We start from the raw sequence: 72,089 nt of genomic DNA, 5'->3' as shown, positions 1-72,089 counted from the left end.
GTTAACTGCTGCGTTAGCCTGCTGGGATCGCTGCATGGCCTGCTCACAGCTGTTAGCTGCGGTGCTAGCATGTCATGATCGCTAGGTAACGTTAGCTTGCTGCTATAGGCCATGGCCTGGCGCGGGGTAGGTTAGCTTCTCGCACGCCGCCGTGAGCTCGCTTCTGATCGCGTGCGTCGTTAGCTCGGCGTCTCGCGAGCAGAAGCAGTGGCACCCGAACGGTTGGAGCGGCCGTTAGCTTGATGCTATTCTGTTGACCGTGCTTTGATTTTAACATGTTTTACACTCTTGACTACGACGTCATCCTTGACAGGGGATGTTTTCGTCGACCCTGCCCTGAGCCAGGACGGCAAGGTTGCATCAACAAAGGACTGTAGTGCGGGTTGGAGCGGCGACGCTGCCCAGTTCGAACAACACAGGAGCGGCTGTGTTCCTACGGTGTCTGTGACTGCACTTCGCTGATCTACGTTCCGGGTAGGAACAGGTTTGACCAGACTTTATAACACGTTTTCTGGTTTTACTTTTCTAAATGTATTGTGAATAACGATGTTTTTCCCAAAACGTGTGTTGCTGCAATGCATTTGGGATACAGCGCGGGTTATGTGTGAGCTGTTTTTGTCACTGGCAGTTAGCTTCTCCGTGCAAATCGGGATGTAATGATCTGGTTGTTGTGTGAGAAACATCATGGAGTTTATATGTACCATGTACTCACAACTAAGGTAACTAACCTATGAAGCTATGCTTGGTGACAAGTGAGTAAAAGAATGTTCTTTTCTCAGCCTGTGATGACAATGAACAGTGTGTTCACATATTAACAGGTTTTCCTGTTTTAACTGGCCGTATTGAGGGTAAAATAAGAGGATTGTGTTTCCCCCCGGTTCCCTGGGGACTTTTTCATCCTCCTATCAGACATGTTTGTGCACTAATTGTGTCTTTTGTGTGGTAGGGATGCGATGTAACTCTTAGCTTGATTGCTGAGGTTGTGCTAAATCTGCTGGAGAAACTTTATTTTCCTAAAAGAAAAAATGGTTTGGTCGCTGTCATGTGTGCTTAGCAAGGCATGTGGCCGATACTAATCGAGAATGATGTATTCTCTCATTGTGAAAAACGGAGTTCCTCTGTTGAGTGTTTTTTGCCATTTTTTGTAGGTGATGATGGGTTGTGTGTGTCATGTGACCTACAACTGGGTTGGACTGGCCACAGAAGCACATGTGTATGTTGGACCGGGGCTCTTAGAGCCCTCTCTATTCTGTGTTTTTCATTAGTAAAAATCAGATAGCAGGTTAGCTCATGCGCTGTGTGGAGCTGTCAAACGCTTCATAGAGCTGACTATGACTGTGCCATATTCTCTTTTTGTCATTACATCGTATCATGGGTGTGGGGTCGTAAAGGGGTGAACTGGTAACCTTCAAGGTTCCCGTCACGTGGCGGTTCGGCACGATACGGGGGGGGGGGGGGGGGAGTTTCCTGGTCCCACGGCCTGGTATATTGGGCGTGTGCACCGCAGGAATTCCCCCGCCATAGAGTACGTCACCGTGCGCGTCTCTGTTGGTAGGACTTCCGTGTGCTGTTCAGGTCCATGTGATGGATCTGTTTCGGGGGTGTGGTCAGGGCTCCTCCTCACCAAGCGCCTATTCAGGCCTTCTGTGAGTTCGGACTCCTTCTTCCATGTGAGGGAGCCTCCATCAGAGTACAGAGCCTTCCTCCTCAGATTGTCAAAGTGAGTGGACCCTCTAGAAGGGTCCTATTCTATTGTATATGTATTCGATTCAATTCGATTATTGAGTGTGTATGGGTTCAGTGCCTCTTCCCCGGAGAGCCCTAAAACCGTTTTTTTTTTTTACATGGCTCAAGGTGCAATATATTCTTTTCAATCTGTACAGCTCGCGTGGGAAGTCTCTCTGGGGATCCCCGTCTCCTTCCTATGGGAGGGTGGTGGGATGTAAAAATGTGAAATTTTTTTACCCCTGGCTGTGTAGACTGGGATACATACTGTTGATGCTTCCTTCTTTTCTATTCAAAAAGTTTTGGAGTTAGGGAGTGTCACACCCCTCTTGTCGTTCCCCTGGGCGCCTTGGGGATTCAATGACAGGTCTAAATAGCCTGTTCATTGATGGGGGTGTGTCTCGACGCACGTATAGTGCTAGCTCGCTGTAAACAGGCGACTGACTGGCACGTCTTGGTTGCTTGTGGTTGAAACGGCGTTTTTATAAAGCAACTGAGATGGGGGTTTTTCCTCTTCCGACGACCAAGTCCCACGACCTGGGTTGGTTTTTCGACGGATTCTCGTTCATGTCTGGGGGTTGATGACGGAATGGATCTGAACATATGTAGAGGGGTCTCACGCCCTTGGGGTGGGCCACCAGGCGCGGTTCGGCCGAACGTCTGGGTGGCGCCTTCTTTTTCATGTTAAGATCGACACGCATATCTGCCCTTTCTCCTGGAGTTGGCAGGTCGGCGTGGTTAGGGCACGGGACTGGTTCTGGTCACGCTGGACCGGATCAGTTGAACCCGTTGTCCGCCGGGGATGCAGATCTGCTGTTCTGGTACCCTGAGGGACTTGGGCTTTTTTCAGGGGGAAAAATGCCAGGTCGGTCCGGGTGTCACAGGGTTAAGCGCTATGGAGACCCTGGTTGGGTACGTTTTTACTCAGCACTGTCGTAATGGCTTACGGCCATGCCAACCTGTACACGCTCGATCTCGTCGGACCTCGGCCGCTACACAGGTTGGTCCTGGTTAGTACTTGGTTGGGAGACCGCCTGGGAATACCAAGTACGGTGTGGTTAGGGGCTGGTTCTCCATTATTTTTCGCTCCTCTCTCACGCATGGCGAAGAGGGGCCTGTTGGGGGTGGTCTTTGACCTCCTCTGGTGACCCTGTGCTTCCCGTATCGCCAGGCCCGGTCCGACGTAATGTTCGTCGACCCGTAGGCCTGGGTTAACCCTTTTTTGGAAACTGAGACACTTGTACTGCGGTATAGCCGGTGTATACCCGCAGGTGTGTTTTGGAGTTTTTTCTTGAGGGGTTATAGGAACAACCACCGCATTGGGTAACACCGAGGTGGTTGATTCCCTGGTGTGTTGGAGCAGTGTCAACTCCCGGGTTACCCGGTTGAGGGTGCCCCTGCACGTTCATGACGTCTGCCAATCGTGTCAGCCTTCTCTGCCTCAACCCCTCTGGGTGGGGGTTTGTAAATGGAGGCTTGGTCATGCAACAACGCCAGCATACGCCCCTTCCGCTGGGGCAGCTGTGTTCAGCTGTCCCCTCTGGCGCCTGTCTCGTCCGCAGTCTCCAGGCTAGGGTTGACAGCCTGTTGCCTGGTTTTTCCCCGGTGCGCTGCCTGCTTCCGTTGGTTAACCTTTTTTGTGTGCTTACGGCCATGCTGACTGCCTGTTCTGCAGGGTCAGTGTGCCATGCGGTGTACTATTGGGGGGACAAGGCCCGCTCGGCTTACGGCCGTACCGACCTGAACACGCCCGATCTCGTCCGATCTCGGAAGCTATGCAGGTTCTGGCCTGGTTAGTACTTGCTTGGGTTACCGCCTGGGAATGCCAGGTGCAGTAACTGAGGGGCCTTTGTCCGAATACGCTGGCGATGTGGGGGGCGGGGCACTACGTGCCCACCTGGTGGGGTCTTGATGCTGGCATCATGGACTTCTCTGGGCCCCCATTCCAGGGAGTCCAGTCCTTTTGGTGGGTCTGGGTCTTCCTTCGCGCTTTGCTGCTACGGCCTTGCCACGGGGTTGGGTTTGCCCTTGACCCCGTGATTCTGGGGGCAGTAACGAGGTTGTTCCTCCGTTCGTTCCCGGGTGGCATGCGGGTTGTGCGTGTGTGTAGTCGTGGGGTCAAGCCACGGTCTGCTCACCCTGTGCGTTGAGTTGCTTGAGTGCCTCTTCGCACGGTCGGGTCCGTCGCCTTCCCGTGAAGCCCCTAATAGGGGGGATACCCTCCATTAGGGGGGGTCGGGGGGGCTCGGCCCTCCCTGTTCTGATGGTTTTGGGGGGCTGTCAGCGGGGTGTATTTGTCAGCCAGCGGCTCCGCTTGGCCTCCCCTTGTGCAGTAGTGATGCCAAGCAGAGCCCCTTAACGAAACAGAACGTTAGGTTATGGCTATAACCAAGTTCTGTTAGTTAGGGGTGACGCTTGGCATCAGACGGCCGCTGCAGCCCTTGACCTCACCTTGTGGTGAAAGCTTGGGAAGGAGGAGAGCAGGTGACCACACACCTGCTTATGAAGGTAAGCTGATGAGGGGTGTGGTCAGACTAATACTGGTATTAAAGGTACATTTGTGGAATTTATTCAGTGCGCGTGCACGTACGCGAGGAAGTGCAGTAGTGATGCCAAGCGTCACCCCTAACTAACAGAACTTGGTTATAGCCATAACCTAACGATTTCAGGTCCGGCCGTGTTTAAGGGTGTTTGATTGCTCAACAAGGTGAGATACGTGGGCTTATTAGATGTGATATCCTTGGACAGCGCTACTCTGTTAGAAACTGTTCTATGATTCTTCGGCAATAGGCGGGAAGAACGACGAGAGCTGGTTGAATCATGATTAGATTTACCAGAGTGTCGTTGTAATAAGCTCCACTCCTGAAAACGATGTATTTGGATTAGTTAAACCATTATCAGTACTGTCAGGCGGGTAGCTGACTACGGGAAGTCCCGGTAGGACGTGTCCTACATTAAACGGGACATTAGTCGCGTGTTTCGAGACCGTGAATGTTGGTTATGGTATATTGAATCTAATATAGCGCTGTTAAATTTTCAGGTTCGGTCGTTATGCTTTAAATAACGGTGTATAGATTAGATCAAGGCTAAACAAGCCTTATCGCAGCATGAGTGCTGGTCGATTAAACGAACAGCGATCCGATACAGAACAGGTGTGTATTATTGTTTTGTGTGTTTGTCTGTTTAAGTGTCATTTGTATGTGCACAGTATTATAGAACCCGTCGCGTTGCTTTATTGAGTTAAGAACCGGCTGATATTGCGCCGAGCATTGGGCGACGAGTTAATAATAATAATAATAATAATAATAATAATAATAATAATAATAATAATAATAATAATAATAATAATAATAATAATAATAATAATAATAATAATAATAATAATAATAATAATAATAATAATAATAATAATACGTTTTTATCGTTTTTTCTGTTTGTTTACGTTTCACATGGAACCACATATGAAGCACAGGCTCGTTCAGTCGGTTACAAAATGCTGGTATTAGGTGAATTCCAGGCTATTGAGAGCATGCGGAAAAGTACTGCATGTATTGCAAAGCGTTATTTCCGAGGTGAATGGGAACGTGCGAACGTCGCGGGAAGAGATGACGTCACATGGTGTTCGCCATGCAGTTATGAGTTTGATATGAAGCTATCCATGGGCTAACGTGAAGTTTAATATGCCTGAGGCCGAGAGTGTATGAAATCCACGTGTAGTATCCATTTTATTTTTATGTGTATGTACACGCGGCTATTGGAACTTGTCGTGTTACTTTAGCGAGATGCAAAAGAGTTTTTCCAAAGTTGCATTGTCCCAGACCACCGGAGAAACGAGCCGAGCATTGCATTGACGATACGTAGCGTGTTACAGCCTCAAGGACCACTATTCGATTGAAGATACACATAAACACAAAAGGGGGTAAGTTATAAGGGTATTCAATAACGGAACACAACTATGACGTCAGCACAACAGCTTGTCCGGTGAGTATGAAACAAACCTTGATGATGCATGACACACTAATATCAGTTACAGTGAATTACAACTATTTCAGATCACTTGAGGTTTATGTTTCTTTAATACACGTTATAAATCACATAAAGATAATCTCAGTGTCTGTCTCAGAATATAACGTATTCTGCAACAGTAGATTAGATGTTATAACCTTAGATTACTTTGACACAAACTATAGAGTAAAACAGCCCCCCAAGCAGAAACAATGAGTAACACACACTTACTCCCATTATAGGCGATTAGACCTTATAAGCTTTTACAATTATGTTTAAAAATAAGAGGTTTAGATCAATAAGATCTAAAAGCTAAAGAAAGAATAACAACAGGCGATTAGACCTTATAAACTTTTTGTGAGATGATGAAATAAATGAAGACTAGATGAACTCAAAATCAAGGAGAACACACTCAAAAATGGTCTTAGAGGAGTGGAAAATTAACATGTTTTTTTTGTGTTTACAGGAAGCAAGCTCACCCAGAGGAAAACAAAAGAAAAGTGGGAAATTAACATGTTTTGTGTTTGCAGGAACCGAAGAGGCAGACAGATTTGGCTCTGGGGCGGTAGGGCGGGCCATACTTTTTTTTTTTTGGAAAATCAATCGAGTGGGGTGTCTAAAATATGTGTCTTTTTGTGGGGAATTCAAATATGGGATTATTTTTCTAATCGGATAACTCCTACCTACATTGTTTTGGATTTCAAAATGGCCGATTTGACCATTTTTCACCCCTTGGCCATACATAGATGCCAACATGAATCTGAAGGAAATCCTAACATGCAAGGTGTCTAAATGATGTGTTTCTTAATGGGGAATTCAAATATGAGTTCATTTTTGGGATAGGATAACTCTAACCTACATTGTTTTGGATTTCAAAATGGCCGATTTGACCATTTTTCACCCCTTGGCCATACATAGATGCCAACATGTATCTGAAGGAAATCCTAACATGCAAGGTGTCTAAATGATGTGTTTCTTAATGGGGAATTCAAATATGAGGTCATTTTTGGGATAGGATAAATATAACCTGCATAATTTTGGATTTCAAAATGGCTGATTTTACCATTTGAACCCATTGGTATTGTATTACAAAATTGCAAAGATAAAAAATATATGGGAAATCATTTATAATGACAAAGCCATCAAATTTTGGATTGATGGAGCCCCATGGATTTTCTCAATACATTGAGACTTTGTTTAAATGGTTACAGAGGTTTCTGCTGAGTAGTTCTGGAAAGAGCTCACCTATTTATGGCTGACGTTGACTTTAAGTTTGTGTTTGTAGGTTGGTGGCTAAAGCAGTACAGTAGGAGATCTTGCCATCCAAGAATGAGTCCAATCAAGATATTGGAACCTGGCAAAGTTCAAGAAGTCAGGAGATCGAGATTTAGCACTTAGGTGTTTGTGTGCATTACAAATACAATTTATTATTGTTAGTATTATTATTATTATTATTGATCTTTGGAGTTGTATCCAGTTATATACAGTTCACTTGTTAATACATTTGATGGCTTTGTCATTATAAATGATTTCCCATATATTTTTTATCTTTGCAATTTTGTAATACAATACCAATGGGTTCAAATGGTAAAATCCGCCATTTTGAAATCCAAAATTATGCAGGTTATATTTATCCTATCCCAAAAATTACCTCATATTTGAATTCCCCATTAAGAAACACATCATTTAGACACCTTGCATGTTAGGCTTTCCTTCAGATTCATGTTGGCATCCATGTATGGCCAAGGGGTGAAAAATGGTAAAATCTGCCATTTTGAAATCCAAAATGATGTAGGTTAGAGTTATCCTATCCCAAAAATGAACTCATATTTGAATTCCCCATTAAGAAACACATCATTTAGACACCTTGCATGTTAGGATTTCCTTCAGATTCATGTTGGCATCCATGTATGGCCAAGGGGTGAAAAATGGTCAAATCGGCCATTTTGAAATCCAAAACAATGTAGGTAGGAGTTATCCGATTAGAAAAAGAATCCCATATTTGAATTCCCCATAAAAAAACACATATTTTAGACACCCCACTCGATTGATTTTCCAAAAAAAAAAAAGTATGGCCCGCCCTACTGGGGCGGGGTGCAGAGCAGTGTAGACACTCAAATTGTATCACAAAAGACTGAAACTCCAATGATTTACATGTGAACACAGACAAGACATCAACCGAGAGATACCAACTGCAGTCATTTAAATTGTGTTTTACAAGAACAAAGACGATAGCAGACGCTATTCAGAGTGGGCACTTGAAAACCGCAGGGCAGGAGACAGACAAAACAATACAAAGGCCTCATTTATCAACGTTGCGTACGCACAGATATGTGCTTAACCCGTGCGTACAACCATTTCTAAGCAAAGTGTGGGATTTATCAATTTGAACGTGAACTTGACTTTGTGCTTATGTCTACGCACAGCTCAGAGCATGCGTAGCTGACGCCCAGTGGTAGAATATCGTTACTACAGCATATGCGCTCCTCAGTTCATGCATTAGTTTCAACGCGGAAATAAGCTTTTGTGCAATACTCCCGACACTGGCGCGTGTTCTGTATGAACCGTAATTCATTATAGTTCATTGTGAAATAGCGACAGTAGTGTAATTATAACGGGCTCATGCTCGAACAAGAGGTTGGCTTGCTTGTTTGGCACGGGGGGCAGACGCAGAACACCTAGCCCCTTTCGTGACTGTGATGCACCGAGTGAATCCAGTCACTTGCTCCTCAATAGGAAACCAACCTAGATTTACCCTGAATGACGTTCGTTATACAAGAATCACAGAGACGTTTCAAAGGTACTCACAGTTGCACGAGGGTTTCGGACAGAGATACAGGATGGTTTGAAAGCTCTGCGTTGCTAATAAACATTTTAAATAATTTTCATAAACTGGTCAACACTACATTATTTCCGGCGTTGTGTGCATGATGCACATGCGCTGTGATCACACCAGGCAGCCAACGCCGGAAATAATGCTGTGTTGACCAGTTTATAAAAAATATGTAAAATGTTTATTAGCAACGCCAAGCTTTAAAACCATCCCGTATCTCTGTCCGAAACCCTCGTGTAACTGTGAGTACCTTTGACATTTTTCTGTGATTCTTGTATAACGAACGGTTCGGTTAGAACCAGTCCTTCGGGGTAAATCTAGGTTGGTTTCCTATTGAGGAGCAAGTGACTGTGGATTCACTCGGTGCATCACAGTCACGAAAGGGGTTACAGAACACCCACCTCCAAACGCGATTAAATATTGTTTCAAATTAAAAGCGACATACTATTATTTTGTGTCATGTTTCCAAATAAGATTGGCCACAACAAAATGCTTTCTACTTCAATTTGTTGGTTAGAATAGATTACCTCACTCCGTTGAAACTTCACTGAGACTAACAGTAAAAGACAGTATTTTTTTTGTGAGCTCCGCGCACAGACGTGATAATAATAATAATAATAATAATAATAATAATAATAATAATAATAATAATAATAATAATAATAATAATAATAATAATAATAATAATAATAATAATAATAATAATAATAATAATAATAATAATAATAATAATAATAATAATAGAGCTTCATTTTATATAGCGCCTTTCAAGAGACCCATGCAAGGTTGCTTTACATAGATAGGGGGGGGGGAATAACAAAGTAATAAACATAGTGGACAGACTATGTAAATATGATGATGGAATTCAAGGTCATGTTTGTATTGATCACATAGGCAGGCTACACATGGCGTATAGGCTACATCATGCATGCCAGTGAGATTCATTGTTCTTGTATATGCTCTCGTATTATTGTTTATATAGGCTACACAATACTGACATCAAAATAGATTGTATGCCTCTAGAAATCATATGCAGCAGGTAGAAAATAGACGGAAAATCCGTTGCAATTTGGAATAAAATTTAGGAGAACTTTAATCCCTGGGTATTAATCGAACAAAATGGAAAAAGGCAGTCATATTCCAGCACAGGCTTTATTAGTTAATATGGTCTTTAAGAGATATCATATCCGACATCACCGTACGTGTACATGTCTGTCAGCCTGTCTCGTATTTCTCCATAACACGCTTCCCTCGGGCCAGTCCATTATTTCACATCCCATGGGGGTGTTTCATGACCATATATGGATAATCGGGGCGGTTCTGGTATGCAAATACTTAAAACCATGCACGAGCTCAAGCGTAGGATCAAAGTGATATTTATCAAGACAGGTGTGCGTAGGACCTGTCTACGCACGTGTGATAAATCAATTTTTTTTGTGCGTGCACACATTCTAAATTCTGTGCTTACGTATGAAAATAGAACACTTTCTAAGAATTTTTGATAAATGTGCCCTGCACTCTGACCACACGAAAGGGCACGGTGAATGCAATGTCTGGAGATCAGCTTGCCATAGTAAACACTGGTACTTGATGAATGCAGTCAGGAAATTACTCACAAATTCTATTTTTCCACTAACTAAATAACATGCATGACTCTTCCTTTTAACAAACTAATACATTTCTATGACTGCAAATATCAAACCACCAGGGGGTACAGAATGATTATCAAAATGTACAAGGTGTACATTTACATTGATCATTTAGCTGACGCTTTTATCCAAAGCGACTTACAGGTTCTGTGTGACAGGTCACCAGGAAAGAACAACTCTATCAGCTGAGTAACAATGCTTCATCAAAGTGTTGAGTGCTACAGTGTAGGTTATTTTATTAGGACAAGTGCATGACAGTAAGGTTAGTTAGGGTTAGATTTATTTCTATCAAAATGCAGAAGATATATTATAGGATCATTGAATTAATGCTACTTAAGAGTAGACGAGAAAATGAATGATTGTTTTTCATGCAAAATTAACTAGCTGCCTAGATTTTTATTTATTCTCTATGCTAATATCGTGACACAGAGAGAGATGTGAGGAAACCCAAAACATCTTCCCACTGATGATAATGAAAATAAGAGACTCAAGGAGGATAGGTAAGTATGAAAACTCGCTCACCATCCTGAGGTAAGGTCAACTTCAATTTAACATCACAGACTATAAAGATAAAGAGCTATTTTGACTGATTCAAGACTTTGGCCATTCATTTACAATTTTATTTAAAGCCTAATGCTGTAAGTTAGTTAGATACAATATCTAACCTTCTTGGCATAAGGACTCACTGCTCATGCAATTAGCTGCATTCCCTATTTAATTTTTTTTTTATTTACAATGAATTGAAGTAACCCTAAATGATTTTCCTCTTTAGCAGAAAGGTGTTGAATCATTTATGTGAAGAGTGTTCTAAGGCAAATTTTATCATCCTCAGATCATAGTGGTGAGAGGACACGACGAGTGAGAAGGAGACTCGTAATTGACCTGAACCACGAACGACGGCGGGACCAGGCAAGGAGGAACACAACCCAGAGACCAGGGCGACCCACGGCAGCAGAGGACCACGAGGGACGCCGCCAAGGAGCTGCGGACACAACCTGAGAGAGCCGCCATCCAACCCAGCCCACACGACACAGACGTCCCCAAAGGAAGGGGAGCAGAGACAGAAAGGACGACATGCAGCCTCACCCCGGCAGCCCACGTCAGACCAAACTCATCACCTATAGAAAGGAGCTGGAGCCCCCGACCATCAAGGTGGACATCCATGACAAGATTACCATCCGTGTGAGAGAGAGCGTCCTACTGACTGGCCACTACACCGGCAAACCCTCGCCCTCCACCAAGTGGTACCATGATGACGGGGAGCGGGGGACCGACCAACACAGCACGTTCAAGAACACCATACCGCCATGTCTCTGGGCCTGATGAAGGCCAAGCGTGAGCACAGCGGCAGATGGAGAGCAACACAAGCTCCGGGAGGGGAATCTGCAGTGTCCCCGTGGACGACCACCCCACTACTCATCGTCAAGAAGACGGACATCATCAGAGACCCATAGACCAAGAGAAACGCCTAACATACATTGTCCACCTTGTTATGTATTTCTTATTAATTTTATAGAACCAGTTGGTTTGTTCCAAGACACCAAGTTTTGTTTCGACCAATGACAGTATGCACCACAACAATATATAATAGGGATGCTCGATATTGGCTTTTTTACCGATACCGATATTCCGATATTGTCCAACTCTTAATTTCCGATACCGATATCAACCGATATCAACCGATACCGATATATGCAGGGTTCCCCCCCCCCAAAAACTGAATAATTTTAGGTAACTAATAATTTCACTGGATATTTATATAACAAATATTGTTATTGTTTTTTTTGTTTTTTTTACCGATACCGATATTTTCCGATATCACATTTTACTGCCGATATCGGCCGATAATATCGGTCGGCCGATAATATCGGACATCCCTAATATATAACGATTATCATAATCACCTTTTATATCAGTTTTTATATAAACCACTAGGTTAACGGTTAAAACATTTTTTTATTACACTGCATGCCATTTTGTCACAGGAAAGATTAGCCTCTAGGATGGAACCCAGGTAGGTAATTTCATCTTTCCTTGTGACAACATTGTCACCCACTGTAACCGAGAAGCAGTCGGTCTTGCTGAGTTTGTTATTTGAACCGAAGAGAATGGACTCTGTTTTGCCCATGTGTAATGATAGTTTGTTGTCGGCGAGCCAGGTGCAGATTTTGCCGAGTTCAGAGCTGAGGGCTTTTTCAACCTGCAACTTTTCCCTGTTAGAGACCAGCAGGGCTGAGTCATCAGCGAACAGGAAGAAGTTGCAGTCACAAGCTGATGAGGAAGGCTAGCTCCGTGGTGGGAGTCGAGCTACCTAGACTTGAGGTGATGGCAGAGAGGGGGATGATAAGGAAGCTGGCTGCCATCATGGAGAACCCCTACCACCCCCTCTACGACGAGCTAGTCAAGATGAGAAGCTCGTTCAGCCACAGACTCATTCCCCCACGACACTCAACTAACCGCCTCGGACAGTCCTTCATACCAGCGGCCATCAGGCTCCACAACAGTGGGCAGCGACTAGCAGCCTCCAGGCTCCACAACAGGGGGCAGCGAAAGCGACTGCTACCAGACATTGACCTGGGACTTATAGGAACCCAAGGAGGACAACCTACACTACCTTAGGCTTACTGCACCTTATGTGGACACTGTGATACTGTGATACTGTGAATAATGTATATTTCAGTGGATACCGTGATACTGTGAATAATGTATACTGAGTAGATAGTAAATTATAACACTACCTCATGCATACTGCACCTTATGTGACACTGTGAATAATGTGAATATTTCTTCAGCTAGTCAGATAGTAAATTATATTGACCATATTGACCAAATTGTTTACACTGCCTGTGTTGTTTTTACTACCTGTACACTGTGTTGTTTTACTACCTGTACCCCCCCCCCCCCTCCCCCCCATGCTGCTATGATGCCTGAATTTCCTCAAGGGGATCAATAAAGGAATATCTTATCTTATCTTATGACATGTAATTTGCATATATTAGGAACAGTAACAGTCCTAGTATGCCTCCTTGTGGAACACCGCAGCTCACTGGGAAGGGGGGGGGGCAGTGTACCCTTTACCTCCACCATCTGTTCTCTCCCCTCCAGGTAGGATTGCATCCAGCTCACTGATGAACTATCAAAACCAATTGCTTTTAGCTTGTCAATCAGAATGGAGTGATTGACAGTGTCGAAAGCTTTTTGGAGGTCCAGCATGACCATGCGGCAGTATTTGCCCGCGTCCACCTCTTGTTTGATGTGGTCGTTCAAATAGAGAAGGCATGTGTCAGTGGAGTGGGATGTTCTGTATGTGTGTGTGTGTGTGTGTGTGTGTGTGTGTGTGTGTGTGTGTGTGTGTGTGTGTGTGTGTGAGTATATGTGTGTGTGTGTGTGTGTGTGAGTATGTGTGTGTGTGTGTGTGTGTGTGTGTGTGTGTGTGTGTGAATGCATGTGTGTGTGTACTGTGTGTGTGTGTGTGTGTGTGTGTGTGTGTGTGTGTGTGTGTGTGTGTGTGTGTGTGTGTGTGTGTGTGTGTGTGTGTGTGTGTGTGTGTGTGTGTGTGTGTGTGTGTGTGTGTGTGTGTGTGTGTGTGTGTGTGTGTGTGTGTGTGTGTGTGTGTGTGAGTGTGTGTGTGTGTGTGTGTGTGTGTGTTCTGTGTGTGTGTGTGTGTGTGTGTGTGTGTGTGTGTGTGTGTGTGTGTGTGTGTGTGTGTGTGTGTGTGTGTGTGTGTGTGTGTGTGTGTGTGTGTGTGTGTGTGTGTGTGTGTGTGTGTGTGTGTGTCTGTGTGTGTTAGAGTAGTGGGCAGGCCGTCGTTGATGCTATTTGTTCATGAGTCTGCCAGCCTGGGGGGAAAACACTGTGGCTGATTTTGCTGGAACAGTTTATGACTGGGCCGGCCGTGGCCCTTCATAATCCTACAGGCTTCACTGATGCACCGTTCCATTGTGTATATATCGTGGATGAAGTTGATTAATTAAATTTCAAACCTTTATTTAAACTCGAAAGGCAACTGAGGTTTCCCTCATTTACAGTCATGTCGAGTGTACATACAGAAATAAGCAAAAAAGCATAATCAAATCACACAGCATATCAAATCATAACAATAATGACGCTTTTCGACTGCATGGTACCTCCTCGACTCGACTTGCGGATGGTACCTGGTACCGGGTACTTTTTTTAGTACCTGCTTTGTCGAGGTTCCAAGCGGGTAGAACAGGTACCAAAAAGTGACCTGAAACACTGATATGTCAGAAGAGAGAATCATCACTAGGCTATGTCATCGCCCTGCATAAAAACACAAACCCGCCATCTTTAAATAACACATGAATACTGAACATTAGCATTCATTATTTGTTTGCAGTGAGAACAAAGTGCTGTAAGGTAGGAGATCAAGGTTTTAAACTCTGCATGAGATGGGAGAATCTCAAGCTTTAAGGACTGTGGGAGTTCATTCCATGAGCTAGGGGCATCATAGCAAAATGCAGATTTACCCTGTTCCGAGCAAACTCAGGGGACCTTAAGGGCCAGCCAGTCACTAGAACAGTAGGTTCCAAAACATCACCATAGTCCAAGACTGATAAGAAACCTGCTTCGACAACTCTCTTTGACAACTGAACTGAACATTACAGTTCAGTAACATGATGATAATAATATCACATAATGTATCACAGGACCTAGCATGTCTTACCATGCTTTTGAAAAACCTATGTCTTTACTCTTATGACTTGTATTATTGCACAAATGTCGCATTCTCATCCCTTGGATTCTTATTATTTTATTATTGTATTACTGTACTATGCACAATCGTAATGGGCAAGACCCCCCGCATTTCACTGTATACTTGTATGCTGTGACAAATAAAACTCTTGACTTGATATGAAAAAAAACACAGACACTGTTTTTATGGGTCAAAACACCATGTTTATTGTCCATAGGGAGAGTGAAGAGTGAAGGGGGTTGCCTGGCCCGTTGTTATGACCCCAGTGAGTCTAAAGGGGTCCCCACACGGCGAGCGATTTTAGCCAGGCGACCGATTTTTTTAGCGAGCCGACCGGCAGAATTGTATCGCCTCCATTGTTATGAATGAGAGAACCCACACGGCAGGAGATTTTGAAGCGACGGTCGCGCAGATATTTCTGTCGCCTCGCTAAATATCGCCTCGATCCTATTTTTGGAGGCGACGGCACAAGGACAATGAGGAAATAACATGACTTCTATAGTAGAAGTACTGCAGAAGTTCTACTGGTGTATCATTTGTACACCTTTAATGTATCAATACATTCATTGATCAATCTACGTATTATTACCATGCTACATAAGGTTATGTTCATTATTATTAACGGGAACAATTTAAATAGATAACGTTAGTTTGAGAAGCTATAGAGTGGCCGCTTGTCATTAACTAATAAATGAACAATGCGCCACGATGCACCTACCAGTGTTTTAATACTCGGGTAACAAAATAAGTTGTGGATGTTGACAGTTTAATGTCCAGGCTGCAGCTGATGTAGTTTGTAAGGTTTATTGTCCAAAGAAAATTATGGTTGATAACAAAACAGTTTGCGTCTTCCGTGAAAAAAAACATTCTCCTTCAGCTGCTGCATAACATTACTTCAACAGTCCAATCGGTGGTAATGAACGTATCGTAGCGACCAGGCATGCAGTAATGTCAGGAAGAATGAGGAGAGGTAGTATTTGTATATGGTGGTACTTTAATTCCAGCTGAATATGGGTTTTACAGGTTAATACTCTCTCGTAACGCACAACACAGCTACCTGCGAACCCGCTTCACAACAACCTAACGTCCGGTCCCTTCGGTACGCCCTCCTATATCTCCCGGGGGGAAACACCCCCAGCTAAACAGAGCGACACATAGTTATTATACCTGAGAACGGTCGCCTCTGGTGTGGGGGGCTAAGCGATTGTCATTGAGCGACAGGCGATCACATCGCCAGGCGACGTCTGTCGCCCGCCGTGTGCAGACCACTTAAGGGTGAAGGGCTGTAACATAACAGTTGGTTGACAGAAAAGATGGACCACGTTTGTAAACAACAATGATATTTATTGATAGATGCAAAGGAAGCACATGTATCTCAAGGGTGAGCCCAGGCCAAAACAACAAACAAACACCACTATACTCCAAATAAACCCAATCTAATCTATGGTAAAAGAAATTTCCACTAAGCACCAAAGGCCAATAAACGAAATGCAATATTGTCAAAGTCAAGGTTACAAAATCACACTAGGCCTAGCCTCATGCCAGAGAGAGAGAAAGACTGAAGTGAGAAGCCATGTTTTAACAGGTGTGTGGTGATCCATGATTGGGTGGTGTTGATTGAGTGTTGGAGTCTGGAAAACCATCCACCAATCGGTGCTGTACTGGGTAATGGAAGGGCAGGCCTGGCAGGGACCAATGGTGGAGGGAACAATGGCTGGAGGGAGGAAAGAAAAATGGAGAACACACACACATGGAGACACACACTGGGGAATATATACATTGGGATGTAACACCCGTGGTGACCCCCAAGATATTTTGTGAGGGAAAGTGGGGGGGCAGCTGGTCCATCGTCCATGCATGTTGTCCCAGCGGTCGACATGCTGTGTAGGGTTGGGCACCGAAAACCGGTTCTAATTAGGAACCGGTTCCTAACCTCCGGTTCTGGAACCGGAAGTAACATACCTGCATTTCGATTATTTTACTTTGTTAATTAATACCCTAGTTACAGTACAGCAACCAAATTAAACTGTATCAAGTCAACTGAAAATGTGAATAGTATGAAAAAAATGTAAAATGTTCAAAAAAATAAATATTCTCCTGCGAAATAAGCTGTGACATGCACCTCAAAGAATCGGAATTGAGAATCGTTCAGAACAGGAATCGATATGGAGAATCGGAATCGGAACCGGAATCGTTCAAATCCAAACGATGCCCAACCCTAATGCTGTGGGCAGCCGTCAGTCTTCTCCGTCTTCTCCGGACATGTGAGCTCTCGGTTGAGTCAGACTAACCTCCCCATGTCAGACACCTCCTTTTGTGTGGCTGCTGACGAGGCCTGACGAGTTCCTGGTGTGGGTGATTCACCAGCTGTGGGTGCTGATTGCCATGCTGCCTGTTTCTCCCAGCTCTCTGCTGTGGGGCGCTATGGACTGGTGAATCCCTCATCACGGTGTGTACGGATAAAAAGCCTTAATGTTGGCGGCTGGGTGGCGCAGCGGAGATTACGCTCGTCACCAATGAGAGTCCGCGCTGTCAGGTGAAAAGAGAGCCGCTGGCTGTCTCTGCATGTGTCAGAGGAAGCATGTGGTAGACCTCAGGGCTCCCTTGACCGACCACTAGGGGGCACATGCGCACAACGACCAGGTAGGGGAGGGGGGAATTGGCATAACGACTAAATTGGGATGGGAGGAAAAAGCACAGAAAAATCATGTGGAGAAAAAGAGGATAAAAAAAAAGCCTTAATGTTACAATATTACATGGCTTGTTGTTTACGAAAAAGTCTGGTCTTCACCGCGGTTCAAACAAGAAGATGCTTGGCAAGTGGTGTTGGCCATGATCAACAGATCATGAAGATCAGGAGATAACCAGCAACAAATAGCTGTGAGCAACGCAACACAATGACAAAACATGTTGACGATGAATACCCAAAACATAGCATAAAAAGAAAAAGAAAGTAGAGTTGAACTTCAGTCTGACACTGAAGACATGGCCCTAATCTTAAATTAGAGGGGGTAAATACTCGCTCTCGCTGAAAACATGAAGAGCTGTTATTATGGTTTGTAAACAACCCCAACAGCACGGCACAGACAGGTAGTTCAGAGTTAGCCAAAAACTAGGACGTATTTATTTCCAAAACAGAGAAGAGAAAAAACAACAAAAAGCACACGGGAAGAATGTCGTTGGGCAGAGTAGGCTCTGCGGCTCTGCAGCTCGCCCCGGAGCAGAGACGGCACTGTGGCGTTGCGCCTCTGACTCTGCGGCTCTGCAGCTACTTGGACATCCACTCAGGGAGGAACAGAGAGAGAGGGAATGTCAATAAATGAGCGTATGGAATACGAGGCAGTCCAGTATTATTAGCTGAGTCCAGAACTAACACAAGCAACACATCTTCAGTGTTTACCAAACACACAAAAACTGAAAGGTCCCGAGTCCAGGAAAATGCAAGGAAAAAACAGACCATCCAAAAAAGTATGTTTCCAAAAACTCACCAAGGCGCAATTGCGCAAAGCGATCTACGAGGCACAGGTCCACGGATGGCAGAGAGGAGCAACAGCGGCGATTTCCAAAAACGTTCTGGAGAACAGACGAGGAACAACACGGGAGGAAACAAGCAGCAGCTAGTGGTAAGCCAAAACGACCCGACACTGAACGTTCAGAACCCCAGAGTATAAGGGCTCCACCGAGCTGATTTGAAACTCACTTCAGGTGCGCGAAGGTAATTGGTACCTGGAAGCGTGCGGTAACGGACCAATCCTCACAGTACCCCCCCCTCCAAGGGAGCCACCCGGCGACCCACCCGGCCTCGGCTTCCCCGGATGGGACCGATGGAAGTCGGTGACCAGGGCGGGGTCCATGATGAGCTGGCGGAAGACCCAGCTCCGTTCCTCCGGACCATATCCCTCCCAGTCCACCAGGTACTGGAACCCCCGTCCCCGTCGTCGGACGTCCATGAGCTGACGGACCTTCCACTGGGGGTGTCCGACCCGTCCACCATCTCGGGAGGAGGCGGATCTGGAGCAAGAGGCATCAGGGGACTGAGAGAGACAGGCTTAACCCGGGACACATGAAAAATGGGATGAATGCGCATGGACGCAGGAAGCTTAAGACTCACCGCCGTGGGACTGAGCACCTTCTGGATCTCAAAAGGACCGACGAACCGGGGGTTAAGCTTCTTGGCCTTGGATCGAAGCGGAAGATCCTTGGAGTACAACCATACCCTCTGCCCAGGTTGGTACGTAGGCGCAGGGATCCGGCGTCGGTTAGCTCCCCGACTGGCGCGCTCCGATGCCCGGAGCAGCGCTGTCCTGGTGATCTCCCAGACTTGACGACACCGGTCGAGATGCTCCTGCACGGAGGGAACTGCCACTTCCGACTCCTGTGCAGGGAAAAGAGGGGGTTGGTAGCCCAGGGATACCTCGAATGGCGAGAGGCCGGTGGCGTAACTGACCAGGGAGTTGATGGCGTACTCAACCCAGGGGAGGAACCGGCTCCAGGAAGCAGGTCTCTTGGCGGCAACACAACAGAGAGCAGACTCCACGCTCTGGTTCATCCTCTCTGTTTGTCCGTTAGTCTGTGGATGGTAACCAGACGAGAGACTAACAGTTGCCCCCAATCCCTTGCAAAAGGCCCGCCATACCTGGGAAGTGAACTGGGGACCCCGGTCCGAGACGACGTCCTGGGGGAAACCATGGAGGCGGAACACGTGGCTTGTCAGGAGGTCCGCTGACTCGGAAGCTGAGGGAAGCTTGGGAAGGGCCACGAGGTGGACCCCCTTGCTGAACCGGTCCACCACAGTCAGAAGGACTGTGTTTCCCTGGGACGGTGGAAGACCCATGAGGAAGTCCAACGCCACATGGGACCAAGGGCGGCTCGGAATGGGAAGTGGCTGTAATAGACCGGAGGGTGCCTGGTGGGAGGCCTTGCTGCGGGCGCAGACCGTGCAGGCCAGAACAAACTCCTTGACGTCGTTCCTCATGGTGGGCCACCAGAATCGACGAGCCAGGAAGGAGAAAGTGCGGTGAATGCCGGGGTGGCAGGCAAACCGGCTGGTATGGCCCCATTGGAGAACCCGGGACCGGACTGAGTCAGGGACGAAGAGGCGACGAACAGGTACGTTGCTGGGCACGGGATGGAAACGTAGGGCACGCCTGACCACGGTCTCGATGCCCAAGGTGACCACTCCCACCACCCTGACCACTGGGAGGATGGGAGTCGGATCCTCAGTGGTTGGAGCCCCCTTGGAGTGTAACCGGGACAGAGAGTCGGCCTTCGTGTTGCGGGACCCAGGGCGAAAAGTCAACGAGAAGTCGAACCGACTGAGGAAGCTGGCCCACCTTGCCTGCCGGCCGTTGAGGCGCTTGGATGCACGGATGTACGTCAAGTTCTTATGGTCCGTCCAAATGGTGAACGGTTCCTCGGCCCCCTCCAGCCAATGACGCCACTCCTCCAAGGCAGCCACTACCGCCAGCAGCTCCCGATTGCCAATGTCATAGTTCCTCTCTGCAGGAAGGAAACAACGAGAGTAGAAAGCGCACGGATGGACCTTCTGGTCCGTCGCCGACCGCTGAGACAAGATAGCCCCTAGTCCAGTATCCGAGGCGTCCACCTCCACAATAAACTGCCTCTTGGGGTCTGGGTGGAGCAAGACCGGGGCGGTGGTGAACCTCTTCTTGAGGGAATGGAACGCAGCGCAGGCCGCTGGAGACCAGTCAAGCGGCAGGGAGGGAGAGGTCAGCCTGGTAAGTGGTTCCGCCACTTGGCTGTAGTTCCGGATGAACCTCCGGTAAAAGTTTGCGAACCCGAGGAAGCTCTGTAGCTCCTTCCGAGAGGTGGGTTCCGGCCACTCCTCAACGGCCCGGATCTTGCAAGGGTCGGCTCGGGTCAGGCCGCTCTCCACGATGAAGCCAAGGTAATCGACGGAGTCGGAGTGGAAACGGCACTTCTCTGCCTTAACGAAGAGCCGGTTGTGGAGGAGGCGCTCCAGTACTCGGCGGACATGCTGGACATGTTCCTCGAGAGTCTTGGAGAAGATGAGGATGTCGTCCAGGTATACCACCACAAACTCCTCGAGCATGTCACGGAGGACGTCGTTCATGAGCGCCTGGAATACCGCCGGAACGTTGGTGAGGCCGAACGGCATCACCAGATACTCGTAATGACCCCTGGGAGTCTTGAAGGCGGTCTTCCATTCATCGCCCTCTCGGATACGGACCAGATGGTAGGCACTCCGGAGGTCCAGTTTGGTGAAGACGGTAGCCTGGGTGAGGGCTCGAAGGTGGAGTTCATGAGAGGAAGAGGATATTTGTTCTTAATGGTGATATCGTTGAGTTGGCGATAGTCAATGCAGGGCCAAAGGTCTCCATCCTTCTTCCCAACAAAAAAGAAACCGGCCGCCACCGGGGAGGAAGAGGGCCGAATGAGGCCTGCTGCCAAGGACTCAGAGATGTACTTATCCATCGCTGCCTTCTCAGGGACGGTCAGACTGTAGAGGCGGCTGCCGGGAAGGGGGGCCCCTGAGCGGAGGTCGATGGCACAGTCGTAAGGCCGGTGAGGAGGAAGGGCCTGAGCCCGGGACTTGCTGAAAACCTCCCCAAGGTCGTGGTACTCGGGGGGAATAGTTGAGAGGTCCGAGGCCGGCCCACAAGGGGGACTCCGGGGCGAAGGACTGGACGCCGCCTAAAGACACTGGGCATGACAGGAGGAGCTCCACCCCATGATGGTGCCGGAGGACCAGGCGATGTGGGGCTCATGCAGCGTGAGCCAGGGCCGACCCAGGACTACTGGGACAAGAGGGGATCTGCTAATAAAGAACTGGAGTCTCTCAACGTGGTTACCAGCAATGGTGAGGAGGACAGGACAGGTGCGTTGAGTGATGTCAGCCAGGCGGTGCTGATCCAGCGCGAAAACCTCCAAGGGCCTCTCGAGGTCCTCAAGTGGAATGTTGGCCTGGGTGGCAAACTCAACGTCCAGGAAACTCTCATCAGCACCCGAGTCAATGAGTGCACCCACCGTCACCCGCTGGTCCGCCCAGGCTAGGGTGACGCTCGTCAGAAGGTTAGGTGGTGCATGGGTGTGGGAACAGGAAAAACGGCTCACCAGGATCTCCCGGGGTCCCGGCGAGCCTGGTCTTTTGGCCGGGTAGGACAATTGAAGATACGGTGTCCATCCCGGCCGCAGTAGAGACAAAGGCCGGACCTGAGCCTGGACTCCCGTTCAGCCGGGCTAAGGTGTGTGCGTCCCAGCTGCATGGGTTCCTCCTTGGTCACAGATCGGGAGGGAAAAGGGCCACCAGTCGCGGAGGGGGCAGGACGGTCAGCAGTACAGTCACGAGTATGGGGGGTCTGGGGAACGTCTGGGGGTCCCAGTCGTGCTCTCTCACGCCTTCTCTCCCGGAGGCGTCCGTCGATGCGAATAGCGAGGCTGATTAGGCCCTCGAGAGAATCGGGCTCCTCTCGGGTCGCGAGCTGGTCCCTTATAGCGTCGTTGAGCCCCTTCAGGAAGGTGAGATGAAGCGCCCAATCATTCCAACCGCTCTCGGTTGCGGCCAGTCTGAACTCCAGCGCGTAGTCGGAGACACTGCCACTGCCCTGCCGGAAGGTGCCCAACCGAGCTCACGGGTCCTGGCCACGAGCTGGGTGGTGGAAAACCCTTCGGAGCTCTGCCACGAAGTCTGGGTAGGAGAAACAAAAATCAGCCCTCATAGACCAGGAAGCAGTAACCCACTGTGCTGCTCGGCCTGTGAGCAGGTTAGTCATGTAAGCTACTCGGGCTCCCTCTGACGTAAATCGGCTGGGTTGATGAATGAAAACCAACTCACATTGCATGATGAATGTGGCACAATCCTCGAAGTTACCGTCGAACAAACGTGGTTCGGAGAGACGGGGCTCCCGATGTGCGAGGTCGGGAGGTGCGGGGTCTGTCGCGGCGGCGGGTGGTGATCTGGCTGGGACTCCTGGCACAGATGGGGTTAAAAGCAGGGTGTTAAATGCTGCACTGAGAGCCTGTAGCAGGTGCAGAATATCAGCCTGCTGATTACCCTTGGTAGTGTGCTGGGTGGCCAGAGTCTCAAGGGAATCCTGAATAGACTGGACCTGGGCCCGGAGGTCCTGCACAGCAGCCGCAGCCGCACATAACTGTTGGGTGTGGTCGTTGGTCAGCTGGATCTGGACTGCCAACGCTGCTCTAACTCTGTCTGTGTCGGCTGGGGTCGACATGGTCGGGTCGTAATGTTATGGTTTGTAAACAACCCCAACAGCACAGCACAGACAGGTAGTTCAGAGTTAGCCAAAAACTAGGCCGTATTTATTTCCAAAACAGAGAAGAGAAAAAACAACAAAAAGCACACAGGAAGAATGTCCTTGGGCAGAGTAGGCTCTGCGACTCTGCAGCTCGCCCCGGAGCAGAGACGGCACTGTGGCGTTGCGCCTCTGACTCTGCGGCTCTGCAGCTACTTGGACATCCACTCGGGGAGGAACAGAGAGAGAGAGGGAATGTCAATAAACGAGCGTATGGAATACGAGGCAGTCCAGTATTATTAGCTGAGTCCAGAGCTAACACAAGCAACACATCTTCAGTGTTTACCAAACACACAAAAACTGAAAGGTCCCGAGTCCAGGAAAATGCGAGGAAAAAACAGAGCATCCAAAAAAGTATGTTTCCAAAAACTCACCAAGGCGCAATTGCGCAAAGCGATCTACGAGGCACAGGTCCACGGATGGCAGAGAGGAGCAACAGCGGCAATTTCCCAAAACATTCTGGAGAACAGACGGGGAACAACACGGGAGGAAACAAGCAGCAGCTAGTGGTAAGCCAAAACGACCCGACACCGAACGTTCAGAACCCCAGAGTATATAAGGGCTCCACCGAGCTGATTTGAAACTCACTTCAGGTGCGCGAAGGTAATTGGTACCTGGAAGCGTGCGGTAACGGACCAATCCTCACAGCTGTATTGAAAATATATTTGTAGAATTGCCAAATAATATTTCTTCATTTCAATTATGCCAGTGGTTGTGGAATAAATTGATAAACAGCATCTCAGCCGCGTCTTTCAGATTAAAATGTATTGTCATTTTACAGCACAAGTACAGTACAATGAAAATAAGTTTGGCATCCAACCAGAGTGCAAATGTAACAGTATAGTGCCATAGTAATATACAATGTAGGCCCTACAGGTGAGTAAACTGGATATAAAATAGATAAATTAGTTAGATGTATCTACAGAGTTGTTGTATTAATATGTACAGTGATACATGTATAAAGACACTATGGTAGTAAGTCTTTACTAGTGTAACTAGTAAGAGTAGGTAAGGGATATGTACAGATATAGATATAGTATCTACAGATAGGTAAAAAGGATTATGTGCAGGTATGTACAGACAGATGTGCTGGAAACGTAGTTGTCCCTGAGTTTGAATGTTGGGAATTGGAAAACAAAGCTACCTGGGGGCGGGCACTGCAGTTGAGAGCAAAGGCTCATGGGACTGTTGATGTGCAAATCTGTTCATGTTTATGTTAATGTTCCAGGTTTTAGTCATTGTTTTAGTGATGTTGTGTTCATGTTTTGATTGTCCTGGTTATGCTATGTGTTTTCAGTGTCTGTGTGGCCATGATTTGTGTTGTGTAGGGGAGAACGGGGGACGTTGTCACACGGGTAGGTTGTCACATTCATTATATTTCACCAGCAGAGGGTCCTGTCTCCAATATTTTGGTATTTAAATGTCCAGAATTGGGGTCAGAGTTCACCTACATTGTCATCTTTGGAGTGAAACAGCTGAACTTGAGGTGAGAGGACTTTTTGTGTTTTTCATGTCCATTTGTAAATATTCCGCTCCTCAGTATTTTTCTTCTAGGCTTTTACACAATTGGTTTATAATGAAACAATTATTACCCTTACGCCCAGGGCACACAGCACGCGAATGAACACGGACGGACGGACGGACGGGCGGCTGCCGCTTCACTTCCGCTTCCATGTTAACGGACGCTACTGTGCACACTGGCCGCAAGCGGGAGCGCGCCTCGCGGGCGGCAAGCTATCTTTTCCGCTTTGGTTGGATTCGAGGCGGCGCGGGAAGCAGCCGCGCCGCCTCGTCTATGCTCTTCAAGTGTTGAATGTGCATTCCTCCGTGCGCTTCCGCACGCTATAGTCGTCTAAGGTGTGTCTGGCCAGGCACGCGATCCCGCTAGGAACCCGCGCGTGAAATTTGTGCGCGTTGTATGTGCCCGGGCCGTCAAAAAGTGTGAAGGGATAGCTGATTGATTGATTGATTGAAAACTTTATTAACAGATTGCAGAATGGGTACAATACAGTACAGCTCAATACACACAATTGTTAAGGGGATGCAGACCAGAGAAAGACTTTCGTCTTGTTTACACCAGGGTCCCCCATTTTCAATTCATCAGGACATATATGACATACATGACATACAGATAGTCAGTACTGCTACATCTATACATTTATGACATACCAGATTTGCAAATACAGTACAGTTTGTGATACAGAAGGAGTCAAGAAAAGGGAGTATATACATTTGACGTAGAAACTGTGCATTGGAGGAGGTTGGGTGGGGGGGGTTGGGTACACTGGGATATTGACAACCATACTGGGTAATTTACATTGGAGGTGGGTGGGGGGGTTAGATTGTTTAGATTAGATTGTTGTTAGGGGAGCATGTCTATGTTCCCCGGGTCCTATGTTCCCCGGGTTCTATGTTCCCCGATTGATTGATTGATTGATTGATTTAGACCACCAGCCCTGATTCCAAACTCTAACCTTAACCAACTTCGAAAGAGGGCCTAAGCTTAACCAGTTCGAAACAAGGCGGACATTAATAATTAATAAAATAATAAAAATGTATAAAATGTTCAATCAATTAATCAATCAACCGGGGAACATAGGACCCGGGGAACATAGGACCCGGGGAACATAGGGATGATCCCGTTGTTAGCTAGCTAACTAGTTGTTAGATGGTTGTTAGCCTTGATGCTATCAAGACATTCCAGTTGGGGTTTCTCGTCACATTTTCTTTGGGGTTGGTTGTCACATGTTGTGTAGGCTATTATTGTTAGGCCAATGTATTGTGTTCTTATTTTGTTATATAGGATGGCCTAAAGATGTGTTTCCTGTTTATGTTCATGTTAAGATGCATTAAGTTATGTATTTGTCAACTTGTCAATGCAATTAAACTTTCAAATTTAGTTCTGCCTTCTTGTCTTCTTTTTAAGATTTTTCCCATCAAAACACATGGTGACAAACAATCCCATAGTGTGTGACAACCATCCCCATGATGGGGTTGGTTGTCACAATGTGTCAGAGTGTCTTTGATAGGTGATTAACTCTTTGTTACAATACGTTGGAAAATGAGAGGGATACACATTTCAAGCCAACATCTTAAGCTTCAATTTAATGTAGGAATGACTATTGAAAGATGTTTTGATGATGAGCAATTCACACTAGAGTAAAAAGTGTGACAACTATCCCCGTTCTCCCCTATAACAGTTTAACTAATCTAATCTCACTAATCTAAACATACGCTAACATTTCTTTATTGGTTGATGGCCTCCAGCCAGTATTCATATTCAATTGTTGTTCTTGTTGTGTCATAGTCACGGCGAGAGCCTTCCTCACCCCTCCTCCTTCCACACCATCATGGCGGAAGCCTTCCTCACCCCTCATCCTCTCACACCCTTATATGGGCAGCATCCAATCCCCGGATTCCCACGCTGCCAGTGGTCCTCTAATTGACGTGGCTGTGAGGGATTCCCTCGTCAGCGAGATGATACTTCAGCCCACGGATCCTGCTCTACCCTCGTCGGAGTGTTAACCTAACTTCCTAGGACCTCCGCTCCAAGACACCACCCACCTGGACACCCCGTGCTGCACAAGGAGTGCACCTGCTCTCATCTATTTGCACATTCTTGTACCTGTCGCACATTCAGCCCTGTAAACCTGTCTGCTTGGGGGTAATCATTAAAACCAACTTAAAACGCTCCATTCTCTCTCCTCCTGTGTTCTGCTATTGGGCTCCGCCAACCCCTATCCTAGCATGTTGTGAATAAACACATGTAAATATACCTGCATATAATCATTTTTATTTATCTGTACATATCCCTTACCTACTCTTACTAGTGTCATAGTGTCTTTATATATGTATCACATATTAATACAACAACTCTGTACATACATCTGATTAGCACTATTACTCAGTAGTACTCATTTATATATTTGATATCCAGTTGAATCACCTGTACATTGTATATTACTGTTACATTTGTACTCTGGTTGGATGCCAAACGTCTTTACGTTGTACTGTAGTTGTGCTGTATGATGACAATACATTTGAATCTAATCTAAACAGCATTTCCTGAAGTGTAAAGGGCATAGGATTATCTTATAAATTCAGATCTATGCCTCACAATTAATCTTACAAATATTTGATTCCCATTGTATTCCACATGAATAAGTGTTATACTGAAGAGTTGAGTTAAAGACCTGAAATGTTTTTATTTTCTTTCACTTCATCATCTGATCAAATGTTCCTTCCTCACAGAAACGCTAACATAATTTCACAACACTTATTTGAAAAGTGAAAAGGCTAAGTTTAGCGATGGACGTTTGCCAATAGCCTTTTAGACATCTAAAATCCTGAACCTTGATAAGAGCCTGTCCTTCCTCAGTCACCCCTCAATGGCAAAGCAGGTGCACTTAGAGTGCTTTCTAATGGTCTAATCTCAGCCGTTCATTCACTGAGGGGGCATCTATAAGCCTGGATTGCTTTTGAACTTAGCTTTCAGGATCAATTATTTAGTATATTTTTGATGGACCGCTGAAACCAGTTCACTTATGCAATATTAATTGGCATGCCAAAATGTATTACTGACTTATTTTCAATCGTAGCAGGGCGTCAATCCCCCCTCCCCTTTGAAACGGGGGGAAATGCGAGCAGAGTGAGGAGTTGTTGGAAGTGATGGCGGTGAACAGCTTTACATGTGTGCACATTTACAGTGCAAAACTGCGACTCAGCCAAATGCACACACACACACACACACACACACACACACACACACACACACACACACACACACACACACACACACACACACACACACACACACACACACACACACACACACACACACACACACACACACACACACACACACACACACACACACACACACACACACACTCAGTAGCGGAACATATAGGGGGCAAAGGGGTATTCCAGTGGGACCTATAAAGCTAGAAGTGCCCACCCCTCCCCCACACACACAATTTAATTATGTGTGATGATAATAATAATAATAATAATAATAATAATAATAATAATAATAATAATAATAATAATAATAATAATAATAATAATAATAATAATAATAATAATAATAATAATAATAATAATAATAATAATAATAATAATAATAACTATTTATATAGCACCTTTCATACATGGATTGCACCTCAAAGTGATTCACAGAAAATAGCATAAAATGAACATAGTGTGACGAACCTGCTAGGGTTCAGGCTCGCCACGGTTCAAATACAAACAAATTCGAATGTCCACACCAGGGCAATATCAATCAATACAAGTATTTATTGAATTCAGGGCAGAATCCAGAGGGGAAACACACATGGGTCCAGGGGTCAAACACACAAAAACAGGCTCGCCGACAGAAAAAGGGATTGTTCACAATTCAGTCGTCCAGTCCAGGGTCAGTACACAAAGAACACCTATCTAGCTTTCTCCTCACATTTCACTACCTCTCACCGTCGCACTCTGAATAACAAGCTCTCTCTCTCTATACCACAACTCCAACTCCTACTCCGCTCGGCTCAACTCAACCCTCTCTAACCTAGTGTTAATGTAGTGTGTGGGACTGGGTGTGTGCACGTGAGATGTAGCTGGACTAATGACATGCAGGTGTGTTCTATCAGTACTAATCAGCTACCTAATTGACTCTACTCCTTCCGTGACGGACATATCTCCCATCCTGCACATAGCCAAAGGAGGGGGGGAGATCTTTCACCGAAAAAATATCACAGAATGTTAAAGAACAGGGTTACGTTCGTAATCTAGCGCGTTGTTGTGATGACGTAATCAAAACGCGGCTACAGTCATAACATGCGCATCCTGTAACGTGAGCAGCTCTTCAGTCCTGCGTTCTACAGCCTGTGATAACTCCTCTTGGGAGTCGTGCTGTTTCTATGTAAACTCTGTGAGCAACGCGTCCAATAAATGTGTCTTTAACATGCTTTATATCCTCGTCATTACTATATGCCCTGTTGCGGTTAAAAACCTTTTTAACTAACGTTAGCATTAAGCTAGCTAACAACGCTTACATTCCTCTTTCACTAGTCTCTCTTAAGCTATATCATCCCCCACTAAGTCACAGGAGATGTAGTAAATACAACAGTCCTTCCATGTAGGCTAGAACGCCGTTAATTATGACTCAGTAGCCACTACAGTAACATCATTAAGTCTGCTATAAGCTATTCTCCCTCTTGTGTGTGTGTGTGTGTGTCTTTATGCAGATCTTTATGCAGTTGTAAAGCACCTTGGCTTTGTTCTGAATGCACTTTGTTGTATAGTTATCCTACAGAGAAAAGAAAATGCACATGACTTTAATGCACATTTTGTTGTATGCAAAGAGAAAATGTTTAAATTGTACAATCTTTCAGCAGTCAGTCTGGAATTAATGTATGCATTCAAAAGTGCTGAATAAATGTTTTATGGACCAATAATAGTGATTATTAATATTATTTAAGTTAAGTTTTACCATAATCATGTCTTTTGCCATAATCAGGTAGCAAAAAAATAAAAATAAATAAGAATACATTATATATATATATTTATATGAATCATATTCGGCCTTTCGGCATTCGGTTTTCGGCCAACTGTTTCCTATTTTCTGTATTTGGTTTCGGCCAAGAATTTCCCATTCGGTGCATCCCTAATACATAATATTGTAACAACATATTTATGATATATTTAACATACAATAGAAATGGTAACAATGACTTTCTAATTACTTTACTTGAACATTTATTAACTAGGTTAAACCATTTTGGATGCTTTGGAAGTATTGGTCAATGATTAACAAATAATTTCTAAAGCATTAAAAAGGTGCTGTAGGTCAGTGATTCCCAACCTGGGGTCCACGGACCCATTGGGGGTCCGCCGGGGGGCGCAGGGGGTCCGCCAGACAGCAGATGATTTGAGGTCTATTTTCACCAGTATTTCGGTATTTCTTTTTCTTTCAGAGAAATATTTAATTAGCATATTTTTATCGTCAGAAACATGAATAGTCTCTCCACTACAATAAAAAATAAAGATAAATAAATAAACATCTAGACATGATTTTTGAACGTTAACAGTAGGCTACCGGGTAGCCGCTAAAACGCGAATCAGTTGACTGTATCACTTTCCGTAGCTAGCCTAGCACGCTAGTTAGCTTTCTCAGCTCATTTTCAGTCAGCCGCCAGAGGCGAAAATATGTGACAAACGAAAAGGAGATGACGGCTGCTCATCTGCAAAAAAAGTTAGGACCTACAGCAATCGTGAAAATTACATCACCATGGGCTTCACTGAGGGACCAGACAAACGACCTGAGTGTGTGATTTGTGGAGAAAAGTTGGCAAACTCGAGCCTGAAGCCCAGCAAGCTGAAGAGACATCAGGCGTCTAAGCACCCAGAAACCGTTGGGAAGGATCCAGACTTTTTTCTGAGGAAAGAACAGTCTCTCATCAGTACCACATATCTATCGGAAACGGCTTTCAGTGCACTTGTCGCCATCAAGACAAAAGCGTGCAACAGACTTGACGTACACAATGACTTCAGAATGGCTGTCACGCACATTACACCTGACATCTCAGGCCTGGCAGCGCACATGCAAGCCCAAGGTTCACATTAATGAACCTTCGTCACACCCAGCTAGGACAGATTTTCTCTGCTAACTACTGATTGGAATTTCCTGTCTCATATTTTGTTTAATTTGTTGCATTGATTTGTTCCATAAATGCAATCCGTTCACCATTAGGGCCTGATTTGAGAGGATGAAAACAGGATTTGAATATTGGCCAAACATTTTGAAATACATATGGTGCAAGATGAGATTTGTTGATTGAAGGCACAAGTCAAAGAAGCATAGTGGGTCTAATTATGATGCATATGCCTGTGTATAAGCAGTTTGTTATTAAAATGACAAAAAAAGTATTAAAATGACCAACAAAAGTATGTTATGGTATTTTATTAGGAGGGGGGTCCAGGAATTCCATCAGAGATGTTTGGGGGTCCCTGGGGGGAAAAGGGTTGGGAACCCCTGCTGTAGGTGATATCAGCATTTAAACTAGGTGATGTAGATCAAATATTAAGATCCCGCAATTACATCTTCTCACCTAAAATTTTTTCAGAAATATATTTTAGTGAACCGTTTATGTGGAAACATTTTATCTTTGCGAGCATAAGTCGTCTGGCTCACTAAATTCAGACCAAACTGTCAAACTAGGTGCTGCAGATCAAATACAAATTAAGATGCTCTGAAGCTAGAAACATGTAGACGCAACCACACACAATAACACAGTACATTTCGCGGAGTAAATTTTTACGCAAACTGATTTTTTATTTTTTTTTTATCCACTTTTTCTCCCATTTTCTATATTTTTCTCCTATCCTAATTTCGTATCGTCCAATTCAACCCTCCCCTGTCACAAACGCTGTTTCTTGCCTCCCACAAGCCGGCTGCAATGTGGACTAAGTCATACATAGCACAAGTCCCCTCCGGTACTTGAGGTAACAGCAGTCGCATCTTTTCACCTGCGCAGCTCGATCTCTCAGTGGCGAGGAGTAACACGTGGGAGGCTCACGCTGCCCCGACACTTCCTGATTCTACTGCGCAGGCGCACCAACCGACCTGTAGGAGTCGCTGTCCACAACGCCCGATCCCCACCCATCAGTTTCCCACCCCCTAATACGACCAATGTGTATTAGTACGGACGGCCAGCTAAACTGAAAGCAATGTGGAGCGCTGGGCTCGAACAGGCATGCCCAGCGTCTCCGTCATTCGTGGCGAGCGCCTTGCCCACTACGCCACGTAGCCGCCCGCACGCAAACTGAGTACTTTTGTTGTGCACTCTCCTGTAAACTCAACAAGAGCATGTGAGCTGAGCTGTGCACTCTCCTGTAAACTCAACAAGAGCATGTGAGCTGAGCTGTGCACTCTCCTGTAAACTCAACCAGAGCATGTGAGCTGAGCTGTGCACTCTCCTGTAAACTCAACCAGAGCATGTGAGCTGTGCACTCTCCTGTAAACTCAACCAGAGCATGTGAGCTGTGCACTCTCCTGTAAACTCAACCAGAGCATGTGAGCTGTGCACTCTCCTGTAAACTCAACCAGAGCATGTGAGCTGTGCACTCTCCTGTAAACTCAACCAGAGCATGTGAGCTGTGCACTCTCCTGTAAACTCAACCAGAGCATGTGAGCTGTGCACTCTCCTGTAAACTCAACCAGAGCATGTGAGCTGAGTTGTGCACTCTCTTGTAAACTCAACCAGAGCATGTGAGCTGTGCACTCTCCTGTAAACTCAACCAGAGCATGTGAGCTGTGCACTCTCCTGTAAACTCAACCAGAGCATGTGAGCTGTGCACTCTCCTGTAAACTCAACCAGAGCATGTGAGCTGTGCACTCTCCTGTAAACTCAACCAGAGCATGTGAGCTGTGCACTCTCCTGTAAACTCAACCAGAGCATGTGAGCTGTGCACTCTCCTGTAAACTCAACCAGAGCATGTGAGCTGTGCACTCTCCTGTAAACTCAACCAGAGCATGTGAGCTGTGCACTCTCCTGTAAACTCAACCAGAGCATGTGAGCTGAGTTGTGCACTCTCTTGTAAACTCAACCAGAGCATGTGAGCTGTGCACTCTCCTGTAAACTCAACCAGAGCATGTGAGCTGTGCACTCTCCTGTAGACTCAACCAGAGCATGTGAGCTGAGCTGTGCACTCTCCTGTAAACTCAACCAGAGCATGTGAGCTGAGCTGTGCACTCTCCTGTAAACTCAACCAGAGCATGTGAGCTGAGCTGTGCACTCGCCTGCAGACTCAACCAGAGCATGTGAGCTGAGTTGTGCACTCTCCATCCCTGACGATGCTTCACTCTTTAACCGTGACATTCATGTACAGATGATCGCTCAGGTACAAAGATAAGCTTCCCTCCAACGTCGGAGTTGATGGTCACGTATTTTGGCCACTTGGAGCATGGCTTGTGCTAATAGGCTACTATATGATTCTGTGTAAAAATGCAGAACAGGATTAATTTCCCTCATGCAGCATGCAAGTCAGGTAATATAATTTGCACCGTGGTAATATGGGTGGAGAATAATGAGCGGATATGCGTAGGGCTGGGCGATATGACGATATTAAATATCGGGTACAGTTCATTAACGATACACTTTTTAAACGTATCATGGATATCGTGATGTTTTGCCCTCGCGTTAGAGGCCGCTGCGGCTGAGATGATACTTACAAGCGCAGTGCTAAATGCTTTCCTCTCCCTCTCAGTCACACACACACTTGCCCAAATTACGTCATCTAGACGCACATACACGCACGCAAGTGCACACACCTAGCCAGAGCCGGGTGGAAATTAGCCCTGTGCTATTCCTGGCATGTCCCTATCATGCTGTGATGTTATGCATACACTCATGTAAATGATGTTCATTCATTTGCATTGTCCTTAATAAACAAATCTTAAATCTTAAATCTTAGACAGAGAGGCGGTGGCTCTGTGCTAGGGCTGCCCACCGGAACCCAGGAGTATTGATCCGACGTTAACGGTACTGCTATCGGTAAGTTAGTCTATGAGCGGATTAGCTACGGAGCTAACAGAGTGTACCATCCATCTGCGACGCAACAGTCGCAGCAACAGTGGACACAGAGTATGTCGAGTTCATACTACACTACACGTATGAACTCGACATAACGTTAACGGAAATTGGAATGCGAGGACAGGAAGCCGTCATGAAATCGTTGTAGTCATATTGTAGTCTTTTAGTCTTATTAACTAAAAGATTTTAACAAAATAAAAAGCAGCAGCACTATTGGATGAGTCATGTTTGCTACAGTATGTGTTTCTTTCTTTAGGGGAGTAGGACATTTGTTTCACAGTTTTAAACTAGGCTAGGTTAAACACAGGTTTTTGTTTTTAAGAGGGGGGGTTTGATTTGATTTGATTGAAGTTTATTTCAAGTACAGTATGCAACACAACAAACAGACATCAAGTACAGATATAGCCTTAAGCCGTTCAAATAATAAATGTATACATAAATAAATAAATATTTACAATATGTAATCTAATAATCTAAATCTAATCTAATATATAATCTAAAAAAACTAAAGGCTAAAATGCTAAATATATAATCTAAGAATGAGGGATGCTCGATATTGGCTTTTTTACCGATACCGATATACCGATATTGTCCAACTCTTAATTTCCGATACCGATATCAACTGATACCAACCGATACCGATATATGCAGGGTTTCCCCCCCCAAAAAATGGAATAATTTCAGGTAATTAACATTACATATCTCTTGTTGTGGAATTAACACAACATTATGCATACTTTTGACAATAAATAAAATCAGAATTTGTTCTTACTTGCTTGCCTGGGTAAATAAAGGTTATAGAAATGTAAAAAAAATAAAGAAATTATATATATATATTTTTTTTTGAAAACCGATACCGATATTTTCCGATATCACATTTTAATGCCGATATCGGCCGATAATATCGGTAGGCCGATAATATTGGACATCCCTACTAAGAATCCAATAATCTAAATCTAATATATAATATAAAAAATGCTAAATGCATGAGTCTTTTGTCTTTAATGTTAGCTTGCAAACTCAAATACTGTCTTGGTAAGCCTCATAATGAATTGTTTGGGGAAAAAAGGAAAAACATTGTGATGTGTATCGTGTATCGCCGAAAGGTCAGAAAATATCGTGATATCATATTTAGGCCATATCGCCCAGCCCTAGATATGCGTACCTAATTGGCACTGGTGTGAAGGCTAACAAGTGTATGCTATGTAATCTACTGTAACAACACAATCTTGATGGGCTCTGGACCCTATACTGTGTCTATCACTCTGCCCTCAGATTCATCACCAATGGTAGAAGCGACACTCATCACTGTGTCCTTTATGTGTCTCTCTGATGCAACAAACAGGTTAATTTCTAAGGCCCTTATTGGTAAGCTACCTCCTTATCCTACATCATTATTGGAATGGGATTTCGGAACCTATGGAACCCATTCAGTGACTGACTGGTCCTTATAGTCCCCTGAGTTTGCTAAGAACAGGGTAAATCTGTATTTCGCTATGCCGCCGCATGGAATGAACTCCAACAGTCCTTAAAGCTTGATATTTTCCTCTCTGTTGCAGAGTTTAAAAGCTGGATCTCCAACCTTCGTCAATCAAGTTGTATGTGTTTTAATTTATTTGTTATCCTTACTCTTTGCCTCCTCTTCTTGTTTTATTGTTATGATTTTATATGCTGTGTGATTTCAAATGCTTTTTCTTTGCTTATTTCTTTATGTACACTTGATGTTGAGAAACCTCTGTTGCCTTTCGAGTTTAAATAAAGGCTTGAAATTAAATATTTTATTAGCCATTTTGACTTGTCATCGCAGGGTAAACACTGGTGTCATTAACTCATTGGACGCCACAGACTTGAGCATCTTTTGTTCCTACCTAGCCAACGCTCTAAGAGATAGGAATAAGTGGCGGTGTTTGCAGGGCTATATCTATATTCTATATTATAGCTATGGATACAATACTATGGCCCATTTGACATCAACTATCTATAATTCAATATGTGAAAAATAATAAAAATGTTCACCCATACGCATGGCCGCCTAGTTATAGTTGAAAGTGGGGGTGCAATTATTTTTTTTTTGATTTTTTTTTTTTTTTTTTTTTGATTTTTTTTTTTTTTTGACAGGCAATGGGTGGTTTGGAGGTGGGCTGGCACGACCCCCTCCAAGGCAGATATTTTTTTCATTTAATGAACCTGTACGTGCAATTTCCTGCAATATAGAGCCTTCAATCTTGACTAATAAAGCTGCTCTTTTCACTATAAAACTCAGTTTATATTGCAGTATGATAGCCAATTACTATAATAATAATAATATTAAAAAATGGAATTAACATATTGCAGAATGGGTACAATATAGTACGGCTCAATACACACAATTGTTAAGGGGATGCAGACCAGAAAAATACTTTTGTTTTGTTTACATCAGGGTCCCCCATTTACAATTCATAATGAATTGTAAGTAAGGGTGCAATTAACACCGTGCAATCGATTATTTGTGGAGCCCGCCCTTTAAGTCTTTGAGCTATTAGGCTACTAGGGTTCTTACTTTGCGTTTTGGTGTACTGAAAAATGCTCCGATGTCTGTATTCTTTCTTTTTTCTGCCATGTTACCTGGTTGGCTGGACACACACACACACACACACACACATTTTCATTTCAGGTATTGTACCTTAAGATAATTGAACATCTTGATTTACCGTAAATCCTCAAATATAGGACGGGTCTTCTATTTACCTTAGCTGCAAAGAGCACCAGGCCTTTATTAGAGAGGCTTATATAAGAGGCAGGCCTTAATTTCTAAAAATGACACTCATGGACATAATCCCTTCATTTTCAGACTTTTATTGCATTATTATTATAATAAAAAAAAAAAAAAAAAAAAAAGGCCCACGGGCCGCGGCCGTCGTTAATCCGGCCCTGCTCGTCTGCGAACGTTACAATTTGCAAACGAAGTCAACGTTATCCAGCTGACGACACCACATATCTAGATATATGACAACGTTAGCTAGCGGCTAGCACTAAAGCTAACGCCAACCAGAGGGAAACTTTGTTATTATTATTATTGACCAGATGGCATTTCGGACCAGGAAACAATTTTATTGTATTGCGTGGTAGAAGTTATACCACTCAATAGTAAAGATGATGTCTAACATAATAGTTTGTTCGAACAACTGAACTTACTTAGTGGAAGATCCTGCTGTTGTGACAAAGTGTTCACGCTGCCTGCGTATCAGTTTACACCTGGAGGCTGCCTGCAGCGCTGTGAGACTGGAGTGCGCGTCCGCTCTGTCTGCTGGGGGCTGGATCAAACCATATCGGACAGGGGGGTGTCGCAGTCTTTGGAAACTTAAAAACTTGCTATTAAGTGTCATTGCGTATTATTAATTTGATTGAAATTACGTAGTTATGCTTAGATACGATTTATATATTGGGGGGGGGATATTTATATCATATGATATGATCAAAAAGTGAGGGAGCAAAGAGACAAGCTTGCTCCCCCAAGTTCAATAGTCCTGGAGCACGTGCATCGTCTGCTCTGTTAAGTGGGCGCCTATGCCCATACGTTTGCGTGTTATACCGTGGTGAATATAAGTATAGTTTTAGAGTGATCCTGTCTAATCCCAGAAAACGACGATATGCAGCAATACGTGAATTTCACTAAAAGCGTTGGTGTTTCTCGCCTGTACATGCTACTATTTCCAAATCAAATGTATATAATAGGTATTATGTTTCATCATGAATGCATAAAAGGGGGGGGGGGGGTAGTTTTTTTATGCTTTGTCGTCACCAACGGCATACGTTGTGGAGTAACATTACACACACGTTGCGATCGATGTGAAATCATGGTTGGATCAAAGCAGGATTGATATAATTTAGTCCTTACCTTCCCTAGGAGGTACCCCAAAAAGAATATTCCAATTGTCTGATCGGAAGTCCCAGTATTGGTGTCCATCGTGTCGCCAACATATTCCACCACAACAGATGCATCGGGGGCAATTGACGCTTCTCAATGTGATCGGGATAACCACTCGACTGACCTGACATTTGAACGTTACACAGGCCAAGATATAAGGTTTCAAAGGGTGCTCGATACTGCCATCTGGGAGGATGTGGCCGGTATTGCACTTTGGCAATCTCAGGATGATTCCCCATGTTAACCCAGAGTCTAGGTGCCTGTAATGAATAGAAATATCGAATAAAAGAAATAACGATGAAAACCCGACTATACTCGGGTCTGGCGCTGAATGGTTGGCGAGTTAACCCGACTTTCCTCGGGTCTGGCGCTGATTGAGTTAATAATATAAATTATGGGATTGCTTAAGATGTTAACAAAGGTTTTTCTAATGTGTGTACCGCAATAATTCAGCGTGATTATCCAAAATGGCTGTCCGCTTCCATTCATCAGACGAGCGAGTCAAAACAAAGAACTTGTTGGTCTTCTTCTGCCCCCTTCTCATTGCAATCAGCACTCGTCTGCGATCGCTTTCGGAGCAGACGCTACTTGGCTACAACGGTGGTCAAGCCTTTTTACCATCAGCGGTGACTGGTCAATTCAGGACTATTTTCAACCGGACATGGTCACTCGTTGGAATGGCTTGTCAAATGATGCTCGCCGGATATTTCATCTTGTAACTCGACCCCCGAAGCACGCAATAGGTCGAGTGTGGTGGCGATCGAAAGGCGGCAAATTAAACTTTCAAACAATGTATTGGTTAATCGGCGAAAAATGCAGCCTGGAGCCTTGCAGACGAGGGAAAAGTGCTGTGACATGCGCTCGTCCCACTGTCAAGCTTTTTTCTTCCTCATCTTTTTTTCTCCTCTTTTTTCTGCTCCAGATGGATAAATCCTCTTAATTTTTCTTGTTTACATGCTGATGCTGGCTCAATGTTTCGGTTTCACATGAAGGTATTTTTATTTATTTATATATATATATATTAGGGATGCTCGATATTGGCTTTTTTACCGATACCGATATACCGATATTGTCCAACTCTTAATTTCCGATACCGATATCAACCAATACCGATATATGCAGGGTTACCCCCCCCCCCCCAAAAACCGGAATAATTTCAGGTAATTAACATTACATATCTCTTGTTGTGGAATTAACACAACATTATGCATACTTTTGACAATAAATAAAATGTTTCTTACTTGCTTGCCTGGATAAATAAAGGTTATAGAAATAATTTATATATTTTTTGAAAACCGATACCGATATTTTCCGATACATTTTAATGCCGATATCGGCCGATAATATCGGACATCCCTAATATATATATTAGAGCTGGGCAGTTTTTTTTTTTTTTTTATATATATATATTTTTTTACCTTTATTTACCCAGGGTATGTTCACTGAGCACAGATGCTCTTTTTCAGGAACGCCCTGCTTCACATTCACACAGTTCCATTCACACCTGGGAGCTGCCCAGTACAACCACAGTTGACACCATTGGCCACTGGGCAACTCCACTGGAGCAGTTGATTCAAGCCATGTCACATAGTTCAAGTTTGAAATTATTCTTTCTGTTTTGCTCCTGAGAGTGCTAGATACTGTACTGTACTGGTAATATTATTTATTTGTGTTAACTTCTGAATAAAACAACTTATTAAACACAAGTACATCTTATTGAACATTATTTTGATATTTCATTACCAATTATCATAGCAAAACAGCTTTTTCAAACAGTCTGTAATGCATTTTGGAAATGGGAGATGGGCTCATGGTGTAATGGGCCACCTGGCCTGAGAAACATAAGGAGGAAAGAAAAAGTAAGGACACATATTTTGAATGCCTTCGGCAGGTATTTTTTTTTTTTAGCCATTTTAATCTAGATTAATCTAGATTAAATCCAGGATTGCAGATAGATTAATCTAGATTAAAAACATTAATCTATGCCCACCTCTAATATATATATATATATATATATATATATATATGAGTGACATCAGGGTTTCCTACTGTCATTTCATTGCATTATCATCCATTGATTGTTTAAAGGCCAACTTGCAGGTTGTATTTTTGTTCAATAAACAATGTGGACTAGGCCAACGGTGACTTTCATGAAGAAGGGAAAAAAAATTATTGAAATTGACCCAGTTTTAGCGTTTTTGTCAAACATTTTGTCTGCCCAACACAATCACCTCGCACGTGGATATTTTAATCAATGGTTCATAACATGCACGTGTAATCGAAATTATGTCATCACGTCAGGTGCAGGGCACCAGGGGGCTCTGAGAGTCACACACAGCTAGTGGCAGGCAGAGAGCCTGCTACTACTAGCCGAGGAGTAATGAATGAAAATGTATCTGTTTCACCTAACAACACTATTGCTCCGTGATCATAGCCATCCATCTCTGAAGCTAACCACTATTTGTAAAAGCCGCAACCACGTTACCACCATATTTGTAATAATGAAAATCATTGTGTCGTTGTACATATTGTGTATACACCATTAGAAGCTAGCTAAGTTAGCTAACGTAGCTTAGCTTAGCAGCTAGAATTCTCGAAACTCATAACAATGCCCGATTTAAAATGGTTCTCTCCTCTTTGTATACCTTTGTCCTCACAAGTATTATGCCAGGGAACTTATGGACACGACAATGGTAGTAGTTATAAGGTGTTTGAGCTTGTAGCGTTAGTTAGCTCATAGCTATCATCACTGATGCACCGAGTGGGGCTACTATCGTATTCAACATGCCGGGGCCCATAGCTTGCTAGCCAGCATTCTCGAAACTCCTAACATCACCGTGTGTGTGCAGTGCTTTGCCCCACAGGACCTACACATTTTACTCGTTCCCAAAACTCTTTTACATGCACGACAGTAGACATAATGCTAACGTTAGTGGGGTAACGTTAGCCAGAGCGATATAGCCAGCTTGGTACTATGACCCGGGGATAAGGCGACAGCCCACAGACCAGTAGCGCTGCTGTACTGAACAACAGGCTGCCTAGTGGTAAATGTAGTTCTTTTTTTACGACATTAAAAACATATAACTACCTTCAACCAGTTGTAGCTGGTCCATCAAAGTCTCAGAGACGATTAAACCCATTTGCGTCTTCTAAGGCGTCCATTTGGATCAAGGAAATAGCTTTCTGCACTCGTCAAAACTCCTTGTAGTGGATCAGAAGTAGGGGAAAGATACCCGACGTGACGTCATGGCCAGGGGCGGATTTAGGATTGTAGGAGATCCGGGGCTTAGCCCAGATAGGTGCCCTTTATTTTTATTTTTTTTTATTATTATTATTTTTTTTTTTTTTTTTTTTTTTTTTTTTTTTGGCAGGAAAGGGGTGGTTTGGAGGGGGTCAGGCACGACCCCCTCCACGGCAGATTTCTTTTGAATTTAATGAACCTGTACGTGCAATTTCCTGCAATATAGAGCCTTCAATCTTGACCAATAAAGCTGCTCTTTTCACTATAAAACTCAGTTAACCATAACGTAGTTATGGTTAGATTTATATATTGGGGGGGGATATATCATATTATTATTATTTCATATAATCAAAAAGTGGTGGAGCAAGATCATACCCCAAGTTCAATAGTGGGAGAGCAGAGATGCTCCGAATGCTCTTATGGCCAGGCGTCTATGATTCAATGATACAAAGTAAAATAGTGCAGTGCAATAAAATAGTTAGTAAAATAGAATAAAATAATGCAATAGTGCATTGCAATAAAATAGTTATCATCGTAAGGAGTGCATTACAGTAGTCGAGTTGGCTTGAGATAAAGGCATGGATCTGGTTTTCAGCGTCCTTTTGATTTATAAATGGCCGTACTTTAGCTATGTTTCTAAGGTGGAAGAATTAAGTTTTTGTCAACTTGTTGATTGTGATTTAAAGCTTAGGTCTGAGTCTACCATAACACCAAGACTTAACTCACTCAAATACAGTTAGCAGCTGGATAGACCACAGATGGAAATTAGCCTCTGCTAAATCTGGTGCAAACATATTTTCATGTAACAATGAAATGATGAAATTATTTTTTATTTTTTTTATAAATAGATTCGGGGCTTTTCAGAATACATTCGGGGCTTGAGCCCAAGTAGCCACCCCCTAGCCCCGCCCCTGGTCATGGCCCTGATAGCTCTGATAAGCTTTTTTGATTCGCGCGTGCATGTTATTCGTGCATGGACCTTTTTACCCCTTTCTGAGTGGAATTTCCGGCGTCAAATGGAAAAAAATAATAATGAAATTAGATACCAATGATGTAAACTACCCATAATTGAAGAGTAGGGTTTAACCTGCAAGTTGGGCTTTAACAACAGAAGGGGTTGCGGTTGCTGCTGTTGAGTACATTCTACTGGCGGGGACTCCAAACAGTTGCCTGGTTCCTGTTCAGAGGCTTGGCCTCTGGGCTTCTGGCCCAATGGGAAATATTTCCGACAATTGAATGGTAAATGGACTGCATTTATATAACAATTTTATCCAAAACGTTTTACAACTTACAATATGCTTCACATTCACTCAGCAGGAGCAGTTAGGGGTTAAGTCTCTTGCTCAAGGACACTTCGACACGCTGCCAGGAGGAGCCGGAATCGAACCGGGAACCATCTGACTACCTCCTGAGCCACTGTCGCTCCATATGTACGTGCATGTACACACTATATATTATTCTCCCACGCGTGCACATACACCACACATGCACGGCCATAATGCAAGTGCAATGCCCCACCTCCATGTGCACACTCTTCGATGAGAGAGAAATACATACAACTTAATGAGTACATGTATGTACACACGTGCATGCCCATGCACACACCCACGTGCACACACCCACGTGCATGCCCACCGACACTCAATAACAAATATTGCTCATAACAAATAAAGTGGTTTGGAATAAATGAGAGCACATCGTTTTGTTACCCAAAAACTCCCTTTGTGATGCCATACCAAGGACAAAATAAGCAATCACTTAGCTTTAATTAATCCATTAGCTGTCCTTAACCCTCTGAAACTGAGTGGAATGCCCACGCGCCACTAGACATGTTTTGCAAGACATTAAATATCTGGGAGGACCAATGGAAAATCTCTATTGTTTATCCATAGTTGAGTGTGCACTGTGCTAGAATCTCATAACAGAAAATAGAGAGAGGAGCTTGTCCCTGGTTTTATAATAGAATGGCAAAAAGACATGATGTGGATGTTGAGAACGATCCAGATAATATGAATGAAAAGGACTCAGAATGCTGGAGCCAGAATGCTGGGACAGTGATGTTGACAATCATAGTGAAGGATTTGATACGTTTGAAGCTATGGTTTGAAGTAGCCTACTATTGTCTGAATTGATCTGACAACTATATATTGTTTTTTAACGTAAAATATTGTATGCTCACACAAAGGTAATGTATGATGGTGACTTTACCCTGCACCAGAAATAAAGGGTAGGTTCCCCTGCATCATAAAAGGTATAACACTGATGAATAAGCAGAAATATAACACTATGTCACAGGAGAACCTTTGTCTATTTAGGCATTAAAGGGTTAACCTCTTAAACCCTAGCCATATTTTCAGAAAATTCATCTGGATTAAATCTGGATTTAGTACCACCAGACGCCTATTACAGGGCAGCAAAGACCGTGAATCAAATATACTGTAAGTACAGTACTTTTGTATGATGTCCATAGCTCCACCATTTTGACCGGATTGTTACACGTTTTTTTTCCCTAGATCTTCACAGAAAGGTAAATAAACAATATACGTTGTATTTCATGACAATAACGTTGAGGTTTGTTCGACCTGTGAGATATAATCACGAAAAAATCACATTAACTCATTCAGCGCCAGAGGGTTTTACTGTGTGGTTGAAATGCCAACGCTTTAAAGTATAGGAATACGTGGCAGTGTTTGCAGGGCTAAAACTATATTATATATTATTATAGCTATGGATATAATACTATTGCCCATCTATCGTTCAATATGTGAAAAAAAAAAATGCATCCATACATTTCCGTTTTATACTGTGGTGAATATAAGTATAGTTTTAGAGCGGTCTATGGTAATTCCCAAAAGGCTGCGTAATAGCCATATGCGTGTATTCTACTAAAAGCGTTGTTGCTTCTTGCCTGGACTAGCCACTATTCTCAAATCAAATCTAGATTATAGGTATTATGTTTCATCATGAATGCATGAAAGAGGGGGGGGGGGGGGGGGGGGGGGGCGTTTTTGTATGCTTTGATAGTCACCAACGGAATACGTTACACAGTACATTACACACATACGCTCCGATCGCAATGAAGGAATTCTTGGATCAACGCAAGATTGATACCATATAGCCCTTACCTTGACTAGGATGTACCCCAAAATAGATATTCCAATTATCTGATCGTCATTCCAAGTATTGATGTCAATCGTGTCGCCAACATAATCCACCAAAGAACATTAATCGGGAGTGTTTGATTCTTATAAATACATGCGTTATAACCGCTCGTCATGCCCGACAAGGAAAAGTCCGCCCAGACCTATATAATCGACGCACACCACAATACACAGAGTTTCAAAGGATGTGTAATACCGGCCACAACCTACCAGGCGGCGGTATTGGACTTTTACGATCTCAGACCCATTCCCAATGATAACACCAGGCTCCCTGGATGGATAATGAATGGAAATATCGAATAAAAGAAATAACAATCAAATAATGAGTATACTCGTTGTTGGCGTTCAATGATTGGCGGCCAATAACAAGTTTAATCGTTGTTGGCAGAGAAAGAGTTAATATATTTTTTACACGCCAGCCGGCTACAGCTTCCACAGCAGCTGGTGTGAGCTGGGTAGTGTAGTTTTATGAAATTTCACGTCCATCGAAAGCCCTGGGTCTTTTTCTTTTTCAACGATTTCATAGCGCCGTAATTTATTTGCGTCTAAATCATCCGGTTTCCAATGCAATGCGGGATTCTTATAAGCTCATATTTCACTAATAACACTTAAAATCATTGCTAAACAAACGTAGTGCTGAAAATATACACTTTGACTGCTGTTTTGATAGGGTTAGGGTCTTTACTCTTGGCTACATTTGAAAAAGAAACGCAGCATTACAGACTGTTTGATCTATTTATGACGTGAAATATATCTCGGCCCGGTGCCGATCGGGCTTAAGGATGCTAAGCATTGTGGTTCAACACAAGCCTCTTATGAAGCTGCATTTCAAATTAATCTCCAGGTCCCAACTTTCTTGACCTTGACTTGACCGGATCCCCTGTCTTCACCACCACCAACACCACCAGCTCAAACTGGGGGTTTAATCTTCAGAGGGTTAAGAAGATGAAAATCAAGCTGTTATCAATCCAGATCGCTAGCCACAGGTTTTGGTAAATGGACTGCATTTATATAGCGCTTCTATCCAAATTGCTTTACAACTTGTGCCTCACATTCAGGGTACTTCGACACGCTGCCCTGGAGGAGCCGGAATCAAACCAGGAACCTTCTGATTAAACAGACACCTGCTCTACCTCCTGAGCCACTGTCGGCCCGTTTTCAAACACGGGAGATAAGTGTTTATGGGCGTTTTGACGTCATCCTACAAGATACACAACAGTGACTTAGTGTAAATAAGGTAATTTGACTTTTATTTTAAATACACATCATAATGAATAGATACAATTCAGAATATAAGATGTAGCTGTAGCTGTGCATCCCCCTATGAGATCATAATTTCCCATTCACTTATCATAATGAATCCACTCCCTTAGTCCACACCATTGTAGTCTTACTCCCTGACGTGATGTTATCTACGGATGGATTCAAATATGATTTTAAAGTTAGTTGAATTGAGCAAATTAATAGTCATGTGGGGCCTAGACATGCTGAAACACAGACATTATTATGCAGCGCCATGAGTGCCTCATTTTCAGCGGGCTGGATTAGATGCAAATAGAAATTATTCATCCTCAGTTGAGTCATTTAAGGATCAACCACTGTTTTCTGCACAAGTCGTTATTTTACAGCGTTGTGGGACACGCGTGGGAAAACACTTCCCTCAGATTCATCATGTTAGACTACACTCATCACTGTGTCCTTCATGAGAAGGTTGAAGGAGATTACTTTAATGTCAATGTACACAAGGCATTTTTAAATTGTCTTTCCTCATATCCCTCCTACTGTAGTTACACATACACAGAGTCCTCATATCCCTCCTAGTTACACACACACACAGTCCTCATATCCCTCCTGTTACACATACAAACAGTCCTCATATCCCTCCTAGTTACACACACACACAGTCCTCATATCCCTCCTAGTTACACACACACACACAGTACTCATATCCCTCCTAGTTACACATACACACAGTCCTCATACCCATCCTAGTTACACATACACAGTCCTCATATCCATCCTAGTTACTTACACATACAGTCCTCATATCCCTCCTAGTTACACATACACAGTCCTCATATACCTCCTAGTTACACATACACAGTCCTCATATACCTCCTAGTTACATACACACAGTCCTTAAAGATTATTATTCATGCACACATTGACAATGTCGTCATGCAGCGACACACACATTCAGTCGGCGGCACACACAGGAACACACATATGCAATTTGTTTTGGGTCACAGATGAAATTCTGTCTCTTTCGGATGACCCATTCCGTTGTCCTTCCCCCCAAGGGCAGCCGGGAGCAGACATGGGCGTGGGGCGGCCCCCGGGGACCAATCCAAGTGCTCCTGTCCATCTTCGTCAGGGACGCGACATCGTTAGCGATCTGTTCTGCATGTTTTTCCATGCAGGTTTATGGGTTTATATTCTGGAGGGGAACCTCTTGTGAGCACGGGGAGAACACGCAAACTCCACACAGAAAGGCCCGGGAGATACCCCACCTGGGTACCTGGCAACGCGGCAACCTGGTCCCCAAGCGGGAAATTAACCCTGGACATTCTAGCTGTGAGGCGACAGCAGTGGCGGCCGCTGGGTACTTCGCCACTAGGGGCGCTATAAAAAAAGCCCAACACAAACACGCACAGCTCTCTCTCTCTCTCTCTCTCTCGCTCTCTCTCTCTCTCTCTCGCTCTCTCTCTCTCTCTCAGATGATGTCAGATCCATTCAATAATAAACACATTTGTAAAGCTCTTTATTTTAAACAAGTTACCATTCATTGTCTGAGTGGTTATGTCCCACATGCGGCGAAATTAGAGAGAGAGAGAGAGAGCGAGAGCGAGAGAGAGAGAGAGAGAGAGAGAGAGAATTTTAGTAAAGTTACATTTTCAACAAGATTGCTGCTATTTAAACACTTCATGGAAACGGGGTAACGTTAACCTTATGTCGACTGTAGTATTGTATGACCTCGACATAACGTTTAAACGTTAACGTTACTCCGTTTCCATGAAGTAATTATAAAAGTGGCCAGCTAAGAACGGAGCTAACAGCTAGCAGTAGCTGTAACGTTACAACGTTATGCGGCATCAGTAGACAATGTATCATGTATTAAACTAGAGTTAAGATCGCTAATCTACCTTGTTGTTGGCTTGTTGATAAAGTATATCCACTCCATGGCATTGTCCATCCAGCCTGTGTTGATGTCCATCCATTGTCCGCATCCATATAGCTTGTTGTTAGCCAACAAGCTGTGTGAGTGAAGAGCTGTGTCTTTGTCCATTTCCGCCTCGAACAGCCTGCAAACTACCTGGCGTTCTATCGCCATGCTCTAAGACAAACTCTAACCTTAACCAACTTTGAAAGAGTGCCTAAGCTTAACAGTCTAAAGAACTTGCAGTCACGGTACGCTCGTCTAAGACAAACAGCTGCCTGCATCATTCTCACAACAACACTATCTCCACCGACCAACCTAGGAATAATAACCTAGAAATTGGATTCGGCCAATGATTTGTCCGTCTTTCAAACGGTGTTGATTTGATGGATTTAACAGAATTATCCAATTCCATGGTGGTAGCTTTAGCTAACTATAAATCGAAATGAAAATACTCAGTCCTTGAATAAACCGAAGGCGTCTTTTCTTTTTCTCTATTGTGAACTGTAGTTGCTGTTGTTGACGAGTCGACTGAACTGCTGTTGCTGTGATAAGAACTACCTCCTCCTGGCGCATTCTCTCTCTAAGCCAACCCGAGAAATGCGGCTATTGAAAAAAACTGGCATCGCGTCGGCCAATCAGAGAGCGTCTCCACGAAAATGCGGCTATGGAAATTCTTCACGGAAGTTCACGCTGCTGCCTAGACCGCTTCAAATCGCGCTCGGATTCCAACATAATAGTCACATTTCAACGCACAACGCGTTATGCACTGATTGGCTGTGACGGAGACAGCGATCAAACTGTGACGCGCACTCAGAGCGCTATCGCTTCTAGCCCGGGCGAGAAATACGAAAAAATAAAAAAAAACGTCACTTCCTGCTCATGAAAACGATGTTTTTTTCATTTAGATAATAACGTTATATTGTGCATTGGAAATACAAACATACTTAAAATGAGTAAATATTATTCATTTTAAACATGTTTATATTATTTATAGGGCTATAAAACACAAAAACGAAAAAGTTTTATTTTCTTCTTCTCTGATTTAACAGCAGCTGGCCAGCAGGTGGGTCGGCGCCCTTGCGCCCCTAGTGGCGAGCCGCCACTGGGCGACAGTGTTAACCACTACACAACCGTGCCGTCCTCATATCCCTCCTAGTTACACATACACACAGTTCTCATATCCCTCCTAGTTACACACAGTCCCCACACATATGCATTTCATCAGAGAGGTCAGAGCGCATGGTCGCCCTCAGTGTAGCACCTATGGGGTTCAGTGCCTTGCTCAAGGGCACTTAGGCAGGATGGTGGGCACCGTATATGTAATACCTGCCACCCTGCAGTCACCAGCTCACAGCTGGAATACACCTTCCTGCCAGTGGTGGGGATTGAACCAGCAACCTTTTTGTTATTGGCCGGCCTCTTTACCTCTAGGCCATCCTGCCTCCAAACAATTAAGAGTAAGAAGATTCTCACACAACTGAAACAACTCCAGTGCCAAATAGCATTTATTCAAGAAAGTCATCTTTCCGATATTAAACATCAGAAACTAACCCGGTCTTGGGCTAATCAGGTCTTCTTCTCCTCCCACCAGGGGAGCAAGAAATGTGGGGTTGCAATTTTAATACACAGGATGGTTAAATTTTCCCTCATATCTCAATTTAAGGATAAAGAAGGCAGATACATTTTGGTCAATGGATCCATAGGGGGCAGGGAGGTTTCTCTTCTGAATGTATACGCTCCAAATGATAATAATCCTCAATTTATAACGAAAATATTTAAGTAAATTTTGGAAAAAGCATCGGGTCTCTTGTTGTGGGGAGGAGATATTAATTATATTTGATCAAACTCATTAGACAAACAACCAGCATCGACCTCAACTCTCTCCTCGATGTCTAGATCGTTTAAAAAGAATTGCCTTGAAACCGGTATGGTAGATGTGTGGAGACACATACACCCGAGAGGAAGATACTTTACATTCTACTCCAACCCAAATGATTCTTATTCACGCATCGACTATTTCTTTACCAGCAAATCAGAAGCCCATAGGGTGGTCAAGTGTGACATTTTATCTATTACATTATCTGACCATGTACCAGTGGCTGTGGTCTGGAACATAGGAGACTGTCGCTCATCCAGGAGATGGCGCTTCGACACAGGGCTGCTAAATGACAAGAATTTTGTGTAGGGTATATTAGATAGCAGGTATTAGGGGTATATCTTGTATAAGACATTTATCTAAATGGTGATTTCATTGGATGTGCACTGTTAATTAATGCTTGTATATCTAATTTTATGTTGTCATGTTTGTTTATGTGTTTATTTAAAAAAAAATTAAAATTAAAAAAAAATGTTGTCCAATTTGTTGAAGAGGAAATGCAACAATACCTTGAATTTACATTTACATTTACATTTAGTCATTTAGCTGACGCTTTTATCCAAAGCGACTTACAAGTTCTGTACGACAAGCCATCAGGAAGGGCACAACTCTATCAGCTGAGCAACAATGTTCATCAAAGTGTTGAGTGCTACAGTGTAGGTTAGTTTATTAGGACAAGTGCATGACAGTACGGTTAGTTAGGGTTAGATTTTTTTATTGTTTTTTTTTTTTTTTTTTTTATTCAACATGACACCTGAAATTTCTCCTGTGACACTGTGGGAGTGTGCCAAAGCTTATTTGAGGGGTCACATAATAGCTTTCGCATCTGCTAAAAAGAAAAGAAATGATACATACAGAGTTAGTTTAGAAAATAAAATTAAAAGGCTGGAATACCAGCACAAAATGCAGCAGCTCCCGGAGGTACTGAAGGAATTTAAAGAGGCACATCAAGCACTCAATAAACTAACATCTGAAAATGTAGAGTGTGATTCAAGGTTTATGAAGCAGACATCTTATGAAAGTGGGGACAGAGCTAGCCGCCTGCTGGCATACCGCATAAGGAAACAACAAGCCCTGTCTACTGTAGCCAAAATTAAGTCAACCAAAGAAGGGAACACCTCGTACCTAGCAAAACCAGAGGAAATATCCTCAGCCTTCGCAGAGTTTTATAAAATGCTTTATAAGAACACCGGTACCTGTAATGAAGTGAATGAGATAAAAACCTTTTTGCAAAATATTAATCTCCCAAATCTGTCAGAATCGACAAGAGACGAAATGGAAGCACCTATTACAGATTTTGAAATCAGAGAAGTAATTAGAAATCTCAAAAATAATAAAAGTCCATGTCCGGATGGTTTTTCTAACGATTTCTATAAGACATTCATGGACATTTTAGCCCCCTTGTTACTGAAGGCATACGACCACTCATTCCAGACAAAAACACTCCATGAAACGTGGGGGGGATGCTATTATCACAGTAATACACAAAGAAGGGAAAGACGCAACACTATGTGGGTCCTACCGTCCAATAAGTTTGCTCAACTGTGATTTAAAGGTGCTCACCACTATTTTAGCCCGGAGGATGAACTCAGTTATAAAAGAAATTATACACCCTGATCAAACAGGATTCATCACAGGCAGATATTCTGGTAATAATATACGAAGGCTCTTGAATGTGATGGCGTTTTCCCAGAAGGGTCAGGACGAAGCAATGGTCTTAGGGCTGGATGCCGAAAAGGCTTTTGACCAGGTTTCATGGGAATTTTTATTTCAAACTTTAGAAAAATTTATTTAATTATATTAGAGTATTATATTCAGATTTGAAGTCCTCTGTGCGTGTGAATGGCAACATTTCAACTCCCTTCAGCCTACAACGGGGAGTTAGGCAGGGTTGCAGTCTTTCTCCTCTACTGTACGATATTTCAATAGAAGTGCTGGCCCAATTGATAAGGGAAGAGGTGAATATCAGGGGAGTGAAGGTGGGAGGGGAAGAACATAAGATTTCATTGTATGCGGACGATGTCCTCCTCTACCTATCCGACCCAGTGAGGTCGATTCCATGCCTTATGAGTCAAATTAAAACATTTGGTTATTACTCTGGATACAAAATTAACATAGACAAAACAGAGGCACTGGCTATTGGGGGGAACATTTCTCAACAGGCCAGATCCCTCTTCCCTTTTAAATGGCCAAGCACTGGTATTAAATATTTAGGCATTACCATAACACCCACATTTGACCAATTGTATAAAGCCAACTACACAAGGCTTATCAATAAGATCAGAGAGGACGTGGATAGATGGACTGTTCTGCCTCTTTCCTTGATAGGGAGGGTGGAAATAATCAGAATGAACATACTCCCTAGACTACTGTATCCGTTTCAAATGCTGCCCATCCCAATTGATAACCCCACTTTTAACTTACTAAATCGATTACTCTCACGTTTAATATGGCAGGGGAAATTACCTAGAGTGCGTTTCAAAACATTACAGCTGGCCAAAACTGCTGGTGGTTTGGCCCTCCCTAACCTCAAATATTATTTTTGGGCTGCTCAACTTAGACCCTTGCACACCTGGATTACAGATGATTTGTCATCAAGATGGTTAAAAATGGAAAAAAGACTTATCTACACAGAAACAACTTACTACCTTATTATTCTCTGGACATAAGATAAGGGAGGACTCAATAGGTGTGTGGTCCAGATTTCCGATAAAAATATGGAGAGAGGTCCAGAAAGAGTTCAGGTTGCCTTCAACATACACGTCGTACACGATCCAGTTTTTGGCTTACACTTAGAGTGCCTAGAGTTTGTACTGAACTTGGTAGATCTGCTTTTGGATTTTTTGCCCCTACATCATGGAATACCCTGCAGGAAACACTGAAACTAGACACTCTAGTGTCTATGGGTCGGTTTAGAACCTTAAGGACCAATCAGGTCACCACAATATGTAATTGTTTTTAAATTATTACCTCTGTTTTAATTTTGAGCGATTCTATTCTTTTTAAAAGATTTTTTATTATTATTTTTTTTTAATAATTTTAAAATGTGCTCTCAATTATTCTGATTGTCTGATGTCTTTATATTTATGAACACACTGTGACACTTGTGTATGTAACATCTCGACGGCACTGTAAATTAGTTTAATTAATCAGTGTATTATCGAGTATAAAAGATTGAATGAATGAATGAACATCGGGCCTGACCTCAATCTGTTTCATTGGGGACTTTACACCATCAACTTTGGATGCAGGATTCAGTGGATGGAGGACAAAGGGTCTGAAATGTGTTCACCAACTTATTCACTCCGGCCAGCTTAAATCTTTCGAACAACTCAGAGTGGACTTTAGCCTTCCTAGTACTGACTTTTTCAGATGTCTCCAATTAAGAATTCTTTTAGAAAACCAGGAAGATTGGGACAAAATTCGACACCCTTCTGCTATAGAACGCTTTATAGCTAATATCCAAATTGATGCTTCAATACAAAAAAATCGTTCTAAATGATATCAAAACCTAATATCAATGAACCCCAACGATTCGCTATACATTAAGTTGAAGTGGGAGGCTGAGCTCCAACAGGAGATCTCACAAGAGGAGTGGTTCGATGTTTGTACTGAAGCACATAAGGTGACTAATTCTAATTCCTGGAGAGAATATAAATGGAAGGTCATTAGTAGGTTTTTGACTGCTAAAGCAGGTACGACTCCCACAAGCAAATGCTGGAGGGAATGTGGTGAACAAATAGGTAACCATACACACATGTGGTGGTGTAGTGGTCAAACACTATCGCCTCACAGCAAGAAGGTCCAGGGTTCGATTCCCGCTTGGGGACCAGGTTTCCATGATGCCAGTTACCCAGGTGGGGTATCTCCCAGGCCTTTCTGTGTGGAGTTTGCATGTTCTCCCCGTGCTCGCAAGGGTTTCCCCCCGGATAAGATAAACCCAATGGAAAAACATGCACAACAACAAGATCGCTAACGCTGTGGCGTCCTTGACGAAGACGGACAGGAGCACTTGGATTGGTCCCCTGGCGCGGCTCACGCTGACGCCTGTCTGCTCCCGGCTGCCCTTGGGGGGGAAGGACGATGGGATGGGTTAATCGCAGAGACGAATCACATGCATGCATCGCATGTGTGCCGATTGATGACCTCTGAGCAGGTCCTAAATTATTATTATTATTATTACACATTTTCTGGACATGCCCAAAACTATGTCACTTCTTGGATGATGTATTGTATATGTAAAAAAAGTATTCGACATGGACATTCCACAAGATTTCAAAACTGCCATCCTCGGAGTCATACCAGAGGGCATTGAGGAAAGGAAAAGTGTGTATCTTCTTCAAATACTGTTAACTGCTGCCAAGAAAATGATCACAATTAATTGGTTAAAACCCAGTCCCCCAACACATAACCAATGGCTAAACAAAGTTAAAGAAATTCAGGACATGGAAAGGATGACTCATCTGATCAGGTTGCAAGGTGAACAGTTCGATAGAAAGTGGGCTTGTATAGAGCGAATAGGGCTATAAAGGCAATGTATTACTTATTTTCATCTTATTATCTTCATCTCACTCCACATTTTATTGTCATTTTATTTTTTTAAATGGTTTGATCCACACATGTAGTATAATCTTTTTTTTTTTTTATAATTTTTTTTTTTTTTTTGTTAATGTATTTATTTGTGCGCCCCTTCCCCAAGCATAGCTGTCTCTTGATGACACGGTACAGACAGGATGTTGGTTGAGAACTAGTTGTAAGGTATATCTGCATATCTGTACTGTCTTGATTTTGTGCTGAATAGAAGGGAAATGTGAACGGGAAGAAGGACACAATCCTAACTGCATGCATTTACATGCTTTTGAGAATGGTCAGTGATGGAGGATGAAGGGTTGGATTTGTAATGCAGTGATGGTGATACAACCAAAGCTCTGGTATAAGAGAATGTTTGCTACTGCTGTACTACACCCAGAGAAGAGAGGTTGACACGTAGTATATTCTGGGTTACCTGTTTATTTATTTATTTTGTTTTGTTGTTGGTTTTTGTGTGTGTCCCCCACGCCCCTTCCCCTTCCCCAAGCATAGCTGTCTCTTAATGATACGGTACAGACATGATGTTGATTGAGAACGTGATGTAAAGTATATCTGCATATCTGTACTGTTTTGATTTTGTGCTGAATAAAAAAAATATATGATCCAAACAGGTTGGCCCTCTCTGACGGAGAGGTGCAACAAACGCTGGGATTTGTTCATTTCTAAGGCCCTTATTGGTAATCTACCTACTTATCATATTGGAAAATTTCAGAACCTATGGAACCTGTTCTAGTTACTGGCTGGTCCTAATGGCCGCCGTTCGATTGACACCCTACTCAACCTATTACGTGCTTCCAATCTCAGGTTACAAGGCCGAATAGCCAACGAGCGTCGGTTTCAGACAAGTGACCACGTCTGGTTTCGGCTGGTCCTGTAACAGCCCACAGTATGGCAGACAAGAACCCAACAGCAAAGACACGGTGACAGTCAGATGTGGCAGGCAGACACAATTTAATGAGTAATGCAGGGGTCAATACCAGTATGTCAGTCCATGTAGCAAACAAATCCAATAAGGGAGCAGGCAGGAGCAGTGTAAAGAGTAAGCAGGGGTCAATACCAGAATATCAGTCCATGTGGCAAATAAATCCAATAAGAGAGCAGGCAGGAGGAGAAGTCCGAAATCCAAAATCCAACACAGAGGGTCAATAGCAGAAACAGGCAGGATGAATCAAGATAGCAAAACGCTGGATACGTACAGTAAGACACTTAGACAATCTGGCAGGGAGCAAGGGAAATTAAGTATTGAAGGGATGATTAGCTAATGAGGGGCAGGTGTGTGTGTGTGTGTGTGTGTGTGTGTGTGTGTGTGTGTGTGTGTGTGTGTGTGTGTGTGTGTGTGTGTGTGTGAGTGGAGCAGGCCAGGTGTATGTGATCAGCAGGTGATGCAGGAGAGAGTGTCCAGGTCTGAAATGACAGGAGAGTTAATATCAGCAAACAAATAACATAAAAAACTCACTGAAGTTGTGACATTATTAATACAATTAAGAATGTTTTACAAATGATTTGTTGAACATGAACAAATAAATGGAGGTATAGTACTTTTTTCATATCCATTTTTTAAAGCATCTACAAATGTGTTACTACACATTAACTAACATTATTTAATGATGAACAAATCAAGTACAAACAATGTTGATAATGAGTTATAAAAAATGTGTAACTAATTTGTAAATGTTATACAAATATAGTTATAAATGAGAATGTATATAAATGGTTTGTTCATGATTAGTTCATTATCTACAAATACCTTATACATGTCTTATATTATAAGTGTTATTATAAAGTGTTACCCAAATTCTTTGTTGCCTATATTTATTGTAACATATATTATAACCGATAGGGCATACAGACCCTCATCTGCACCTTTGTTTACACAGTTTATTCTTCTCATATTTTCATGTTCAGATTTAATTAGATTGTTTACACTGAAACAGTATTACTTATCTCCTCTCTTTTTAAACTCGAAAACTATTACGAATGTCTGACCACTAAGTGTGTCTGACCCTTATTAACCACCAAAATCTGCACGTATTACCAGGGGTGCGTTGCTGATTTCAAAGCTGGTTGCACTGTGTTTTAATGACACCACGTGCATGCGTGCTCCCGTGCATGCGCATAAATGTTCCCTCGCATACGCACAGAGTAAAGACAATGCCTAATTGCCTCTACGAATGGAATGTAACACATCTGAGAACGTATTTGAACACACCTGACGACCTGCGCTATTGTTATGCAAAGTAGCCAGGTGGGTACCTAGCGAGATGGCGCATCAGTCGAGTGCAGCGCATTGTTGTGTGCACGCGCGTGCACATCCATGCATGTACGTGCGCGACTGCGCGTGCTTCTGCTCACAGAGCCGGTTGCACGGCGTGCAACCCAGTCCCATGAGCAACGCACCCCTGCGGATTACAACGTAACTCTGGCGTATACCAGTTAGGGTACAGACCCTCACCTGCACCTTGTGTATACGGTTTACCTTCACCCTTAACACTTTCAGTGCCCACCACGTGATAACACGTGTTATCAGCCCGACGCCTGAATGCCCACCATGACAATTAGCGTGTTATTTTTTTATTAGCGATCTGAATTCATATTTCATCAATCGAGTCTCCCGTTGGTAAACCAGCCCCATCAGGAGCTCAGATGTGAAAAAAGCGCCCCCTATCGTCTCCCAGATGGTAATGCACCCTTTTGGAATGGACTCAATGAAAATGGATGAGAAAAGAAAAATCCGGAATCCACATTTTACTTCTCAGGCCTGTAACCCGAGCCGATCGGATTCATTGTGGACCATCAAAACAGCGTGGAATGTGTGTTTACAGTATGTAGCGTTGGATCAATAAAAGCGATCGATTTTTGGAATGGCGATCAGGAATTGGAATGATATTTTTGGAGAACATCTGATCTGAGGTAAGGAATCTATTTTACAAGTCTTGGGATAATCAGAGTTGTATTCGCTGAGATCTCAGCGTTCGCCCTATGTGTGTGTGTGTGTGTGTGTGTGGGCGATGGCTTTGAGGAAATCAGAGAATCGATTTTTCAGATCGCCTATATAGCGTGCATACGTACACATACTATCGATAATCTAGCGTTTATTTGAAAACGATTCATAAATAGGCCAAAAAATGACAACGTTCTAGAATATTCCAGTAAAGGGCGATTATCATGGAATCTTTTTATTTTCCTTGAAAACGAGGGCTTTTCAAAATGCTATAAAACGAAAATGAACCGATAAAAAAACAATCCGCTTCGACAATGTTGACTGGAAAACGAGTCATTGATAAGCGACGGGCAGATTAGACACATAGCCATAATTTAAAACATAGATTAGGCGTTATTAACGCTAACATTGAAGTGGATTGTGGGCATTCAAGCACTAAATCGTGCGCCCCCTGCTGGCACTGAAAGTGTTAATCATGGTATATATTCAGATTCAAATGATTTGTCTGCACCTTTGTTTACAACATTTATTTGTTTCTCATATTTTTATATTCAGATACAATTGTATTGCCTATCTTTGTGTCTTTATACTATTACCTTGCCAATACCTGTACCCCCCCCCCCGTCCCCATGCTGCTATGATTTCCAAATTTCCCCAAGGGATCAATAAAGAAATATCTTATCTTTTCTATAGTGCTTGTAAAAAAGAAACAAAGAGAGAAGAATGCGCTCTGAGGAGAAACACACAACAGCCCTCTGCAGGATCTGTCACTTTGCGGCGTGAGCTAAAAGGGAGGCAATGAATTAATTAAGTCAAAAGGACTGTGATGATGTGATCCAGATATCATTAGGCAGCCTGAGGAATAGTGTCAACTCCACCAGCATTCTCTTGACAGGGAGCCTTAAGTGTTTGGTTTCACGCCTGAGAGAACCCTGCGAAGATCGCCTGACCCCCGAGCGCTCGGCTGAACCACGCGGCGCTGTATCAACGCACACCGACGGGACCCCGTGTTAACAAGAAGAGAGAAGTGGGCATAGAACATGAGGAATGTAACCTTATGCTTTGGCATTAACAATTAAATAACACACGCCGATGGGATTCGCTCTTATGCTTCCCACACCAAGTCGCAGAATGACAGCATGAAAGTATGAAACGGAATACTCGCCGCTTCACGGACTGCCGGGAGATGGTGTGCTCATTGTTCCGTGCGAGTTTCAAACAGGAAGGGGTTTCAAGGGCAGTCGTGTTTGCATTGGGTGACTGTGTAATGAAACTGTAATCTACAGTGAGCTCCATTGGTCACGTGACACGACACATTGTTAGCTTTCTCTCTTTTCTTTTTTGCTCAGTATGCACTCTGGTTAGATGCCAATTTAATTTAGTTGTACTCTGAAGTTTGATTACAAATTTAATCGAATCTAATTATGACCCTATCCCCAATTATTTAATCCATAACACATGAGCTGGAGATAATTTGTTGAGGCTTTCAAAGTCAAAATGTATCAGATTCAAGAAGAAAAAATTGCAATTTCATAATAAATCTTTATTGATGACTGAGCCTGAGAGACAGCACTGGAGCAAACATTTGTGAATATATTGTCCCAATCTCGCCTTGAATTAAATATGAAACGTAATCTCTTTAGCCTGAGCGGACCGAAAAACTACCCTATACCCAGCTCAAGCCAGCTACTGTACAGCAAATTACTTGTGGATGAATCTTTTTTATTTCTCTTATTTTTCGGGATAATCTACCAACTGAACGTTATTGACATAAATTAGAATGCAGTTCGTTTTTCTACCTTTCTGTGAACGTTTAGCAAAAATCGCAAACCGATTAAAAATGGCGGAGCCATATCCATTATAAGAAAGGAACTGTTTACAGTAGATTTCATTCACGGTTCTTGCTGCATGCCTGTTGATACTAAATCCAAATTGAAGTCTGCCATTGGAAAGAGTAGATTTGTACCGATCCATAGATGTGCAACTTGGCTATAATAAGGTCATTTATAGGCATGATAATCTATATTCTATAATAATATTTCAAATTGCATGTGCCCGGATGGCAGAATTCAGTACTGTATCTACAAAACCTTCTGTTTAATCATCTTTCCTTTATTCATTTGCTTAGATTTTGTGTACATGTGATCTCAAGAAAGGTGCTGAATGAGCGGGTGCGGTTACACCTTTCGTTTCATCTTCGTATTGTTGTCATATGTGTTTCGCCGCGACGTCGTGCGCCTCGAGTCACACTTTCGTTTTTTTTTCATTTTTGTCACCCGAGCACACTGATGTAGTACACTGCCAAAGCAGTAGGTGGCAGTAGGTGGCAAACATGAAGGCAATTTCAACCAATCAGAACTTGAATGTGCCTGCAAAGCAAATGTCAACAAGGTGGCCACCATCTTTTGCCTAGTTACCCAATGCAGCAATTCTTTTTCAGCAAAGCCTAATAAAAGTGCAATAAACAAAACGGATACATTCACTGTGTGTTCTGCCTGTCATTTGTTGATGAAACAAAACTAACATCAACACAAGTGACCACCAAGAGTGGATAGTTTAGTCTAAAAAAAGATCGGTAGCATTGTTAGCTGCATGTTAACGTCAATGGAGTATGCCATTATAACAATATAGCATTGTGGCTAGAAGCTAACGTTAGCTCACGCTACTTAGCCAGCACCAAACTGATGATATCGCGAGCTATCAGTAGTTAGATAACATTAGAGACAACGCTGTGTGTATTAAACGAAGGTGAATAGATGACTGGGCCATTTTGTTTAATGCTTGTTAAGTTGAAAGAGGAGCTCTGAGCTAACAGGGTCTGAATCCTGATAGCTCACGTTAGCCAGCTGGGTACAATACAATACGGCTCAATACAAACAATTGTTAAGGGAATGCAGACTGTTGTAGCTTGGACTGGGGTCCTTATAACAATAACTTGACAACACATGGTAGCTGAAGCTATTTGGGACACGGAGCTATGTCCCAAACACAAACACACACACACACTGTTGTCACCGGAAGGGCACGCAGATGGTATCTACTGCGCATGGGCGTTTTCGCAACAACGGCTCCGTGCAGACTACACGCTGTTGTCGGCGCGTTTTTTAGCGTATCTCCAAAACGCAAACACAATTTAGCGTTTCAGCCGTATCCACAAAAAAACGCCAAAAAACGCGTTTCTGTGTAATAGGGACATGAAACGTATTCAAAAACGTATAAAAAAACGCCACAAATACACTAGTCTAACCATGGCCTCAGTGGCAGTTTTTCATGTCTGGTAATTGTTTGCATGGTGTTATTCACCGTCAAAGATGCAAAGAAAAATAATATATATATTTTTTTATCCACTTTTTCTCCTTCTTTTTCTGTTTTTTCTCCCATCCCAATTTAGTTGTCCCAATTCCCCCCTCCCCTGTCTTGATCAAGAAATCAAGCGGGAGAATGGCAACAAAGGAAACGGCAGAAAGAGGCATAGAGGAAGACGAGGAGGTATCAGACTTAGATTAAAAAGATCTGCTTACCGTCCAGCAATTCCATCCATCTTTCTGGCGAATGCACGTTTGTTGGAGGGAAGGATGGACGACTTGAGAGCGAGGGTCCGATTCCAACGGGAGATGAGAGACGTTAACATCATGTGTTAAAGACATGGCTCAAGCCAGCGACGCCGGACAACAGCGTCTCTCCATCGGACAATTTCACCGTCCTGAGAGCAGATCGCACGGCAGCCTCTGGGAAGAGCATCGGAGGTGGGGTCTGCATCCTCACGAACAATCTCTGGGTTAATCCCAAAGAAGTACATGTCCTCTCAAGTTCATGCTCCCCAGATATGGAACATCTCTCAATCCTGTGCCGTCCGTTTCACCTACCCCGTGAGTTCACCGCGGTCATCATGTCCGTTGTATATATCCACCCACAGGCAAATACTGGCAAAGCGCTGGTGGAATTACACGACCACCTCAACAAACAACAGATCACGCATCCGGAAGCCGCGATGATAGTGGCTGGTGACTTCAACCAGGCGAATCTGAAAAAAGTGATGCCGTCCTTTTTTCAGCACATCGCCTGCCCCACAAGAGGGGGAAACACACTCGACCACTGTTACACCCCGTTCAGAGCCGGCTACAAGGCTGTAGCGGCTCCGCCACTGATGGGTGCTGCAAGCGCGAGCGATCACGACTCCATCTTTTTAATCCCTGCATACAAACAAAGATCGCGTGACATGGTCGTGTCACGCGAGACAAAAAAGTGGTCTGACGAATCAGAGGCCACGCTCCGGGATGCGTTCGAAGACACAGACTGGGACATGTTTAAAGGAAGCGCCAGTGACGTCAGCGAGTACGCTGATACCGTTGTGAGTTATATAACAACAGTAGCTGACGGTATTGTCCTCACAAAGAAGGCGCGGGTTTTCCCAAACCAGAAACCTTGGGTGGACAGCACTATTAGAGCAGCCCTGAACTCACGCACCACGGCTTATAACCTGGGCAGAGAGTCAGGAAATATGGAAGAGTACAAGGCTTCAGTCTACACTCTGCGCAAGGCTGTTAAACTTGCTAAGAGGACATATGCTGAGAAACTGGAGACACAAATGGCACAAAACGACACAAGAGGCTTGTAGAGGGGACTGAAGACAATAACTGACTACAAAGTTAGCGCCCCCTCAATGGGGAGCGACGACGCCTCTCTCGCGGACAAACTCAACTCCTTCTACGCTCGGTTCGGTGTAGACAGTGTCGCCGCTAGCCCTCTGGCTAGTGACGTCACTGGCGCACCGGCTGTTGTGGAGGGGGGGGGGGGGGTAACCGCGGGGGGGCGGGGGCGCTCTCTCGTTGTCGGAACACAGTGTGAGAAGAGCATTTATGCAGGTGAACACCAGGAAGGCTGCTGGCCCAGATGGTATAACAGGACGCATACTTAAGTCCTGTGCAAACCAGCTTGCCCCGGTGTTCACCGCCATATTTAATCAATCCCTGGCCGAGTCAGTGGTCCCTGCCTGCTTCAAGATGTCTACCATCATCCCTGTACCGAAGAAACCCTCCCCAACATGTCCAAATGACTACAGACCGGTGGCACTCACCTCTGTGGTCATGAAATGTTTCGAGAGGCTGGTCAAGGACCACATTTGTGCCTCCCTCCTCAGTGATATGGACCCTATGCAATTTGCATGCAGGACAAACAGGTCCACTGACGACGCGGTCTCCCAGGTACTGCACAGCACTCTATCCCACCTTGACCGTCAGAAGGGGGGCTATGTGAGACTGTTGTTCATTGACTACAGCTCAGCGTTCACCACCATAGTCCCCACCAGACTGGTGGACAAGCTGATCGAGCTAGGTCTGAGCTCCGCCCTGAGCGCCTGGGTACTGGACTTTCTGAGTGAAAGACCCCAGGCGGTCAGGGTGGGGGGTCAGACCTCCAACACCATCACCCTGAGCATCGGGTCCCCCCAGGGCTGTGTTCTAAGCCCCCTGCTGTACTCACTCTACACACACGATTGTGTGGCCAAGTTCAGCTCCAACTCCATAGTGAAGTTCGCAGACGACACGGTGGTGGTGGGGCTGATCTCGGACAACGACGAGAAGGCCTACCGGGAGGAGGTTGAGGTACTGGAACGTTGGTGCCAGGACAACAGCCTGCTCCTGAACATTGGTAAAACCAAGGAGCTGATCGTGGATTATAGGAGAGGACAGCAGGAGACACACACACCACTGATGATTAACGGGGCTACCGTGGACAGGGTGAGCAGCTTCAAGTACCTGGGGGTCCACATCTCAGAGGATCTGACATGGTCAACACACATAGACACAGTAGTAAAGAAAGCGAAGCAGCGCCTCTACCACCTGAGACAGTTAAGGAAGTTCAGAGTATCGGGGAAGATACTCCAGTCCTTCTACTCAGGAGCTGTAGAGAGCATCTTGACCGGAAACATCACTGCCTGGTATGGAAACAGCACGGCACAGGACAAGAAGGCCCTACAGAGAGTGGTGCGCTCAGCCGAGAATAATGAAAGACCCCCACCACCCCAATAACAGCCTGTTCCAGCTGCTGAGGTCAGGCAGACGCCTGCGAACCCCAGCTACTAGGACGGAGAGGCTTAGGCTCAGCTTCTTCCCCCAGACCATCAGAGCCTTGAACAATGAACATTGAGAGCCACAGAAACTGAACGATCCACACACAAGCACACACAAGCACACACACGTCACGCACGCTGAGCACGCTCACACACTAGCAGCCACTTTAACACTCATGCCGCACACACGCACACTTATGGCCAAGAGGAAAGGCCACTTTAAATTAGTATAACAACAGGAACAGTGTATTGCACTACTAAAGCTACCTAGCATGTCCTATATGCTCTGTAAATACTATGTACAGATACCGAGATGTCACACCATGTTACCTGTTTATTGCACTGTTGTTTTTATTGGATTCTATTATATGTTGTACCACTGTATTTTTATTGGATTCTATTATATGTTGTACCACTGTATTGCACATCGTCGCGGGCAAGACCAGCCGCATTTCATTGTATACCTGTATGCCGTGACAATTAAAACTCTTGACTTGACTTGACTTGACTTGATCGTTGCTTGCATGTGCCCCCCACTGGTTGGTCGTAGGGAGGGTTGAAGAATCTATTGCATGTCCCCTCCGATACATGCAGAGTCAGCGCCAGCGTCCACCTGCCGCATATTTCTGGGCGCAAGCGTCTTTTGTCAATTGATCTCAATGGGGAGGGAGCGTATGCGGCCGCATGCTGTCGCCTATAGGAAATGCGCAGCAGTTGGCTTCTTTTTTCAGCGCTTTTCAGCTTTTTTGTGCGGCAGCACCCAGCGTTTAAAGTTGAAACTTTCTGAACTTTTCAGAGCGATGTGCTGAGCGCATTTTCAGACAACCAATCACAGCCAATCATATCTACCACTCTGTCTGTAACCTGACACCGGAGTTGCCTGCCTGCCCACAAGAGACAGGAGCAGTATGAGGGCACAAATACACTAATAACTACACGAATACACTAATAAAAAGCTAATAAAAAGCAAAGGGCGAACTGTGGTGTCAGGCAATAACTATATATATAATTAATATACAATAAAGTCTATTAAAATATGCTATATAACTGCGGCAGTAAAATACGATAAAAAGATGGCTGTCGCTAGATTTCTTTCTCTCTGTCATCTCGCTACAAGATACGCTTCATCCCAGCACTACCGGCGCACTGCCAGCGTTTTTCAGCTGGAAATGTGCGCTAGGTGGACGCATGCCCTCAGCCAGCCACTTCTTTTCACCTGCTAGCGCGGACTCTCATTGGTGAGGTGTAACATGTGGGAGGCTCACAGTACCCTCAACATCTCCTGTCCTTGCTGTGCAGGCGCCCTGACCGACCTGTAGGAGTCACTGTTTACAACAACAGATTACCACCCATCGACTCCCCTCCCGCTGACTCTGCCAATTGAGTCAGTATGACGGCCGGCCCAAGCCAGAGGCAATGCTGACAGCCGGATTCGATACCGGTGTCTCACACGTTGGTGACGAGCGCTTAGACCACTGTGCCACCCAGCCGCCCAAAAAATTATAATTTATATTCTCCTTTGTTTCATCACAATTTACTCAAGCCTAGTAACAGACACATACATTCCCTGAGATCCATAGATGTCCCTAGATACCAAGAACATGCAAATGGACCATGTAGAAGGGGAGCAATCTTACATTTCCAAGTAAATGGAAGATTACTCCACTTCTACAAGGTCCATTTTCATGTTGTTGGTATCTAGGGACCTCTGTGACAGGTCCTGCATTATTAATATTATTATTATTATTACATCTATGGTTAAACGTCTTTAACCATTCAGATTAAAAGTCTGCGAAGTTGTAGTGTTATTTGTTCACTTGTGATTTATTTTCTTGCTCAATGTTGTTTTCTTTGTGTCTCATGGATGTGGGGGAGGTGGGTGTCCTGGGATTGGGAGGGGGTGGGTGGGAACGGTGGTTGATGTTTAACATTTAATTTTCTATACAAAAAACATTTGCTGGGCACCCAAGTGGCAACCCATGTAACACGCTGCGTCGCGAAGCGGCCGACCCGGGTTCGATTCCCGGACCCGCCGTTCTTTGCCGAATGACTTCCCCCGGCTCTCTCTCCCGTTCTTCCTCTATCTCTCTCTACCGGACTGCCCGGTAGTACAAACAAATAAAAATCTACCAAAAAAACAACATAATTTAAAAAACATTTGCTGTAATGGCAGTCAGTTTTCCAAGTTTGATATGTACTTTGATTTGCTGGTGGTTTAAGTAAGTGGAGCCCTCAGCACACACAAGTATCTCTCGCTTTCAAACGAACACAGCTTCAGGAAATACAACCACAAGTCAACCACATCTCCTGAAGGCTCCTTTTTTCCCCGGCATCTGATTAGGTCGGTTGTTAATTGGATCTTTGCTGCTGTTGCTCCCCCCCCCACCCTCCCCTAAGGCCTCAGGTAGAGGTTCTCCATCACCCTGCTGGATTCTGACACCCCTGCCCAGATGGTGTGGCAGTCTCACCACCTAATCTCTCTTTCACATCCTCAATACATTGATGGAGTGTTGCCCCTAGGTGTTGACAGTGCATATGGGTTCTATGAATACCTGCCAGATCACTCTATAAAACCCCTCCTCTCTCGCACACACACACACACACACACACACACACACACACACACACACACACACACACACACACACACACACACAAGTGTGTGTGTGTGTGTGTGTGTGTGTGTGTGTGTGTGTGTGTGTGTGTGTGTGTGTGTGTGTGAACAGCTGGCTCAACATACATACTTTATCTGGATCGCTGCCGCTGATTGGCTTAATTGAGGATTGATATTCGTTTTGACCAATGACCACACAGGAGATGGAAGGGAAGAAACAGGGTTGCGTGTGGATATCTCCAAACGCCCTGCGTACAAAGTGCCTGATGTATGCAGCCAGAGCGTGTGCAAGAGTGTGAAGGAGAGACTCCTCCACGCGGCTCCTTCGTACACTTACCGTTTATTATAAATGTTGTTGTAAATAGTTTGAGCAAGTTTGTAGGCTATGCTTGATTTGTTACATGTTCATTATTGACTGCATTTATATAGCGGTTTTATCCAAAGTGCTTTACAACTTATGCCTCACATTCATACATTCACACACCAACCAGGCTAGGTGCCAACCTGCTCATTTGGAGCAGTTAGGGGTTAACTGTCTTTGCTCAAGGACACTTCGACGTGCTGCCGGGGAAAAGCCAGAACCAGGAACCTTCTGATTACCAGACGACCGCTCTACCACTGTCGCCCCATTTTGTCACAATAATGTAGTGCTACATTAATTTCAAACCTTAAAACAGTAACTGGACATGTCTTGCTTGTCAGGAGTTGATTGATGCAGGTGCTCTTGATTAGTTGATCAACCAAGCATTGATTTAAAACCAGCCGTGTTTGTTGTTTTTGTAGGAATGCTTCTCATGGTGTTTTAAAGCCTTTCTGTGCACAAGGTATGGCCAGTCTTGTCACAAACAGTGTGTGTATTTCCAGTTAAGGCCTTAGCTTGCACCCTGGCTGAGCCACCTCACAAAGAGACTAGATATCATACCTGTGCCCTACCTCACAGAGAGTAAACTAGATATCATACCTGTGCCCTACCTCACAGAGAGTAAACTAGATATCATACCTGTGCCCTATGTCACAGAGAATAAACTATATATCATGCCTGTGCCCTACCTCACAGAGAGACTATGTATTATACCTGTGCCCTACCTCACAGAGAGTAAACTAGATATCATACCTGTGCCCTACGTCACAGAGAGTAAACTAGATATCATACCTGTGCCCTACCTCAGAGAGTAAACTAGATATCATACCTGTGCCCTACCTCAGGGAGAGACTAGATATCATACCTGTGCCCTACCTCACAGAGAGTAAACTAGATATCATACCTGTGCCCTACCTCAGGGAGAGACTAGATATCATACCTGTGCCCTACCTCACAGAGAGTAAACTAGATATCATACCTGTGCCCTACCTCACAGAGAGTAAACTAGATATCATAACTGTGCCCTAACTCACGGAGAGACTAGATACGTATAATTTATGTGCCCTACCTCACAGAGAGTAAACTAGATATCATACCTGTGCCCTAGCTCACAGAGAGTAAACTAGATATATCATACCTGTGCCTTACCTCACAGAAGGCATAATGCTGATCATCTGTAGGCAGTTTATGGTCAAATCAAATGAGGATCACCATGCTGCTGGCATGTGTAGCATAATGTGAATATTGCAAACGGTTCTAAAGATATGCTTGCCTCAAGGGGAAATAAATCACTTTGGTGGACACTGCCTCTGAGGCATGGAGAAAACCTGAGAGGCGTTATGTAATGCTCCTAAATGAACCCCTGAGCTTAGGGAAATACTTTGCAGGGGTATTTCACTTTAGTAGGACTAGTCAAGTAATCAGTTTCATGTCAACGCCACCATTCCTCCCAGGTGTCAGGCTCCTCATTCACTTCCACCTCAAGTGTTGACAGCAGATGACAGGGGCAGCAATGGTCACTAGCTTTACTTGGATGACTTTATATAGAAGTAAGACTGCTGATATTTGACAAGTTCTACTGAAGTGAAATATCCCTTTAAGTTTGAAACTTATGGTTTATGCAACCGGGCACTGGAATCTAAGAATCACCCATAAATTGTATCCTACCATGCTATTTAAGTACAGCAGTTGTACCATAGAGATAGACAACTTTTACCGTTATCATGGTGTACAATGGCTGGTACAGTATCATGGTAAAACTCAAATTACCATCACACTTTTATGATACCTTGAGTGCATAGTAGTATAGACATATTAGCATAGTAGGGAGTAGTATAGACATGGTAGTATAGTACATAGTAGGGGTGACAGTGGCTCAGGAGGTAGAGTGGTTGTCTGGTAATTAGAAAGTTCCTGGTTCAATTCCTGCTCCTCCCGGGCAGTGTGTCCTTCAGCAAGACACTTAACCCCTAATTGCTCCCGATGAGCAGGTTGACACCTGCGCCGTCGGTGTGTGAATGGGTGAATGTTAGGGAATTTTTCTTTTTAAAGCGATTTACCATTTTACATAGTAAATAGTAGTATAGACATATTAACATTGTAGGTAGTAGTATAGACATAGTAGCATTGTACATAGTAGATAGTAGTATAGACATAATAGCATAGTACTGTAGGTAGTAGTATAGACATATTAGCATAGTAGGTAGGCACAGTAGGTTACTTAGTAGCAACGTGTATAATAGTAAAAGACAGTAAGGGTCCTACTAATCACCCCAAAGTACCAGAAAATACCCTAAAGTACCCCAAAATACCTCAAAGTACCCCAAAGTATACCCCAAAATACCCCAAAGTATACCCCAAAATACCCCAAAGTACCCTAAAATACCCCAAAGTACCCCAAAGTATACCCCAAAATACCCTAAAGTACCCCAAATTACCCCAAAGTATACCCCAAAGTACCCTAAAATACCCCAAAGTACCCCACAATGCCCTAAAATACCCCAAAATACCCCAAAGTACCCCAAAGTACCGCAAAGTACCAGGAAATAACCCAATGTACCCCAAAATACCCCAAAGTACCCTAAAATACCCCAAAATACCCTGAAGTACCCTAAAATTGTGAGGGCTGTGTGTGTGTGTGTGGGTTATGAGCAGATAACAGGGACTCTTAAAGTTATCCGCGTTACGCAGATATTTTAGGAGAGGGGAAAAATTAAACAACAGAAAACAACCTTTACAGGTGGAAATCTCAAAGTGAGTAATTAAGAAAATAAATCAAGTCCCAAAAACAGGACTACTCTCAATAAAGAGGTATAGTATAAAAGTAAATAAGCCACAAGGACACCTAAAGGATAAAGGAGTTTATATTGGAAAAAGTTAAACAATAAACCTCCACTAAGGGAGTTTATGTGTAGAATCATGTGAGTAGCCTAAAATAAGAATGACTACCATAAAGCTCAATTCTAAATCAGAGATCAGACTACACTTCAATATAATGAGCGTGACCAAAAGGACAGCCAACACTAGGAAATGAAAAAGCAGTTGACACTGCGATCTCCAAACTTAGGCCCCGTTTAGACGGAAACGCTAGCAGGTGAATCCGCAAAAATATTTTTTCGGATGTGCCTTTCGTTTATACGGAAACAGCGTTTTTACGGGGTGAAACCGCAAAAAAGTGAGACTACCTTCCAGGGTGGAATTCCTAGAAACGCAAAAGCTTTGCGCTCTCGTCTAAACTGTTAAACCGTATAAATCTGTTAAAACGATGACGAAAGGGTTGTCACGGCTCTGGTCGCGCGTACTGCTTACGTCACAGGTAGCAGGTATGCGCCAGTAGCCGAGACGTAAACAAAGCAAGTATGTCTCAACGGAGATCACCTGAAGGCTACATTGGCAGTACTTTTAACCCTTTCACTGCCACACGACAGAAGGTTAACCCTTTACTATCACACAACCGGTGTTCTGCAAAATTCTACTCTTCCTCGAATTCTGCTGCCAGCGCTCCTGCGCTTGCGCACGCATGCGCATGACCCACAATCGTTCACTCACAATATTCTGCCACCTTGCTGACGAACGTCATGTTGAGTCTTGTTGATATATCTTAAACAATATCTTAAACATATGTTTTTCATTGCACCTTTTGAACTGTATAAGCATGTAAATATTTGCATGTAATTGGCTTTGCAGCTGAATGTATTTGAAGATGATAACATGTCGGTACACCTGTTGGAGTTCGGAGTGAACTATAGGGTGACGTCACCCAGCTGTCAAAAGATATAGGCGATTCGCGCTACGGCAGCAGTTTTCGAGGAGGTAGTAGAATTCGGCAGAACACCGGCTGTCGTGTGGCAGTGAAAGGGTTAAATACACAAGAATCTGTCCCGCGGCGTGAGTGGACCCACTGTCTGTGAGTGACTCTGCTTTGGTCCAATCACATTCCCCATCCACAGTCTGCGAATCAGAGGCAGAGTAGGGCGGGTCTTCACAGCACGTCATGTGACATATGCGCCAATCGTGTGACAGCGGGGCTCCGTCGTTACAGCGTCGTCTGCACGGAGAATTCCACCCCAAAACGCTTGTCTAAACGTAAAATTAAAAGTGAAACCGCAAGATGACTTTTGCGGTTTCTGTTCACAAAACGCTCGTCTAAACGTAGCCTTAAATAGACTCCACATGGCCATAGGCACAGCTGCACTCCATCAGGTGCAATCAAGCCCACACACCTGCCGACCCATGAGGCAATTAACCACAGGGAACAGGGATTGACAGCTATCCCTCACAGAGAGGTGAAATAAAGCAAAAATAGACAGCTGTCCCTCACAGAAAGGTGAAATAAGGCTAAAACCATGACAAAAATACCCCAAAATTCCCCAAAGTATACCCCAAAATAACCCACAGTACCATAAAATACCCCAAAGTACCCCAAAATACCCCAAGGTACCCTTAAATACCCCAAAATACCCCAAAATATACCCCAAAATACCCCAAAGTATACCCCAAAATACCCCAACGTACCAGAAAATACCCCAAAGTACCCCAAAAGACCCCAAAGTACCAGAAAATACCCCCAAAAATACCCCAAAGTACCCCAAAATACCCAAAAGTACCAGAAAATACCCCAAAATACCCCAACAATGCTATACCCCATTGTTATAGCATAGCAAACCAGAACCTACTGAGCTGGGACAATCTTGTCAAATTCAAAGATGCCTGCCTTACCTATAAAATCCTACATGGCTTGGCTCCTCCCCCCCTCTGTACTTTCATAAAACAGAAAGCATCTGCTGATAGATATACCAGGTCTGTAGTCAGAGGGGACTGTGTAGTCCCAAACAGGAGGTCTGCTTTTAGTCAGACAGCCTTTTCCGTGAGAGCAGCCCACACCTGGAACAGTCTGCCAACACGGCTCAGGGAGTATCAAAGTTACATCTCATTTAAAACTAACTTAAAATCATGGTTGAGAGATGGTCAAGTGTGCGACCATTTTAACAGAGGGGTTTTTTAATGTATTTATTTGTATGTATTTTAGTGTATTGTAACCTATACTGATTCCTACTGTGTTTTAATTATTGTACTATGTTTTTTAACTGAGGGGTTGTATTTGAATGTATTTATTTGTATGTATTTTAGTGTATTGTAACCTATACTGATTCCTACTGTGTTTTAATTATTGTACTATGTTTTAATTATTGTTGTGCTCATGTCACCTGCCCCAGAGACTACAGTTGAAAATTAGCCAACTTGGCTAAACTGGCATATTTACAGTCAAATGTTCCTTAATATGCACTCTGTCTCTGTATTTTAAACCAATAAATACAAATACAAATACAAAGTACCCTAAAATACCCCAAAATACCCCCAAGTATTTATACTGTTGGTTCAGTGTTCAATACAGATGTTATTACATTTTGGGATTATAATATATTAAAATAAACATTTGTTTACTTTGGGGTATTTTGGTGTATTTTGGGGTATACTTTGGGGTATTTTGGGGTATTTTGGGGTACTTTAGGGTATTTTCTGGTACGTTGGGGTGATTAGTAGGACCCGACAGGAAGACACTTTGGTTTTGGCTGCAGTCGACACGCAAGAGAGACTTGTTATCGAGAAGATGAAACAAAAACATCCAGCAGCTTGAAGTGTTTTATTACCATAGAGGCGCCAACGCATACATGATCAAAATCAAGCAGCACCTTTTTATTTCTCTTGAGCGACGCCTGTGAAAGGTGTCGAGTGCCCTGGCATAAATAAACCTCAACACGTCACTCTAACAGTCAGCTACACCAGGCCTCTCCTCCTCCGCTGTGTATACAAAACAAAAGAAAGTAATGACACGAGGTCAGTGGAAGATTGGTAGAGAAGATAGACACAAACAGCCAAGAGCTTCGCATGTTTACCATAGAGGCGGCGGAGACCTTCGCCAAAGCATACATGATAAACATCAAGCTCCCCTTTTATTTCTCTTTCTCGAGCAGCTGCTGTGAGAAGTGTCGAGTGCTCTCGCATAAATAAGCTGTGGGGGAAACATAACCCTTGGGCCTACTGTAAGCCCAATTTGTTATAGTTACTTTTAAAATACCCCCAGAAATACCTAAATGTATGTATATTAGGAAATATTCAGACAAAAGTATTGAGAATCCAATATGACTCTACGTTTACTCAAAATTCAAAAGATTCAATACAGATTATACCCGAGCTGGTCCAGACAATTACAACCAACAGTTGAACATACAGTCATATTTATAGGTTTGAAGAGCTCCTCCTCTTCCTATGATGTGTAACTATCTACAGTGACTGAAATACCATGGCATGTTGGCCCTTGGGCTTTACCATCTACTACCTTCTCAAGACGCTATCTTGTTTGTTGA

The sequence above is a fragment of the Notolepis coatsorum genome (genome assembly GCF_963971535.1).
Source record: "Notolepis coatsorum genome assembly, chromosome: 2".
In the NCBI taxonomy this organism is placed as follows: Eukaryota; Metazoa; Chordata; class Actinopteri; order Aulopiformes; family Paralepididae; genus Notolepis; species Notolepis coatsorum.
The sequence above is the reverse complement of the archived record's forward strand: the minus strand, read 5'-3'. Positions refer to the sequence as shown.